Source organism: Hyla sarda, chromosome 2, assembly GCF_029499605.1.
Source record: "Hyla sarda isolate aHylSar1 chromosome 2, aHylSar1.hap1, whole genome shotgun sequence".
Lineage (NCBI taxonomy): Eukaryota > Metazoa > Chordata > Amphibia > Anura > Hylidae > Hyla > Hyla sarda.
In genome coordinates, this window is record NC_079190.1 from 294,358,952 (window position 1) to 294,431,040 (window position 72,089).

General features: G+C 43.3%; 2 protein-coding genes across 4 annotated transcripts; one reads left to right on the forward strand and one right to left on the reverse strand.

Annotated features, from left to right (window-relative positions):
- Positions 1 to 2,409: 2,409 nt before the first annotated feature.
- TIMM17A (translocase of inner mitochondrial membrane 17A) lies at positions 2,410 to 32,695 on the reverse strand. 3 transcript variants are annotated; one of them, XM_056557515.1, is made up of 6 exons: positions 32,629 to 32,695; positions 8,305 to 8,404; positions 6,778 to 6,841; positions 4,925 to 5,053; positions 3,472 to 3,582; positions 2,410 to 3,295 (listed from the first exon to the last, which is right to left on the reverse strand). In XM_056557515.1, exons 2-6 carry the CDS (start codon positions 8,362 to 8,364, stop codon positions 3,222 to 3,224), a joined length of 438 nt encoding a protein of 145 aa, XP_056413490.1. In that variant the 5' UTR covers positions 8,365 to 8,404; positions 32,629 to 32,695; the 3' UTR covers positions 2,410 to 3,221. The 3 variants fall into 3 exon arrangements, with proteins under 3 accessions (XP_056413490.1, XP_056413488.1, XP_056413489.1); XM_056557513.1 differs by lacking the exon at positions 32,629 to 32,695 and adding an exon at positions 13,814 to 13,975; XM_056557514.1 differs by lacking the exon at positions 32,629 to 32,695 and adding an exon at positions 13,549 to 13,685.
- A 16,833-nt stretch (positions 32,696 to 49,528) lies between these two features.
- Positions 49,529 to 65,242, forward strand: LMOD1 (leiomodin 1). The gene is made up of 3 exons (XM_056557516.1): positions 49,529 to 50,073; positions 60,902 to 62,287; positions 64,629 to 65,242. The coding sequence occupies exons 1-3, from the start codon at positions 49,582 to 49,584 to the stop codon at positions 64,653 to 64,655; spliced, it is 1,905 nt and encodes a 634-aa protein (XP_056413491.1). The 5' UTR covers positions 49,529 to 49,581; the 3' UTR covers positions 64,656 to 65,242.
- Positions 65,243 to 72,089: the final 6,847 nt, after the last annotated feature.

A 72,089-nucleotide genomic window follows, 5' to 3' on the forward strand; every position in this document is an offset into this window, starting at 1 on the left:
GAAAAATAAACCAGACTAGGCCTTAATCACCCCATAAGTATAGGAATAGGTACACTCACTAAGGTGCTGCTGGTACCGTGGACGGAGTTTTTGTTGCAACTTCAGCTGAATCCTGCCTGGGGTCCTCCTTGGATGAACTCATGATGGTATCACTGGCCGACTTGTAAGCTGGCTATGCTGCCACAAGGAGGCCTTCTGGAAGTATGGAGGATGCCTAAATACTAAATACCCACAGTTCCTCCGCTAACAGTTCTGGCCCTGATGCGCTGCTGCACCAGCAACTAGAGCTCCCACTTGGTGAAGTTCCCCGGAGCAACCTGTGGAGCCAGACTTCAACCTCCCCAACTAGGGAGGTATGCAGGGTAAGGGAAACCCCGAAACGATGGGGATTTAGGCTGCCTTCCCTCAGCTTCTTCTTAGTCCATCTGAGACAGGGACTCCTGCTCAGCTAGGCTTCCTTAGGGGACAGGAAACACACAGAGGCTGGAGAAGAGGGTTCTTTTTATCCTCAGCTTTCTTGTTCCTAGGGGCAGAGTCCCTCTCAGGTGGTGCTGTCATGGTGCTGGGGAAAGGGACGTTATGAAGCTGGAAAGGGTACAGAGGCGCACAACTAAACTAATAAGAGGCATGGAACATCTTAGCTAAAAGGAAAGATTAAAAGAATTACATTTATTTAGTTTTGAGAAGAGACATTTAAGGGGGGGATATTATCAACTTACATAAATAAGCACTGTCAGATTCAAAAACTTTTTATATGTTGTACATCTTGACAAAACATCAAGTTTTCTAATATACTTCATAAGAAAATTGTATTTCCTTTTTATAGAAATCATTGCATATAAAATCATGGCTTTGTCCAAGCTGAAGCAGGATGGGCTAGCATTCCTCTCTCCTCTCTTCTGCCTGATAGGACAGGCAGAGCACAGGAGTCCTATCAAAGAGGAGAGCGCACAAAGGAGTGCTAGCCCACCCTCACTTACTGGACTTTATCCATGTCTGTGATTCAGATTAAGCCATGATTTCGTAAGCTATGATTTCTATAAAAAGGAAATAAAGTTTTCTTATGAAGTATATTAGAAAGGGTATATTTGAAAGGTTACTATTTTCCCAAGATGTACAACATAAAACATTTTTTTGTATCTGACAGTGCCCATTTAAGTATATAAATGGTCCGTGCAAAAAAAAAAAAAAACTATGGGGAAAAACAGTTCCAGGTAAAACCCCCTCAAAAGACAAGGGGGCACTCCCTCCATCTGGAGGAAAAAAAGGTTTAGTCTCAAGGGCAACAAGCCTTCTTTACCATAAGAACTGTGAATTTATGGGACAGTGTCTCAGAAACTGGTCACAGCAGGAACAGTTGATGGCTTCAAAACACGGTTAGATATATTCCTAGAGCAAAATAACATTAATGCTTATGCAGAAATAGAGCATCCTCTCCCCTTCACCTCCTTGGTTGAACTTGATGGACATATGTCTTTTTTAACTATACTATGTAACCAAAAAAGGCATTAGATCTAAGAAAGTAAGTTACTGCTGTCCCTATAATAATAATAAAAAGCTGTGTCTTAGGGTACACCCACATGGAATGGAAAACATAATTTTCTTGTCTTGAAAAGTTCCACACCACATGGGTGTAGATTCTCAATGCACAAATCAGCAGCATTTTTCAGTTGGGATGTATCCGGAGAGACATAGAGGCTCATGACAAGAACATAGTTTTGTCTCTGTATAAATCATTAGTCAGACAACATAAGGAGTATTGTGTCCAATTTTGGTCACCTGTATATAAGGACATGGCTGAACTGAAGAGGGTGCATAGGAGGCCGACAAAGATAATTGATGGTATGGGAGGATTACAGGACCAAGACAGGTTATCAAGCTTGGGGTTATTTAGTTTGGAGAAAAGACACCTTAGGGACGATCTGATCACAATGTACAGATATATGAATAGACAGTACAGAGATCTTTCCAGTGATCTTTTTATACCTAGGCTGGTATCCATGACATGGGGCATTCTCTATGTCTGGATGAATGAAGGTTTCACCATCATCACAGAGATTCTTTACTGTAAGAGCAGTGAGACTATGGATCTCTCTGTCGCATGATATTGTGATGTCTGACTCACTAAAATAGAGGGGCCTGGATGTTTTTTTACAGAGTAATGACATTACAAGTTATGGATACTAGATTTATGGGATAGAACGTTGATCCAGGGACTCTCTTTGTATCAACACAGTAGGGTCTTAGGTTGCACTCTATGGACTCTGGCCTTTTTTCAATCTTACAAACTATGTTATTTTGGACATGCCCTGTACCAGCAAAGTAAAGTGGTTGCATATAAATAATGATAATAAGATCTAATATAAGTGGGAAACAGTAAAGTTCTGTCAGAGGAGTAAGAGAGGGAACTCAATCTTTGACAGTTTGTTTAATTATTAAACCTCCTCCACAGTCTGATATTCAAATATCTTTTTTTTCTTTTTAATTTGAGTATAAGGCCATTTTTAAATGGTTAAACATACACTGAACGCAATAAAAATATAATACATACATACTATAATTTAAATGCTGAGCATTGTCCTTGGGTAGATGTAGCCATTAATTCATGCTTGCCTTCATATAAAAAGTGTATTAAGGTAGTTTCAAATAATCATACACAGGAATTTTGGAACACCAACATGGTACTTTAGTATTTGAAAACGTAAAGCTGAAAACATGCGGTAAACTGTGTACAACACAATATCCATTGGATACAAAATATATGTGATACCAACCTATAATGTTGCAAGAAATTTTGGCAGTTCTGTACAATAGCTTCTAATTGAACCTACTGAAGAAACTGGTAATCCGTCTGCTTTCTGTTTCAGCTTTCCAAGAAGAATAAATGCTGAACATTAGTAGGCTTAAAAAGCACGTGTTTGTTTGGGTCAACATAAAACCAAATATACATTTAGACCTATAGTTGAAATATTCAAGGGTGTGACTGTTGCTCTTGTAAATAGTCTAGTCAGGTCATTTTGTAGCATTTGCGGAGCCTAACTATATAACTAAAATTGAACCTGATTCATGTGTTCCGAGTCCCTAAATCCATGCATTTACAGCCATAACCACAAGCATATTTCAAAAGGCAAAGGATCCAAATGTGCACGGGCCATGGCGGTACTTGTTTCATTGTTCCAGAGGAGTTTTTTTTTATTTTTTAAGTCTTTCATATAAATCATTCACTGGTATTGCTGGTAACTACCAAAGGGGGATGCTGGACTTAGCTGGGATGAATCTTCTGGTATAGGTGGACCTTAATATAGAAAGAGAAAAAAAAACACGGTAACCCCATCAACCTTCATCAAAGCCTGAGTCAACTTGCACTGTTTTAAATTAACAAACTGAAGAAAAAAAATGAGAACTATATACAAGATTTTTTCCCCATGTTTTAAAAGCAAGTTTAAAACATGTCTGTGTGGCTGCACCTACCATTTACAAACTGTGAAGAGGCGAATCGTGTCAGCAAGATTCCTGCACCTTCTATTAAGGCCAAAAGAATTCCACCCATTGCAGCAGAGCCAACCATGGCAACAGGACCATCTGGGAAAATAAGTCAGTAAACTGAGTATCCTAGTAAAGTACACAGCAACATAATTTATATTTCAACTAGTTATTCCCGTCTAGCTGAATATTCGTGGAGTATTTACTTTCTTTTGGGTCATGTGTTCTCAAGGGGAACCCCTGGAAATTACGTGTTCTTCACAGTGGGTACCATATCAGCTACTAGAACCGCCTGTATGATGAAACTGCATTGAATGTTCTACACGTTCTCCACATAGGGGAATATCGCAGTTACCGATTATCAGAATACAGGTCCTGTCACACAGTTAGGGTGCATTCACACCACGTTTTTGCAATACAGTTCCCGTATATGTTTTCTATGTGAAAACTGTATGAAATCGTATTGAAAACCGTATGAATTGACTCTCCATTGAAAACCGTATGCCAAAAGATGCATCAGGTTGTGTCCGTTTTTGCATCCTGTACGGTTTTGTCTGTTTTTATTCCTGTACCCAAAACCGTAGTCTACCACGGTTTTAGGTCCGGTTGAAAAACTGTATTAAACCGTATACGTTTTTTTTTTTTAACATGGGAGTCAATGGGAACCGTACAGAACCATATGTGCATACAGTTCCATCCGGTTTTCACCATACGGTTTTTGACTTTGCAGTTTTTTTTCTTGGAATTTCAATCAAACAAGTAAAACTTTATTCAAAATGGAGTGAAAAGTTAAAAACGTATACTTTTTTTTCTTAAAAAACGGATGCAACCGGATGTCATTTTTCAAACTGTATACGGTTTTTAACTGTATACGGGTTAAAATTTGTACACACGTTTTGATACAGTTTAGTCAGGTTTTGAGGAATCCGTTTTTCCTCAAAAACCTGATACGGGAACTGTATTGCAAAAACGTGGTGTGAATGCACCCTTATACTGGAGATGATGCCTCAGCCTTCCTGACTGAATACCTAAGGTCTCTTTGCTTATTTAGGAGAATATAAAAGTATTTATTATTACAGCATCCTCCCAACAGGTAATGGCTCTAGCTGCCCATGTGATGTGTGCTGATGTTTCATAAGATTGATAGCAAAGAAGATTGAAAGGGAAAGAAGGATAAAATCTAAAAGGCAAGATGGTTACAAATAATAAGCAAAGAGGAGGGTGGGCTACAACACAAGAAGGTGCAAAATACATAGAAAAAGTTCAGATTGTGATAAACAATTGGGGGGAGGAGGGGGTATGGATTCAGAATGGAAACGTTTTGCTGGCCTTCTTCTCTAAGCTACACTACAAAAGCAGCAAGTTTGATTAAAATAATTAAACATTTTATCATACAAATGTAATAGTGAAAACCACACACTGTGTTAATCCAGATACTTACTTCTGGCAGCCAAAATTGCGCCAGTCATAGCCCCACTTGTGATAGAATTCCACGGATCTTCCTTCCCTCGTAATTTAACCATACTGCAATCTATCATGGAGAACAGACCACCCCACACTGCAAAACTACCTAGAAAAAAAAGATATATATATATTGTGCATACTATTTTGCAGAATGTAGGCAACTTTCTATACATCTCCTGTAAAAAATATATATATATATATATATATATATATATATATATATATATATATATATATATATATATACACACACACACACACACACACACACACACACACACACACACAATTATGTATTTTGATTCCAGAGGGTTGCCTAAACGTTTCACCAGTAAAGTATTCCATCAGCACAGGATTTCAGCTTTTAGATCCTTGGTCTCCAAACTGTGGACTGGCTGTTGCAAAACTACAATTCCCAGCATGCCAGGACAACCAACGACTGTCTGAGCATGCTGGGTACTCCGCCCCTTGACATCTTATCCTCTATCCAAAGGATATGGGATAAGATTTCTTATCGCGGGGGTCCCGCTGCTGGGAACCCCCACAATCTCTCCTTGCACCCCTATCATCTGGTGCACGGAGCGAGTGACCTTCATGCCTGATGACTGGTGAGGCACTCCCTGCCCCCTTAATGCAAGTCTATGGGAGGGGGACATAGCAGCTGTCATGCCCAATCCCATAGACTTGCATTGAGAGGGCAGGGCCATGACATCACAATCCTCTTGCCCCTGCATTGTCAGTCATCAGGCACAGAGCAAAGCAAGCTTAATGCACCAGATGACGGGGGGCTGCAGGAGAGATCGCAAAGTTCCCCAGCGGCGGGACTCCCGCGATCAGACATTTTATCCCCTATCCTTTGGATAAGATGTCTAGGGGCAGAGTATCCCTTTAAGGACAACCGTTTAGAGACTACTGTTCTAAATGGTAATAAGAATAGTTTCAACTACTGAAAACACACTGGATTCAAACTGGTATGTCAGTAATACAGTAAAACTGAAACATCGCAGTATTTCAGTATGACAATTTTACGATATCTCTGTGTTTTGGCACAATCACCTCATGCTTGGAAATCCATATCCGGAAGACACACGAAAGGTAAAAGGTTACTCAGTAAGTGGCTGTGGTGACTACTGCCCCACCCTGCAGGCTTGGATACTGATATCGGCCCTCATTTACTTAGAAAATCGGGTTGTAAGTCTATGTTGCTTTCTAACCCGACTGCTTTTTTCCCCTGATATTTATTATTATGTCGCATCCTGTTTGTCGCACGTGCGTTTTGTTGGTTTTGGTTTCCAACTCCTCTGAGCTGTCGGGAAAAAATCCACAACAATTCAACAAATTCGGGTTGGAAACCTTTATAAATACATGGGAAAGCTCAGAAATGTCGGGTTACGCCCCTTTTTCGGGTTTGGGAGAATCCACGTCGGGAAAAAATGTTGCATTGTGTCGCAGACTGGCGCACGATGTCTGCGACATGGCGCAGACAAAGATGCGACAAAAAAACCCGACAAAAGAAGTCGGGTTTAGAATAGTAAATAAGGGCCATTATGTACACATACAACACCGAAAAAGTATGCTTTTTTTGTGTGTGTGTTATATTCACTTTTGGCTATTATTCCAGTTACCTTCACTGGTGGAGACATTTTCTATCCCAAGGTCATTATGCAGAACAGTCAAAGCTTATGTCTACATGTAGCTTTCAAAGCAGTACTCCAACATTACATATCAAACTACATAGTATATTGCATAGTACTACTTAAAACTAGTTGTCAGGAATTTAGAGACTTCCAATCAACATACGCAATTGGAAAATTCCGGATTAAATCTTACCTCCTAATTGTGGGGCCCGGGTTCGGATTGCTACAAAGCTGCCCTTCATCCGGTGCTTAACACCCTAAAGATGAAATGGAATAAGATTACCATTTTTCCCAGATCTATGAATTCAGAAATGTTGCAGAGTAAAATGTACACTAAATACATACATAAGATGTGGTTTCAATTGCAGTGATGGCAAGGACAGATGGTAGGTTCCAGATCCCAAACACTAAGGCATAATCTAAAATTACCTATGTAAATTGTTTCTCCAGCACTGTAAAAATACAGTTTAATGCAGCAACATTGATCAACCATAACATTAGTGATTTCAGCAGTGGACAGGGGGTAAACACTGGCACTGTGACCGATCAGAGCTAGGAAATCCTACACATAAGCTGGGATGCACCTTTCTATCATAGTCAGCATTAAACAGATCAGACAGGAGAGAGCACAGAGGAGTGCTATCAGACAGGAGAGAGAGCACAGAGGAGTGCTATCAGACAGGAGAGAGCACAGAGGAGTGCTATCAGACAGGAGAGAGCACAGAGGAGTGCTATCAGACAGGAGAGAGCACAGAGGAGTGCTATCAGACAGGAGAGAGCACAGAGGAGTGCTATCAGACAGGAGAGAGCACAGAGGAGTACTATCAGATAGGAGAGAGCACAGAGGAGTGCTAGCCCACCCTCACTTACTGGACTTTGTCCATGCCTGAGCTCCAGCTTGGACAAAGCCATGATTTTATAAGCCATGATTTCTATAAAAAGGAAATAACATTTTCTTATGACGTGCATTAGAAAGGTAAATGTTTTGCCAAGATGTACAACATATAAAAAGTGTACACATATATATTTTTAAATTTGACCGTGCCCATTTAAGCAGATAACCCTGTCCACCAGATGTAATATCTTGAACCACTTTTGGTGGGAAACACCCCACAAAGACCTGCCCCTTGTGAAAGACAACTATTTTTCCTGCTTCTGACACAAACTTTAAAAATTGTCTTCTTAATTTCTGCCTAATACATCTCACCCCTTGAAAGGTGCCATTGTCACGAGATAGTAAATGTTACATGATTTTTACCCAATGTTATGGCTGATTGGTGTTGCTGTCATTCTGAAGAGCTGTTACTCTTTTTCTTCTGGCCAATGTATAGTATTTGTTTTCTGGGTTAAAGGGGTTATCCAGGAATAGAAAACAGAGCTAATTTCTTTCAAAAACAGCTCCACCTCTGTCCCTAGGTTGTGTGTGTTATTACAACTTGTCTCCATTCACTTCATGGAACTGAGCTGCAGAACTATAGACAAGGAGCGGTTTCTGAAAGAAATTAGCTCTGTTTTTCTATTTCTGGATAACCCCTTTAAGTTACCTACATTGCTTAAAAAAATACTACACTCCCAACAGAAGCACAGCTCTTTACTGTATGCTACTGGGATCAGAATTTTTCAGTCTAAGAGATCATAATCTCTAAACACCAGCACATCACATTTGTTGGCGTTCTGATGACTTACATTGTGTACATTTTTCCCAAAACACTATTCTTACCTGAGGAGAATTCCTGAATCCTTTGATGGACTGAAAAATGCCTCCTCCGATGATGCCCATGGTAAAGGCCCCGCCACAGTCATCTACAATCCTCCAAGGACTAGAGAAAGACAAGAACACAATTGGTATATATAATATAATTACAACTGGCAGTACCACAACCCTCTGCCTTTTCACGGCAGAAGTTTTTTAGTGGCATCTGGGTTCTAAGACCCCCATAGATTGCTAAAAGAACTGAGAGAAGCAACCAGCTAAACCCATCCCCAGGAGCAAGAAGAGAACAGGGAGAAACAGTGTTCAGCAGAGGGCTTCTACCGCTTGTCCTAGTGATCAGTGGTGGTCTCAGAACACCAAAATCTTTGGTATATCTCTAGATCATATCTAGACCGTGACACTTTAAAGGAGTACTCCGGCGTGCACTTTTTTCCTTTTATCCCGTCCGGGCTGCAAAATAAAAGAAAACACACTTTCTCTTACCTGCCAACGAGCCCCCGGGCTGTATCCTTCTTACTTCCTGTTAGTCCGGCACTTCACACGGAGCTTCAGCCTCGCAGCGATGTCCCGCCTCGGCCAGTGATAGGCTGAAGCTCCGTGTGATGTGCCAGGCTAACAGGAAGTAAGAAGAATACAGCCCGGGAACGAACACCTGTACCGGAGTGTACCGGAGCTCCGGGGGCTCGTTATCAGTTAAGAGAAAGTGTGTTTTCTTTTATTTTGCAGCCCGGACGGGATAAAAGGAAAAAAGTGCGCGCCGGAGTACTCCTTTAAAGGTACATTTATATGTACAGAATAAGCTGCAGATATCAATGTAATTAAATAATTAAACATAGCATCAAACCTGCAGCAGATCCCGTATGTGTGAATGTACTCTAAGGGTGCGTTACCACACGGCGTATACGCAGCGCAAAATTTAGAGGCGGGGCAGTGTGCTGGCGTGACTGACGCACGGCTCCGCCTCCAAAACTCACTGCACACATAGGGCTGCCGCCAGAAAGCCCTGTGTGTATAGTGAGCAAGGAATACGCAGCGTATTTCCTGCTGCTGCCGTAAATTTTGCGCAGCATGAAATACGCTGCATATACGCCGTGTGGGAACGCACCCTTAGGATGCATGCACACATGATTGAACATAGCTTTAAATCTTACACTGAAATCTCTTCACCAAATTATAAGGCTCCAGTCATATATGAATCCACAAATACTTTATTTTGCCCCATGAAACATACATAGATAATGGAAGAATAGGCAATGTAGTACATGCTGCTAAGGTGCATACAATTATTGCATAAGGATTTATAAAGTGCCACCCCGTAGGTGGTCCAGAACTCCTGATGGCATTTTCCCTGTTGATTTTTTCCATTTTGTGCTTACTATTCTATTCTCAATATATTGTCTCTTATTTCATGTATCACTGTCTGGCTCTTACAGGACATTGTCCGGCTGTTGCCAAGGCTTAGAACATGATTTGCACTTCATGGATCACTACGCAATAATTGTATGCACCTTAGCAGCATGTACTACCCTTATGTGCACCTGTATGTCTTCATTGCCTATTCTTCCATTATCTATGTATGTTTTTAATTTGGAGCTTTATAATTTGGCAAAGGTATTAAAAATTGGGCCCAGTGATTTTCATTCCTGGCAGTGTTTTCTTTTTGGAGTAATTACACTGAAATTTGCAGCAATAAATATGCAGCAGATCCAGTACATGTGAATACATTAGTTGTGTCAGTTCCCGTGTCCATATTATTGCTGCAGATTTGCTGCCTATTAACTTCAATGGGTAGCAAAATCTGCAGCAAATGCACACATGTAAGCATACCCTTAGGGTCAGTTCACACCACCTTGTTTTTTGCTGAGATTTGCTGCAGCAAATATAAGTGTCCTCTGCATATTTAAAATTGTGTTCAGTCATTTAGTTTACATTGAAATCTGTAGCATAAAGTGTACCTATCATTAGAAAAAAAAATTGTATATTTTTGAGTGATAAAATTATAAAAATGCTGTCTCTGCATCTATTACCTATGTTTCTCTGTAAGGAGACCAAACACAGGAAGTGAGGGAAGGACACGCAGGGCTCTGTGCAGGCTCCTGGTTTGTCAATCATTCTGATGTGTGAGCAGGGAGCGCGTTACAGGGCCCCGCTTGCCCTCAGCGCGTCACAGGGCCCCGCTTGCCCTCAGCGCGTTACAGGGCCCCGCTTGCCATCAGTGCTTGCCCTCACTGCACAGGGCCCCGCTTGCCCTCAGTGCTTGCCCTCACTGCACAGAGCCCCGCTTGCCCTCAGTGCTTGCCCTCACTGCACAGAGCCCCGCTTGCCCTCAGTGCTTGCCCTCACTGCACAGAGCCCCGCTTGCCCTCAGTGCTTGCCCTCACTGCACAGAGCCCCGCTTGCCCTCAGTGCTTGCCCTCACTGCACAGAGCCCCGCTTGCCCTCACTGCACAGAGCCCCGCTTGTTCACCCACACTTCCTGTATTTTGCCTTGTCCCTGCAGGGACAAGACCGCATTTCATTTTTTCAGTCAAAAATATACACATTTTTTTTACATTAACATTTTATATTAGAGATGAGCGAACTTACAGTAAATTCGATTCGTCACGAACTTCTCGGCTCGGCAATTGATGACTTTTCCAACATAAATTAGTTCAGCTTTCCGGTGGGCTGGAAAAGGTGGATACAGTCCTAGGAGACTCTTTCCTAGGAATGTATCCACCTTTTCCAGCCCACCAGAGCACCTGAAAGCTCAACTAATTTATGCAGGCTAAAATCATCAACTGCATCAACTGCCGAGCCGAGAAGTTCCTGACGAATCGAATCACTGTAACTTCGCTCATCTCTAGAGATGAGGAATGATGTACGGTATCACTACTCACCTCCCCAGGCCGTATAATATACAGGGGGGCATAGTGTACACGTGTATACTATACAGGAGCCGGGAGTCCTGTCACCAGACTGACAGGACTCCCTGCTCCTATAGCCCCTTTGTGTGGTATACAGAATATACAACTATCTATAGATCGCTGTATATAGGGAGAGATTTATCAAAACCTGTGCAAAAGGAAAAGTTGCCCATAGCAACCAATCAGATTGCTTCTTTCATTTTTCAGAGGCCTTGTTAAAAATGAAAGAAGCAAGCTGGTTGGTTGCTATGGGCAACTTTTCCTCTGGAGAGGTTTTGATAAATCTTCCCCAGTGTATACAGAAGAGCAGATCCCCTTCCCTTCCTCGCTCCCTGCCGGGTCCGTTAATCTCCGCCCTCTTGTGATGGCATCATTAGGGGCGGAGTTACAGACCAGAGCCAGGCTGGTAAGTATGAGGCTCTGTTCACATTGTACGTTTTGTATAATGTGAACAGACCCTTCTGTCAATGTCTTCCCAGACAGGGAGACTCCAGCTATTGCTAAACTACAACTCCCAGCATGCCCAGACAGCCAAAGGCTGTGCATGCTGGGAGTTGTAGTTTTGCAACAATTGGAGGCTCTCTGTTTGGGAAGACATTGCATCTCCCCAGCGGAGAGCACCAAAAATGTCCTAACCCATTTTGTTTTTTTTTCTTCTTCTCGTTTCAGATCCCTGTATGCAGAGGATTGCGTCGGATTTGGGTGGATTACGGCGATGAACAAGATTTTTTTTCTTTTAATAAAATGATTAACGAGGGCTGTGGGGGAGTCTTTTTTTTTTAATCGAATTTTCAGGTTTAGTAGTGGAAGCTGTCTACTAAGCCGGGCTTAGCGTTAGCCCCATAAACAGCTAGCGCTAACCCCCCCAATTATTACCCCAGTACCCACCGCCACAGGGGTGCAAGGAAGAGCCGGTACCAACAGGCCCGGAGCGTCAAAAATGGCGCTCCTGGGCCTAGGCGGTAACAGGCTGGCGTTATTTAGGCTGGGGAGGGCCAGTAACAATGGTCGCCCACCCTGGTAACGTCAGGCTGTTGCTGCTTGGTTGGTATCTGGCTGAGAATAAAAATACAGGGTGCATTTTTATTTATTTATGAAAAAAAAATGCATAGGGTTCCCCCTTATCTGTTGAACAGAACCTCATACTTACCACTCTAACTCCCGTCTGTAGCTTCCACTAGGGGGCGGAGCTACACGGACCAGGCAGGGACAGAGGCAGGTAAGGGGATCTCCTCTTCTGTATACACTATATACAGCTATCTATACATAGCAGTATATTCTGTATACCGCCCAAAGGGTTAACCTACACTGTCCAGCAGAGGGGGGGGGGGGGGGGAGTAGCGGGGTAGGTGACAAGCTTGGACTACAACTTCCAGCATGCCCTTACAGTAAGGATATGCTGGGAGTTGTAGTGGTGTGGCGCGGGCAGGTGACAAGGAAGCCAGGGAAGCGGGCAGCTTGTGCTCCGCTCGCTAACTTCCCAGCAGAGAAAATGAAGTTACGGCACTGTAACTACATATTTCCCCCTGGCAGCTGTGATTGGGCAGGAGGTCTGAACCAATGACAGGGCTGCCCGGGAAATATGAGATTACAGTGCTGTAATTTCCTTTTCCTGACATCTGGCTCCTCTCCCCGTCCACATCTATCACCTGCCCACTAGGTATCGCAGAACTACAACTCCCAGCTGTAATAATGCAATAACTATTAAGTGGGTGATAGATGCAGGCGGGTGGCCAGGGAGCGGAGCTGCGACTTTTTAAAAATTGCTGTCAAAGGCAAGTTTGTAAGCCAGGTCTGACCTGCCTTAACCTTACGACTTTTATTTGCTTACGTGAGACTTTCGCAATGATAAATTCCTGACCACTGCAAACCTAAAATAGCTTAGGTAGGGCTGATTGGGATTTTTTGCTTACCCACAAAAGTCACACAAAAAAATTGCTTAGGCGCACGTGCGACTTTTTGTGCGATTTCTGTAAAAAAAAAAAAAAATGTAAACGCTTAAATCCCTTGATAAATGTCCCTCAAAATCTCCAGTAAAACAGCATAAAATAAACCAACATAACATAACTGCTGTTTCTTATACTATATGGCAGTGCTTGCCAACCAGGGTGCCTCCAGGTGTTGAAAAACTACAACTCCCAGCATGCCTGGACAGCCAAAGGCATGCTGGGAGTCCAGCTGTCCAGGCATGCTGGGAGTTGTAGTTTGCTGTCCAGGCATGCTGGGAGTTGTAGTTTTTCAACACCTGGGGGCACCCTGGTTGGGAAGCACTGCTATATGGACACACAGTATCTGGACCATGTCAGGAGAGTCATGTGAACAGAGCCAACCAATAAGCCTTTACCCTTGTACAGTAGAGGTCATGGGTCATCACGCCGGCAGGTGACAGGTATTACTATGCCTACTAGAAGTGGGTGATAGGTTCGCCTGACCGTAGGTTATGCTCTATAGATCGGGAACGTGACGTAACAAGTTGTAATCCGTCATTGGGGGCGCCGCTCATATAACCTCCAGACAGGAGGCCCGGCATTATGGTCACACATGAACCGCAGCCCCGCTGTCCCCTACTGTCGCGGTGTAAGGTCCCACAAAGCCGGCGTGTCCCTTACCAGGGCTCCCGAGTGTACTCCTCCATGATGTCTGCGAAGGTCGAAAAGAGGAGAGACAGGAAGCACGCAGAACACGTGACCGAGCCGACACGTTATCCATTGGTTGTTTAGATCTGTGACGTTCACGTCTTTGCTACCATAGAGACAGAAGGCTTTCCGTATCAAGCGAATTATATGGCCTTAATTGAAGAAACTGAAGTTGGTTTCTTATTCGTCCAGTTTCTTATACATTACTGACAAATAAACCTTTTCTCCTCATATTCCTCTGCAGTAAACCAGTTTTTTTTTTATACATTACTGTTAAATATTATTTGGCAACAATCATAATAATAATAATAATAATAAAAATAAAAAAAATTATATATATATATATATATATATATATATATATATATATATATAGATTGTTTGTGCTTTTACTGAAAAAAAAAACACCAAAAAAAGAAAAACAATATTAACCCCTTAAGGACTGAGCGTTTTTCCATTTTTGCACTTTCGGTTTTTCCTCCTTACGTTTAAAAAATCATAACCCTTTCAAATTTGCACCTAAAAATCCATATGATGGCTTATTTTTTGCGCCACCAATTCTACTTTGTAATAACATCAGTCATTGTACCCAAAAATGTACGGCGAAACGGAAAAAAAAATCGTATATACATTTTACTTTAGACACGGCGTTCAACTTTGAACGCCGCTTCTAAAGGGTTAATAGCACGCGGCACCGCGATCAGTGCCGCGCTCTATTAGCCACGGGTCCACGCTGTGGCCCCGCGTTATAGAACGGGAGTGGACTCAGGACGTACAGGTACGCCCTGAGTCCTTAGGGGGTTAAACAATGGATGAAAAAATATGCATTTTGAATAAGTAACTGAGGAATTTAAAAGGTTAAACTCTGTTGGGCCACTGACTTAAAGGAGTAGTCCAGTGGTGAACAACTTATCCCCTATCCTAAGGATAAGGGATAAGTTTGAGATCGTGGGGGTCCGACCGCTGGGGCCCCCCACGATCTCCTGTACGGAGCCCCGACAGCCCGCGGGAAGGGGGCGTGTCGACCTCCGCACGAAGCTGCGGCCGACACGCCCCCTCAATACAACTCTATGGCAGACCCGAAGTGCTGCCTTCGGCAATCTCCGGCTCTGCCATAGAGATGTATTGAGGGGACGTGTCGGCCGCCGCTTCGTGCGGAGAAACTTAAGGGGTTAAACGCTGTTGCGCCAGTGACCTAAGGGTGGATATAGAAAGAGTAAGGGACCCTCCATAATACCCAACTGTATCCAGCCTGGCCCAAACTGTGGATTGGCATGAAAACAAGTGCCAACCTTGCCAGCAATATACATTTTTTAACATTTTGAATGAGTAACTGGTGATTTTAAGGGGTTAAACGCCATTAGGCTAGTAATCTAAGGATGGAAATATAAAGAGTAAGGGCCCCTCCACAATACCCAACTGTATCCAGCCTGGCCAAAACTGTGGATTGGCATGAAAACAGTTGCCAACTTTGCTAACTATATATATTTTCAGTATTTGAATAAGTAACTGATGAATTTATGGGGTTAAACGCTGTTGGGCCACTGACCTAAGGGGGGGGGGGAAATATAAAGAATAAGGACCCCTCCATAATACCCAACTGTATCCAGCCTGGCCCAAACTGTGAATTGTCAAGAAAACAGGTGCCAACCTTGGCAACTATATACATTTTTAGCATTTTCAATGAGTAGCTAGTTATTTTAAGGGGTTAAACACCATTAGGCCACTGACCTAAGGGTGGAAATAAATAGAGTAAGGACCCCTCCATAATACCCAACTGTATCCAGCCCGGCCAAAACTGTGGATTGGCAGGAAAACAGGTGCCAACCTTGCCAGCCATATACATTTTCTGCATTTTGAATAAGTAACTGATAATTTTAAGGGGTTAAACGTCGTTGGTCCACTGACCTAAGAGTGGAAATAGAAAGAGTAAGGGCCCCTCCTTAATATTCAACTGTATCCAGCCTGGCCCAAAGTGTGGATTGGCAAGAAAATAGGTGCCAACCTTGCCAACTATATACATTTTTAGCATTTTGAATAAATAACTGGTGATTTTAAGGGGTTAAACGCCATTGGGACACTAACCTTATGGTGGGAATTTAAAGAGTAAGGGCCCCTCTATAATACCCAACTGTATCCAGCCTGGCCCAAACTGTGGATTGGCAGGAAAACAGGTGCCAACCTCGCCAACTATATACATTTTCTACATTTTGAATAAGTAACTGAGAAATTTAAGGGGTTAAACGCTGTTGGGCCACTGACCTAAGGGTGGAAATAAAAAGAGTAAGGACCCCTCCATAATACCCAACTGTATCCAGCCCGGCCAAAACTGTGGATTGGCAGGAAAACAGGTGCCAACCTTGCCAGCCATATACATTTTCTGCATTTTGAATAAGTAACTGATAATTTTAAGGGGTTAAACGTCGTTGGTCCACTGACCTAAGAGTGGAAATAGAAAGAGTAAGGGCCCCTCCTTAATATTCAACTGTATCCAGCCTGGACAAAACTGTGGATTGGCAAGAAAACAGGTGCTAACCTTGCAAACTATATACATTTTCTACATTTTGAATAAGTAACTGGAGGAATTTAAGGGGTTAAACGCTGTTGAGACACTGACCTAAGGGTGGAAATAGAAAGAGTAAGGGCCCCTCCATAATCCCCAACTGTATCCAGCCTGGCCCAAAGTGTGGATTGGCAAGAAAATAGGTGCCAACCTTGTCAACTATATACATTTTTAGCATTTTGAATAAATAACTGGTGATTTTAAGGGGTCAAACGCCATTGGGCCACTAATCTAAGGGTAAGAATATAAAGAAATGTAAAATATTTTACGTGTACGCCATTGACCGTGCGGTTAAATTAAAGGGGTATTACAGGCAAAAACTTTTTTTTATATATCAACTGGCTCCAGAAAGTTTAACAGATTTGTAAATTACGTCTATTAAAAAATCTTAATCCTTCCAATAGTTATTAGCTTCTGAAGTTTTCTGTCTAACTGCTCAATGATGATGTCACGTCCCGGGAGCTGTGCATGATGGGAAAATATCCCCATAGGAGCTGCACAGCTCCTGGGACGTGAGTCATCAGAGAGCAGTTAGACAGAAAACAGCAACTCAACTTCAGAAGCTAATAACTATTGGAAGGATTAAGATTTTTTAATAGAAGTAATTTACAAATCTGTTTAACTTTCCGGAGCCAGTTGAGATATATATATATATATATATATATATATATATATATATATAAAACGTTTTGGCCTGGAATACCCCTTTAATGATATATTTTTATAGTTCGGACATTTACGCACGCGGCGATACCACATGTTTATTTTTATTTACACTTTTATTTACTTTTTTTTTTTTTTTATGTGAGAAGGGGTAACAAACTTTTGTTAGGGAAGGGGTTAAATGATCTTTATTAACACTTTTTTTAAACTTTTTTTTGCAGTGTTATAGCTCCCATAGGGACCTATAACACTGCGCACACTGATCTTTTACATAGATCACTGGCGTGTATTAACACGCCTGTGATCAGTGTTATCGGCGCTTGACTGCTCCTGCCTGGATCTCAGGCACGGAGCAGTCATTCGCCGATAGGACACCGAGGAGGCAGGTAAGGGCCCTCCCAGTGTCCTGTAAGCTGTTCGGGATGCCGCGATTTCACAGTGGCGGTCCCGAACAGCCCGACTGAGCAGCTGAGCAGCTTTGATCACCGCGTCTGAAGGGTTAATACAGGGCATCACCGCGATCGGTGATGTCCTGTATTAGCCGCGGGTCCTGGCCGTTGATGGCCGCCGGGACCGACTCGATATGACGCGAGGACACCGCGTGACCCCGCGGCATATCACGGGAGCCGGCGGAGGACGTAAATATACGTCCTTCGATGTTAAGGGGTTAAAGAAGTGGCTTGGACAGGTTCTTTTTACGAAAGCCGCTAAGGGAGGGGGGTTGTAGTGTGGTATAAGAAAGATTATCAATCTGAAGCCGAGAACCAATTAGGGAATCTAATGGTGTATGAGAAATTAGCTTTAAATCCCACTATTAAAATCAAATAAAAACTATGTTCACTTTTGCGCAAATATACAGACAAGAGAACTATCTCCGAAAAAATAGCATCAAAATTTATTCCTGATAGCACCAAATATATACTGATATACACCCTAGGTGTATAAATCGCTGAGCCATCCCCATGGTTGCCCTATTGTGGAAAGAGTTGGCTCAGTGACAGAGGCACTATCCAGCTATCTTGAGTGGTTGTTGTCCCCCCTATTGAAAGAAATGCCCACTTATCTGAGGGACACTGGGGATCTTATCCATGTCCTTGAAGGGTTTTCATGGCAAGAAAATTTCCACCTTGCATCAATTGACGTGAAGAGCCTGTATATCTCCATCCCACATGAGGCGGGTATACAGGCTGTGCAGGAAGTGTTACAAAGCTCAGATAAATCCTCGGATTTCATTGACTTTGTTGGTGAAGCATTATTATTAATTCTATAAAATAACACTTTCACATATGACGGAGATTGGTATACACAGAAGTATGGCACGGTGATGGGTACGCCCATCTCGTGCACATACGCCAATCTATTTCTTTCTATATTTGAGAGAAATTATATTTTTCATCCTCGAACCGCTATGTCAAGCACATAAAATTATTTATGAGGTTCGTGGATGATATCTTCGTCATATGGGACGGAACGCAACAAGAATTTTTTTATTTTGTTTCTGAACTTAATCGCACCAACAAAGTCAATATGACCTTCACATCTCAGTTTGGAGATCAATCCCTCGAATTTCTAGGTGTGAGGGTCTACATAGAAGAAAGGAATTTGCTAACATATGGATATAGGAAGCCCATCTCCAAGAATGCTCTGCTACATTTTGAAAGCTCACACCCCCTAATACATGAAAAGTAGTATCCCATATAGCCAGTTCATTCAGCTTAAACAAATTAATAAGGATAATAATTATTTCTTGACTCAAGCAGAGGAGCTTAAGACTAGACTGATTGATAGGGGGTACCCAGAGAATTTGATAGATCAAGCTCTTGAAAAGGTGAAGAAAATAGAGAGACAGACACTTCTTTCAAATAAGAAATATAGGAATGCAAGGGATGGCCAACCTAAAAAGGATCCGAAAATTTTATTTACATTTGCTAATTCCCCTATGAACCATATTATCAATGAGATACTCCGTAAAAAATTGGTACATAATCCAACACGATCAAGAATTGTCTAGAGTGGATGTTTCTCGCCCTCTCGTTACATTTAGGTGGAGTAGAACCATTGGTAGTACTCTAAAAGTAATTGAATGAAAAGAAGAAAAAAGATGAAAGTAAAAATTCTAATTGGCTGAAGCAAGTGGTTCCCATAGGTAATATGCAATGTAAGGATTGTTCAGTATGCAGTAAAAACTTAGCTCAAAAGACCTTCTCAATTGGTGCTTGTAAAATTAATGTATGACAGCTAAATTACCTGTAAAACCACTTTTGTGGTGTATTGTATAATTTGCCCTTGCAGGTTCTATTATATAGGGAAAACAAAAAGGAAGCTTCACTTACGAATAAAAGAACATCTAAGATCGATTAAAACAGGAATAGGAGCTCTAAGATTCGTCACACATATGCAAGAGATCCATGCATGTAATGTAAGGAGCCTAAAGTTCACCGGCATTGAAAGAGTGAAATGTCCAGAGAGAGGTGAAAATAGGCCTTCTCGCACGCGCAGAGGCGTGGTGGATTATACGAGCCGATGAATATGCATACGAATATGAATAAGGTTCATTTTTGTAGCTCACCATATTTGTTGTTGGTTTTACAATTTTTTTGAGTATTGTCATTATATGTTTTATACATATTTTGTATATTTATATGTCTCACATGGAGTGGGTGTGTACTACTTAAATAGGAAAACGAGCAACAGGAAGCTGTCACCAGAGCCTGATGAAACACCAAATGGCGTGAAACAGTGGCTGTCGTCCGAGTGCACGCTCCTGCCATCCAGCTCTGCTCGTGTCTTGGGGAGATGTCCTATCCACGTTTTGATTGAACTTTGAAATAATTCATTGCAGCAGGATTTTCAGGTGTGTGCTCCGTTTCCTTCTTTTTGTTCCTGTTACAATTCCCTATTTAGATGAGTGGATAATTCTAGCCAGGTCTCCAGAAGAACTTCAGTTCCACACCTCTCTTCTAGCTCTTCTGCAGAGGTTGGGATGGCTAATAAATTGGGAACATGAGGCTTTATATCTCCACAGCCAGAAGGACAGTGTGATGGACTGACCAGGGACCTCTCAGTATCCCCCTCCACCAAGAGCGACTTCTCATTCCAGATGACAAGCCCCAGCATAACACAGGCAATATCCCTAGGCAGAACTAGAGATTATGGCATCCTCGTACCCAAAGAACCAAGCACTAAGTGGACCGTGTGCAGAATGTGGAATTTACTAAGCTCTTCTTCACTTTGCCCTCTTGTTGAATGGAGAAGCTGTGAAGATAAGAACCGACAACATGGCGTCGGTATTTTATATAAACAAACCGGGAGGAACAAGATCACTTACACTTCTTCAGGAAGTGGGAAAGATCTTTCGGTGGGCAGAAACCAGGATTCTCAGATTATCCGCTGTTCATATCAAAGGAGTCCAGAATGTCATGGCAGATCGCTTGAGCCGCAGTCTTACAGCCCAGGGGAATGGTCTCTAGACCAAGAGTCAAGCAAACTTTTAGAAATGGTGTTCTATGAAGAAGATTGGTGCCTCTAATCCTTCTATTTCTGCTATTCTAGACTTTCTGCAAGACGGATTCAACAAGGGACTTTCCCTAGCTCCATCAAAGTTCAGCTAGCAGCTTGATCAGCTTCCTTACATATTAGATTTTTGCAGGATTCAGTGGTTAGATCCTTCATAGAAGCTATCACAAGACTACGGCCAAGAACAGTTAGACTTGTTTCTCCTTGGGACCTGGCATTAGTCTTACAACAGTTGTGTGTTCAACCTTTTGAACCTCTGGACGAAGTGGATCTTAAGTTCCTCTCTCTTAGTTCTCCTTCTTGCAGTTACAACTGCCAAAAGAGTGGGTGAACTTCAAGCTTTGGCCTCTTCTGAACCCTATACAGTTCTTCCTGAGAAGGTTCTGCTGAAATTTCTTGCATCCTTTCTACCCAAAATTGCATCATTTGCAAATATCAACCAGGTAATCTCCCTTCCTCAGTATTTTCCAGAATCTAGATCTTCAGAAGATAAAGATTTATGTAACCTTGACCTGGTCTGAAGCTTAAAGTCTATCTGGAAAGGACTAGGTCCTTTTGGAAGATGGAGAATCTCCTAATTTTATATCAGGGATCTAAGAAGGGATGCAAAGCCACCAACAGTCTCTAGGTGGATCTGTAAATGTATTGAACTCTGTTATTAATCTAGAGGTCTTGTTCCACTAGAATTCATGTAGGCTCATTCCTCAAGATCGGTTTCCACTTCCTGAACAGAACGTAGTTCTGTTCCCCTTGAACAGATTTGTCAGTTTGCTACTTGGAGTACCCCTTTGACTTTCATTAAATATTACAGGGTTAATACTTTCTTATCCAGCAAAACTTCTTTCGCTAGGTCTGTTTGGAATTCTGCCAGGCAGGTAGACCCTCCCTAATGGGGTTATACTTGCTATTTCCCCGTATTGTGTTGCTGGGGGACAACTGGGAAGACTAAATTTAATTTGATAATTTGTTTTACCTTAGTCTCCTCATCAGCACAACCTTCCCTTCCCTATATTTAGTTTTTTTTCTTATTGTTTATGTGAAAATTACTTACTGTCCTTGTGTGGGAGGGACCATATATAGGCACTCGGGGAAATTCTTATTAGTTTTTTTCATAAAAAAATTCCCTCATCCTATTAGCTCACAGGGGCGGAAACACCCCATATTGTGCTGCTTGAGGAGACTAAGGGAAAACTAAATAACAAATAAAATGTAGTCATGTGATTGACAAACGGCCACTAGGTGGCTCTGTTCTGTTCCCTGCGCAAGTCAAACAGTTAGTTTGTTCTCCTCCTGCCTTGCAGCAGACCAAACTCAGGAAGTTCGTGTGAGGCATGGCGAGGCACAGCTCTCGCAGGCTTTAGTGACATCCCGCCTGCTGGGGAACACCCACTTTCTCCTGGGGGGAGCTCACACAATGTGAGCAAGAGGAAAGGTATGCAAAACAGCTTTTTAAAGCTTAGAAAAAACATTTGTAAGGGCAGGAGGGGTGTTAGGAGTAGTTAGGAAATATGATCCCTAAAAATAGTTCGTTTAGAAAACATGGTTTGATGACAGGTACTCTTTAAAATATAACATTATTGAAATTTAAAAAAAAATAATAAAGAAAAACGCCATAATTGCTGATTTTTGGTCACTTAATATATTAAAAACATAAATAAAAAGTGATAAAAAAAATCACACCTAAACAAAAATTATACTGATAAAAATTACAGATCAATACACAAATAATGAGCCATGTATATGGAAAAATAAAATTTGTGGGGGAAGAATAGGGCAATTTAAAGTATACTTATTTTCATTTAAAAAAATAACAAAATAAAGATAACATGTAATTTTTACTGTAAAGTGCACTGTGTGGAAATAAAGCTGGAGGCTTGAACATAAACATGGCAAATAAAGTTTAATATTGATAAATGCACTTGGGCCATAAAAACAAAATATACAGTTATGAGCTAAATAATAAAATATTAGGTAAAACTTTCTAGTGATCTTTTTTGTAATTATAAATAATTATAACAAGGGGGCATCCTCAACATCTAGAAGAAAGAAGGTTTTATCATCATTACACATGGGGATTCTTTACCATTCTCTGCCACATGATCTTGTGATGTCTGACTTAGTAAGCAAGTTCAAGGGATGCCTGGATGTTTTCTTTAAAAAAAAAATGTAATATTACAAGTTATAAATATTAGATTTTAACGGTCCTGGATGTGGATCCTCTAACCTGTGTGGCAGATGACATGGGCCGTATCGGGGGCGGAGTCTAAGGTGCAGCTGGTCTTCACCAGAGCCCGCCACAAAACAGGACGGGCTTGCTGCGGCAGGTGACACCCAGGTCGCTACCCCCGATATGATTCAACCACACAGGTAGCTGGGCAAAAACGAGGTACAGAAGGGTAAAGCAGAGGCATGGTCGGACTTAAAAGAAAGTCAAGGCAGGCGGCAAAAAACGTAGCAGAAGGGTCAATAAACATGGGTAAGGCAACAGACAATAGGGAATGCTTAATCTAAGGTTAGATGAAGATCCAGCAGGAAGGAAAGGGAGGAGCTGCTTTATATAACATAGCAGTAGTGCACTGGCCCTTTAAATTTTAGGCACCCTAGGATGTGGGGGCTCGCGCCCGGGAACCAGAGGTGAGAAGCGGGTCGCGATTCGTGGCCCGGACAGGAGAGCGGGGAGGTGAGCACTCACCTTAACAGTGCCCCCCCTTTTTGGTCTCCCCCTCTTTTTGGAGGACAAGAATTTCTGAATGAGGTCTCAGTCTAAGATATTGTCCTGCGGCTCCCAAGACCGCTCCTCCGGCCCAGATCCTTCACAATCCACAAGGAAAAAACGTTTTCCTCTGATAAACTTAGAATCCAAAATCTCTTTAACAACCTAAACATCAGAAGTACCTGAGATGGGAGTAGGAGAAATGTCTTTTTTAGAAAAGTAGGAAAGAATGATAGGTTTCAAGAGGGAGACATGGAAGGAATTGGGGAACCCCAGAGAAGACGGCAGATGTAGAGAATGCGGCATGGGATTTAAGCGTTTCTTAACTTTATTAGGACCCAGATATCGAGGACCTAGTTTATAACTGGGTACCTTAAAGCGGATATACATGGAAGACAACCAGACTTTCACCAGGAGACAACTAGGGAGGAGAACGACTTTTCATGTCCACTTGAGATTTCATAAGAGACGTGGCATGTAATAGAGAGTGACGAATCTTCTGCCAGATGGTGGAAAAGTTTTGAACTTGCTCATCGACCATAGGAACTCCAGAAGAAGAAGACAAGGGAAGAGGAGGACGAAGATGAAGTCCATAAACCACAAAGAAAGGTGATGTCCAAGTGGATTCTGTATCTCTATGGTTGTATGAAAACTCTGCCGAGGGAAGTAACTCAACCCAGTCGTCTTGACGAGCAGAAACAAAATGGTGAAGATAGTCTCCTAAAACCTGGTTCACCCTTTCGACCTGTCCATTGGATTGTGGGTGATAAGCTGAGGAAAAATCCAACTTAACCTGGAGAAGCGAGCAGAGGGCCCGTCAGAACTTGAGGCCGAACTGGACTCCACGGTCAGAGACAATATGAGAAGGCATTCCATGTAAGCGGAAAATGTGGCAAAGGCAAAGCTTAGCAAGCTGCGGTGCAAATGGAATTCCAGGAAGTGGCACAAAATGAGCCATCTTAGAGAATCGGCCCACTACTACCCAGATGACTGTATTGCCGCCAGAAGAAGGTAGGGCAGTAATAAAGTCCATAGCAATATCTGTCCAGGGAAGCTCTGGAACTGATAGAGGCTGTAGCAGACCTGCAGGTTTAGTACGAGGGGTCTTGTCCCGGGCACAGACCGAACAAGAACAGACAAAATCTACGATATCCTGTTTTAAACTGGGCCACCAATACTGTCTGGAGATGAGCTGCAAGGACTTACGAATGACCGGCCAGAAGAGAGGAATGACCCCATTTCAAGACTTGGAGTCTTAGACAGGGAGATACATAAATCTTTCCAGGAGGCAGGTTCTGAAGACTTGCTGGTGCTGCAGAGATGAGACGTTCAGGAGGCATAATATGTGGAGGTAAAGATTCCTGGTCAAGAGCATCAGAAGATCTAGAAAGTGTCAGCTCGTAAATTCTTCTCTGCTGGACGAAAGTGAATGTAGAAGTCAAATCTGGAGAAGATTAGAGACTAACGGGCCTGTCGAGGGTTGAGACGATGGGCAGTCTGCAGATAAAGCAAGTTCTTGTGGTCAGAATATATTGTAACCGGATCTACAGAGCCCTCCAAGAGATGACGCCATTCTTCCAAAGCCAGCTTTATAGCCAAAACCTTGCGATTTCCAATGGTATGATTCTTTTCCGCAATAGAGAAGGTCTTAAAGAAGAAACCGCAAGTTACAATTCTTCCTTTAGAAGACTTCTGCATCAAAACAGCACCGTTTCCGACTGAAGAAGCATCCACCTCCAAAAGAAAAGGCTTGCTAGGATCGGGTCGTGATAAAACCGGGGCTGAAGCGAAGGTGGACTTTAGCTGTTTTAAAGCTTCTTCAGCCTCTTAAGTCCAAACCTTAGGTATAGAAGTCTTCTTGGTGAGAGAGACAATAGGCGCTACCAAGGTGGAGTAATGAAGAATAAATTGCCGATAGTAATTGGCAAAACCGAGGAAGCACTGAATAGCTTTTAAGCCGGAAGGTCGTGGCCAGTTCAGAACAGCAGACAACTTTTTATGGACCATTTGTAGACCTTAACTAGTAAGGATGTAACCCAGAAAAGGAAGACTGTTTTTATTTTCAAAAGTAAACTTCTTAAGTTTTGCATAGAGATGATTGTCTCTGAGACATTGTAGGACTTGGCAGAGGTCTTCCATTCATCTCCTTCACGAATACGGATCAAATTATAGGCCCCACGAAGGTCAAGTTTGGAGAAGATCCTCGCTCCACGCAGACGATCAAACATTTCCGAGATCAGTGGAAGTGGATAGCAGTTCTTGACTGTAATTTTATTCAAGCCTCGATAATCAATGCAAGGTCACAAACATCTATCTTTTTTCCACAAAGAAAAATGTGGCTCCTACAGGGGAAGAAGACTTCCAAATAAATAATTTCTGTAGATTTTCACAGATGTAATTAGCCATTGCCTTGGTCTCTGGAACAGATAAAGGGTACATTCTGCCCTGAGGAGGTGTGGTCCCGGGCAAAACGTCTATAGGACAATCGTAGGGACGATGAGGTGGTAAAACTTCAGCTTGCTTCTCATTGAAGACGTCAGCAAAGTCCAGAATAAATGATGGCAAATCGGGCAGAGGAATAGATGGAGACACCAACTTAGATGGTAGTGTACGGAAACAGTTATTATTGCAGTAAGATCCCCAACAGAGTACTTCTCCAGTTTTCCAATCTAGCTGTGGGGCATGTAGTTGCAACCAAGCAAGGCCAAGTAGGAGAGTGGAGGTACAATGAGGAAGTACATAGAAAGACAAATTTTCTTTATGCAGGACCCCAACCTGCATAGATACGGGTTCCGTGCGGAATAGCCCAATACAGTCCAGTTTTTCTCCATTGACCGAAAAGAGATGTACAAAGGCTTCAATAGGCGGGACACGGGCAGACGATACCTATGTACCAAGGAGGCATCAATAACATTTCCTGCAGAACCAGAGTCCAGGAAGGCAAGAATGGAAATAGTCTCTTTGGGGGGTAGAAAGCTGGGCCATCAAATTCAAGCATGGAGAGGAAGTATTCACACCTATTGAGGCCTCGCCCACAAACCCTAGGTGCAAGCGTTTCCCTGTGACTGAGGACACAGAGGACAATCTCTGAGGAAGTGATCTGCACTGGCACAGTAGAGACAAAGATTCTCAGCTCGTCGGCGAGTTAGTTTCTGCTGAGTCAGGCGAGACCGATCCACCTGCATTAACTCCACTGCGGGAGGCAAAGAAGAAGGTTGCAGTGTTTGCTGACAGACTGGAGCCAGGCAAGGAAAGCGCCAAGGTTGTGCAGACTCCCTTTATTGACGTAGCTCTTCACATCGTTCAGAGAAACGGATATCAATCCAAGAGGCCAACTTTATGAGTTAATTCATGGTAGAAGGCAATTCCCAAGCAGCAAGGACATCCTTAATTTGGCTAGAAAGTCCTCTTTTGAAAGTGGTGCAAAGAGCTTTGTTATTCCAAGATAACTCCGAATCCAGGGTACAAAAACGGATGGCATATTCGCCCACAGAGGAGTTGCCCTGAAAAAGACTCAGCAAGGCCATCTCAGCAGAGGAAGCTTGTGCAGGTTCTTCAAAGACACCCTGGAATGGAGACAAGAAAGCCCGGAGTTTAGCTGTGAGTGGATCACTGCGATCCCATAACGGGTTTGCCCAGGCCAGGGCCATTCCAGTTAAAAGACTGACGATAAAAGCCACCTTTGCACGTTCTGTAGGGAACTGTTCCGCCATGAGTTCAATGTGCATGGAGTCATGAAGACACGGCAAGACTTGGGATTCCCTTCATACTTCTCAGGAAGAGACAAACGGAGCTTGGATCCCATGATGACTGCAGGAGCGAGAGGCAACATGCATCATGGCAGACAACTGGTTCAACTGTTGCGCCTGCTGGGCCAACTGCTGCGACTGGAGAGCCACGATAGAGGCGAGATCCAGGTTATTGGGCAAAAGGAACCCCAGTGGGATCCATGGCCAGATCTTGCTGTAACGGTCCAGGATGCAGATCCTCTAACCTATGTGGCAGATGACACGGGCCGTATCGGGGAGCGGAGTCTAAGGTGCCACTGGTCTACACCAGAGCCCGCCTCAAGGCAGGATGGGCTTGCTGCGGCAGACGACACCCAGGTTGTAACCCCCGATATGAATCAACCACCCAGGTCGCTGGGCAAACACGAGGTACAGAAGGGTAAGGCAGAGGCATAGTCTGACTTAGCAGAAGGTCAAGCCAGACGGCAAAGGTGCGTAGTCAAAAAACGTAGCGGGAGGGTCAACAAACACGAGCAAGCCAACAGATACTGTTCCGTGCAAAGAAAGAACATGTTCATTCTTTATGCAGAATTCCGCGAGTACTGCAGAGCCGTCAATGGTGATGGCACAGTGCTGCCTGACGGAATCTCCGCAGTGTGAATGTACCCTAAATCTCACATTGGTTTTTACCTAAATCTCACACTGGTTTTTACCTTAAAGGGGGTACTCAGGTGGTAAACAATTTTTTTCAAATCAACTGGTGCCAGAAAGTTAAACAAATTTGTACATTACTTCTATAAAAAAAATCTTAATCCTTCCAGTACTTATAAGCTGATGTATGCTCCAGAGGAAGTTGTATAGTTATTTTCTACCTGACCACAGTGCTCTCTGCTGACACCTCTGTCCATGTCAGGAACTGTCTGGAGCAGGAGAGGTTTGCTATGGGGATTTGCTCCTACTTTGGACAGTTCCTTATACAGACAGAGGTGTCAGCAGAGAGCAAGCACTGTGTTCAGATTGAAAAGAACAACTCAACTTCCTCTGGAACATACAGCAGCCGATATGTACTGGAAGGATAAAGATTTTTTTTTAAGTAATTTACAAATCTGTTTAACTTTCAAACCAGTTGGCTTGAAAAAAAATTATCTTCCACCGGAGTACCCCGTGAATGACTGGGCCCAATTTTTGACATCTGGCATGTGTCTCTTGAAATGGTAATAACTTTGACATGCTTTAACTGAGCAATGTGATTCTGATTATTTTTTTTTACATATTGTACCTTATTTTAGTAGTAACTCTTTGTTGATACATGCAGCATTTTTTGTAAAAAAAAACAAACAAACAAACTCTGTCCAAAAAAATATTGTCCAAAATATTGTGAAAAACTGGAAAATGTCAGGCTTATTTTTATTGCGTTCACAGTAAGGTAACATTTTTGGCATCTTTATTCTGTGGGAAGGTACAATGGCAATACCCAACTTTTATAGCTTTTTGTTGTGGGGGGTTTCCACAACAAAATCCTTTTTTTTCCTTTTTGTGTTATCATCTTTTGATACCGTTATACCTTTTTATTTTTTGTCCAACACTTTTGATCTTTTTTAGCCCACATTTTGGACCTAAATTTGTGATTCTTGCACTTTTTTTTTCCAGCGTTCACCGCAGGGGATAAATAACATTATAGGTTTTGGCATTTTTTTGGGGGGTGACAATACAGGACATTAATGAGAAAGGGGCATTTATTTAATTTGTTTACACTTTATTTACTTATTGAAAAACCTTTTATTTTTATACATCTGTTCTGCAGCACAGCATAACTGTGAGGATTACCTGACACTCAGCCTGTGCAATCTAGCTGATGGCTGGACCTCACAGGCTGCCATACTATTCAGGATAGATCACAATAGGATTTAAGGGAAGTAATCCAGCGCTGCCAAACCTCCAGAAAGGTGAGAGTTCTTGTATATAATATATTCATATATTAAACACACACAACGCGTTTCAAAGCCGATATTGCTTTTTCATTAGGATGCCTGATGAAAAAGCCATCTCGGCTTTGAAACGCGTTGTGTGTTTAATAAATGAATATATTATATACAAGAACTCTCACTTTTCTGGAGGTTTGGCAGCGCGGGATTACTGCCCTTAAATCCTATTGTGATCTATCCTGAATCGTTACACGCCATTGCGGCGTGGGGAGCCTGCAGCAGCCCTGAAGTAATCCATGCGATCTCCATTATCTGTTCTTTGAGCGTTGTGCCTCGTTATTGCACAACTGTGAAAGGTGAGCTTAATATTCACCTTCTTTATTCATTCATTTGCTGGTGGTCCCGCACATGGAAGCGCTCCTGTCGTCTTTTATTTTTTCAGGCTTCCATACTAGGCAGACAGGAGGCCAGCTGATGGCCCCCTTCCCCTGTCAATCTCATAGATGTCATCTCAGAGAGGCCTCTATGGGGTTAATGCTACCAAAACAGGTGCAATCCCGGTCTCAGCAACGGCAGTGGGACCTTGGCTGTGCGCTGATCTTCTGCAGCGCATCATGCGGTGCAGGAGATCACTAGGGCGTATGTGTACATCGAGTAGCGTGAACATGTCAGCAACTGGGATGCATGCATATGTCATGGGATGGGAAGGGTTTAAAAAAAATCCTCAAGTAAGTGCAGTAATGTGACATAAGATCTGTATGCATAATAATATGCATGTTTTTACATGTAAAATACATATCGATCTATATTTTACCTTGCTCAATGTTCTGGTAGTTCTCTTGGAAGCTGGGGGAATTTCTTGAACTTGATCCTTCCCTCCTTCTCCCCCCTCCCTCTCCTCTGTCATGAAGTCTGCACAAACATGTTTATATTTGCAAAGCTTTGTGCCTAAAGTGCATGCTCTACATAACTCTAATGCAGCCAAATGAAACCTATATGGTGCACATACACAAGAAAAACCTGCATTTTATGCCAAAAGTTTATATTTTACATTTGCAAAGCTTTTTGCCCAAAATGCATGCATTGTATGAACATAAAGCAGTTATGTGGAACCTATGTAATGCAAATACACAAGAAATGAGTACATAAAATGACCCAAGATAAATAATTTTGCATATAAATGATAATTTAGCACCTTGTATTGCTGGTCAGTGTGCATGGGAATGCTCCTCTTTTGAAAAGGCTGCAAGCTGTCTGGATTTTATAGGGGCTTAGTTTACACTGGTAAAAGCTGGATTATAAACTGTACTAGAGGAAGCAGAGCAGCTCCGCCCCTCAATGTAAGCCTACGGGAGGTGGCCTGATAGCTGTCACACCACCCCTCCTGTAGGCTTGCATTGAGGGGCGGAGCGTGACGTCACACGGGGGCGGAGGCGTGACGTCACACGCCGCCGGCCCTGCGGTCGCCCTTAATCAGACCCGGAGCGAACACGCTCCGGGGACTGATTACAAACGGGGTGCCGCGTGCATGATCATGGGCGTCCCCAGCTGCAGAACTCCCGCATCAGGCATCTTATCCCCTATCCTTTGGATAGGGGATAAGATGTGTAAGCACCGGAGTACCCCTTTAAGGGCATGTAGCCTCCTGCACTGTCTCTATAGAACCTGTAGCCAGCGCAAAACCCAATTTTATTTGCTGTACTGGCTGCGGGTGCTATGGAGATGGAGAGAAGCTCCGTTTCCTATTTTTACAGTTAGGAGAGGAGGGGAGCAGGAACAGAAGGGGGCCCAAGTCCAAAATTTGCCCTGGTACCTATAAGACTGTATTTATGCCTTAGTCCAATGGAGATTAAGAGGCACAATGTAAAAAGGTCCTAACTTATAACAGCGTTAGGAGGAAAGCCATGGGGACGAGTCAGGTTTTAACCTCATAACTCTTTCCTTGTGTACACCCTTGTATGCAATTTGCAACATGCTTGTAGTTTCAGATTTGCCTCATATGGGCATGTCACCCACAGTAATACATGCTGGAATTTAGTTTTATGAATCTGCTTTGGCTCTTATGTATCAGCAAAGCTTCATTCCTGTACTGCAGGGGTACTAAACTAGTTTACTAAATGTCTGCACCCAAGTAAGTGGACCTTTAGTAAACTAGTTTAGTACCCCTGCAGTACAGGAATGAAGCTTTGCTGATACATAAGCTAAGGCAGCAGCATCCTGAATTCAGGTGGATGTCCAGGTCCTCTTCCTGTCCCAGTATGGCTTTAGATCCTTTGGATAGGGGATAAGATGTCTTAGTGCCGGAGTACCCCTTTAACTCGCTTGAACTTCAGTAAATACCACAAGCGCAAAGGGACACAAAATAAGTTGTACATAAAGGAAACCAGATCCAGTGGTTCAAAAAACTGCAACAAAACATCCTATCAAAGAAGGAAGCCAAACAAGGGAATCATATAATAAGAGATAATACTTTATTATGTCTGTGTTGCATTTTAATGATCTTTTGATTTTATTTGTATTAAATTATCCATAATAAAGTATTATCTCTTATTATAGGATCCCCTTGTGTGGCTTCTGTCTTTGATAGGATATTTTATTTTGCTTGAACTTTTCTAAGATTGTCTCTTAATATTATCAAATACGGATAGAACCATACTTGGAAAACTGTAGAAAAAGTCTATACCGTAAATACTACACTATGAGGGAGACTTATCACAACCTGTATAGAGGAAGAGCGGTGCAGTTGTCTACGCAACCAATCAGATCGCTTCTTTCAATTTTAAAAAGACCTCTATAAAATGAAAGAAGCAGTCTAATTGGTTGTTGTGGGCAACAGCACCACTCTTCCATTACACAGGTCTTGATAAATCTTCCCCTCCATCTTTACTAGCCAAGCTTTTTAACACTTCAGATCAATGTTGGAGATGTAATAACTCAAATAACATGTCAACCCTTCAGAAAAAATGGTAATATTCTTTCTTGGGTATGGAGATACCCTGTTATTATCTCTCCTCAACTAGCCTTATTATGTATTAATATTGACACCATTTCCTTAGATCATAGTATCAGAATCTCTGCCAGGACCATATTGTTACATAGTCACATAGTAAAGCTGAGAAAAGACTCATGTCTATCAAGTTCAACCAAGGATTGGAGGGAAGGGTACAGGTGAATGAAGGGGAGGGGATGTGATTCTATAGTTATGCATATGCATTATTGTTATTTTGTTCTAAGAATGTACCTAAGCCTGTTTTGAAGCCCTCACCTGTCCCTGCTGTGACCAGTTCCTCAGGTTGACTGATCCATGGTAAGTTTTTATGGTAAAGAAAGCTTTATATACATAAATAAGTTGATCATGTCCTGTGCCCCTCACATATAATGCCCCTCTGTCATGTGCCCCTCATATATAATACCATGTCCTGTGCCCCTCACATATAATGCCCCCTGTCCTGCTCCCTCAGGGGGCATTATATGTGAGGGGCACAGGACACGGGGCATTATATGTGAGGGGCAAAGGACAGGGGTCATCATAAGTAAGGGACATATGTCGGGGGGGGGGAGGGGGCTGTCCTGTGCCTCAACATATAATGCCCAATGCCAGTTTCACATATAAGTTTGACGAAATGTACTTGTGAAAGTAAGTGTCCCTGAATGGCAGTTAGTAAATGTGGTCACCCTACTTCCTACTGGGGTGACATGCAACTCCACTCCAGCGCAGCTCAGCACCGCCTCCTCCACAGCCTCACACAGGTCCTTCAGTCATCATTTCTTCTATCCTAATCAGCTCCGCCCCAACATGTGACTGGTCACATGATGTTGACATCATCACAGGTCCTATACCACCAGCAGTTAGAAATCTGGCTGGGGAGAAGGAGGTAGTAATGTGACGGTCCTGCGCTCCTGACAGATAGAGGAGTGCGGTGCCATACACCGCTCTGTGAGTGAGGGGCACACATAGCGCTCAGCGCTCCAGCCTGGCAGCATTTGCAGCTGCGTACGGGGGGGGGGGGGGGGAGCATAAAAGTGCGCTGTGATGTCCTAGTACGGGATATAGTCCCAGACAGTACTTAGGCCCTGTCAGGTTGAGTCCCACTGTCTCCTAGGGGCTCTCCTGCAGTGTCTCCACCGTAGCAATATGTATTATGTATAGTGTTATGTGTGTTAGGTATAAAGGACCTTTAGGCTAGGTTCAGACTACGGAATCTCCGGGCAGAAAATTTCCGCCTGGAGATTCCGAGAGCAACGCCTTTCTTAAGGCGGAAATTTCCAAGTGGATTTTCCATTCACGAATTCCGAAGTGTGGATTTGTGAACGGAAAACCATTCACTAAACTATACATTTTAGCAAGCGGAATTTCCGCCTGCAATTTCAAAGCGGAATTGCAGGTGGAAATTCCGTAGTCTGAACCTAGCCTTAAGGAGTTTGAGTTAGTCACTTGATAATGTGTTCACATGATGTGTTTGTTACCCAGAGAACACCAGCTACAAATCCCAGCAAGCTGCGAGGTCCTTCTGTGTTACTGGCCACCTCTCTGGGATCCTGGACTAGCTGTAAAGACTATTTCCATCTGTCTACCTCAGTAAAGCTACCGTTAACCCTAACCTGGTCTTGGACTATTATTACTCTGCCTAACCCAGGGATAGCGGAGCTACCTTCGGGTGGTTACTCCCTAGCGTCACAAACATTTAGGGGTTTATACCATCTGCCCCTGGGCTACAACATCTGCCCCATACACCTCATTACACCCCCATGGCTCACCACAGCGCTATAGGCGGCCGCCTATTTAGCCTATAGGAAAAACCGGCCCTGGATCCTTGCCTGTTATTTGTTTAGTTGTGCACCTGCGCACCCTTTCCAGCTCCAGGAGGCTCCTTTTATAAACTGGTGCTCATAACCGAACAGCATATTTCAGGTGAGGCCGTACCAATGACATACCATAGACTGTACCATGGCTTGGTGTCATCTGAAAACATAGAAACAGAGCTGTTTATCCCATCCTCTATATCAATACTAAATAAATTAAACAAAAGTGGGGCCAGTACTGCACTTTGGAGTACACAAGAAATACCTGAGGACCTATAAGACTAGGAATCATTGACTACCTCTCTCTGGGTATGATCCTTAAAGGGGTACTCCACCCCTAGACATGTTATTCCCTATCCAAGTTGCATACTAAACTTTCTAATGGTGCCAGCGTCTTTGTCCAAATAAGCTCCCTCCATCCATATTAGCTAGGTACTGTCACGATTCGGCTGGCTGGAGGTGGATCCTCTGTGCCAGAGAGGGATTGGCGTGGACCGTGTCGGTGGACCGGTTCTAAGTTGCTACTGGTATTCACCAGAGCCCGCCGCAAAGTGGGATGGTCTTGCAGCGGCGGTAGCAACCAGGTCGTATCCACTGGCAACGGCTCAACCTCTCTGACTGCTGAGATAAGCGCGGTACAAGGGAGTAGACAAGAGCAAGGTCGGACGTAGCAGAAGTTCAGGGCAGGCAGCAAGGATCGTAGTCAGGGGCAACGGCAGGAGGCCTGGAACACAGGCTAGGAACACACAAGGAAACGCTTTCACTGGCACAATGGCAACAAGATCCGGCGAGGGAGTGCAGGGGAAGTGAGGTATAAGTAGGGAAGTGCACAGGTGAAAGTACTGATTAAAACCACATGCGCCAATCAGTGGCGCACCGGCCCTTTAAATCGCAAGGACCCGGCGCGCGCACGCCCTAAGGAGCAGGGCCGCGCGCGGGGACAGCACAGACGGGGAACAGGGCTGGTAAGTGAGTCGGGATGCGCATCGCGAGCGGGCGCATCCCGCATCGCGAATCGCATCCCGGCTGGGAGCATTATTGCAGCGCACCCGGTCGGCAGGTCTGACCGGGGCGCTGCGAATAAGAGAACGCTGTGAGCGCTCCAGGGAGGAGCAGAGACCCGTAGCGCTCAGCGTAACAGTACCCCCCCCCCCTTGGGTCTCCCCCTCTTTTTGGAACCTGAGAATTTGAGGATAAGATTTTTGTCCAGGATGTTGTCCTCAGGTTCCCATGATCTCTCCTCTGGGCCGCAATTCTCCCAATCCACCCAAAATTTTTTTTTACCTCTGACTGTCTTGGATGCCAGGATTTCTTTCACCGAAAAAACGTCAGAGGACCCGGAAACTGGAGTGGGAGAAACAACTTTGGGAGAGAAGCGGTTAAGGATGAGTGGTTTAAGGAGAGAGACATGGAAAGCATTGGGAATACGGAGAGAAGGAGGAAGAAGGAGTTTGTAAGAGACAGGGTTGATCTGGCACTTGATTTTGAAAGGACCAAGATAACGTGGTCCCAGTTTATAACTGGGAACACGAAAGCAGACATACTTGGTGGAGAGCCATACTTTGTCTCCGGGAGAAAAAATGGGGGGAATTCTTCTTTTCCTATCGGCATGTTTTTTCATCTGGGATGAAGCCTGGAAGAGAGAATTTTGAGTCTCTTTCCATATGGTGGAGAGGTCCCGAGTCACCTCATCAACAGCGGGCAGACCAGAGGGCATGGGAGTGGGAAGGGGGGGAAGAGGGTGACGGCCGTACACCACGAAGAATGGGGATTTAGCGGAAAATTCGGAGACTCTGAAATTGTACGAGAATTCGGCCCATGGTAGAAGATCTGCCCAATCATCCTGGTGGGAGGAAACAAAATGTCGCAAATAATCACCCAGAACCTGATTAATTCTTTCTACTTGCCCATTGGATTGGGGATGATAAGAAGATGAGAAGTTTAATTTGATTTTGAGCTGATTACAGAGGGCCCTCCAGAATTTAGACACAAATTGAACGCCTCTATCCGAGACGATATGCGTGGGCAGCCCGTGAAGGCGAAAAATGTGTATAAAAAATTGTTTCGCCAACTGAGGCACAGAAGGAAGACCTGGAAGAAGGATAAAATGTAGAGCTTGGAGAATCGATGAACGACCACCCAAATAACTGTGTTGCCATGGGATAACGGTAAGTCAGTAATAAAGTCCATACCAATCTGAGACCAGGGTCGTTCAGGAACAGGCAGAGGATGGAGGAGACCAGCAGGTTTCTGGTGAGGGGTCTTGTCCCGCGCACAGACTTTTTGATGCCAGCATGGCCTGCGAGGTGTGAGGAGTGTCCCCACTTGAGAATCCTGAGGCGCTGGCGTGGAGAGACGAAGGTCTTCCCTGGAGGAGTTTGTCTGATGGAAGCTGGAGAAGTGGAGATCAGACAGTCCGGAGGAATAATGTGTTGCGGGGAAGCTTCCACTTCAGAGGCATCCGATGAACGAGAGAGGGCATCAGCCCTAATGTTCTTGTCAGCAGGGCGGAAATGAATTTCAAAGTTAAAACGGGCAAAGAACAACGACCACCTAGCCTGGCGAGGGTTCAGCCGTTGGGCAGACTGAAGATAAGAGAGATTCTTGTGATCAGTGTATATAATAACTGGATATTTGGATCCCTCCAGCAGGTGCCTCCATTCCTCAAGCGTCAATTTTATGGCCAGTAGTTCTCGATCGCCAATGGAGTAGTTTTTCTCCGCCGGAGAGAAGGTCCTAGAAAAGAAACCACAAGTAACAGCATGCCCGGAAGAATTTTTTTGTAGGAGTACTGCTCCAGCTCCCACCGAGGAGGCGTCTACCTCCAGCGAGAAGGGCTTAGATGGATCAGGTCTGGAGAGTACGGGAGCAGAAGAAAAGGCAGTCTTGAGATGATTGAATGCGTCTTCCGCTTGAGGAGGCCAGGACTTAGGGTTGGCATTTTTCTTGGTTAGGGCCACGATAGGAGCCACAATAGTGGAAAAGTGCGGAATAAATTGTCTGTAATAATTGGCAAACCCCAAAAAACGTTGGATAGCACGGAGTCCAGAGGGGCGTGGCCAATCCAATACTTTCTGGGTCCATTTGTAGTCCCTGGCCAGAGACTAAGTATCCTAGGAAGGGAAGAGATTGACATTCAAAGAGACATTTTTCCATTTTGGCATATAATTGATTGTCCCGAAGTCTCTGAAGAACCATGCAGACATGCTGGCGGTGTTCTTCTAGGTTAGCAGAAAAAATCAGAATATCGTCTAGGTAAACCACAACACAGGTATATAGAAGATCACGAAAAATTTCATTTACAAAGTCTTGGAAGACGGCAGGGGCGTTGCAAAGCCCAATGGGCATAACCAGATATTCAAAGTGTCCATCTCTGTAGAGGGGGCTGGCGAGACTGGTCACCGGGATGTTGAACCTGTTGATGAAAGAGGCCAAAATAAAATTTCCTGCAGATCCGGAATCCAAGAAGGCCATAGCTGAGAAGGAGAAGGTAGAAGAAGAAATCCGCACAGGCACAGTAAGACATGGAGAAGCAGAATTCACATCAAGAGCTGTCTCACCTTTGTGCGGAGTCAGCGTGCGTCTTTCCTGACGTGGAGGTCGGATAGGACAATCCTTCAAGAAATGTTCGGTACTGGCACAGTACAGGCAAAGGTTCTCCATGCGGCGTCGTGTCCTCTCTTGAGATGTCAAGCGAGACTGGTCAACTTGCATAGCCTCCACGGCGGAAGGCACAGGAACGGATTGCAGTGGACCAGAGGAGAGAGGAGCCGGGGAGAGAAACCGCCTCGTGCGAACAAAGTCCATATCCTGGCGGAGCTTCTGACGCCTTTCGGAAAAACGCATGTCAATGCGGGTGGCAAGATGAGTAAGTTCATGCAGGTTAGCAGGGATTTCTCGTGCGGCCAGCACATCTTTGATGTTACTGGATAGGCCTTTTTTAAAGGTCGCGCAGAGGGCCTCGTTATTCCAGGACAATTCGGAGGCGAGAGTACGGAATTGGATGGCGTACTCGCCAACAGAAGAATTACCCTGGACCAGGTTCAGCATGGCAGTCTCGGCAGAAGAGGCTCGGGCAGGTTCCTCGAAGACACTTTGAATCTCCGTGAAGAAAGAGTGTACAGAGGCAGTGACAGGATCATTGCGGTCCCAGAGCGGTGTGGCCCATGACAGGGCTTTCCCAGACAGAAGGCTGACTACGAAAGCCACCTTTGACCTTTCAGTTGGAAACTGGTCCAACATCATCTCCAAATGCAGGGAACATTGTGAAAGAAAACCACGGCAAAATTTAGAGTCCCCATCAAATTTGTCCGGCAAAGACAATCGGAGGCTGGATGCAGCCACTCGCTGCGGAGGAGGTGCAGGAGCTGGCGGAGGAGATGATTGTTGAAGCTGTGGTAGTAGCTGCTGTAGCATCACGGTCAGTTGAGACAGCTGGTGGCCTTGTTGCGCTATCTGTTGCGACTGCTGGGCGACCACCGTGGTGAGGTCAGCGACAACTGGCAGCGGGACCTCAGCGGGATCCATGGCCGGATCTACTGTCACGATTCGGCTGGCTGGAGGTGGATCCTCTGTGCCAGAGAGGGATTGGCGTGGACCGTGTCGGTGGACCGGTTCTAAGTTGCTACTGGTATTCACCAGAGCCCGCCGCAAAGCGGGATGGTCTTGCAGCGGCGGTAGCAACCAGGTCGTATCCACCGGCAACGGCTCAACCTCTCTGACTGCTGAGATAAGCGCGGTACAAGGGAGTAGACAAGAGCAAGGTCGGATGTAGCAGAAGGTCAGGGCAGGCAGCAAGGATCGTAGTCAGGGGCAACGGCAGGAGGTCTGGAACACAGGCTAGGAACAAGGAAACGCTTTCACTGGCACAATGGCAACAAGATCCGGCGAGGGAGTGCAGGGGAAGTGAGGTATAAGTAGGGAAGTGCACAGGTGAAAGTACTGATTAAAACCACATGCGCCAATCAGTGGCGCACCGGCCCTCTAAATCGCAAGGACCCGGCGCACGCGCGCCCTAAGGAGCGGGACCGCGCGCGCCGGGACAGCACAGATGGGGAACGGGTCTGGTAAGTGAGTCGGGATGCGCATCGCGAGCGGGCGCGTCTCGCATCGCGAATCGCATCCCGGCTGGGAGCATTATCGCAGCGCACCCGGTCGGCAGGTCTGACCGGGGCGCTGCGAATAAGAGAACGCTGTGAGCGCTCCGGGGAGGAGCAGGGACCCGGAGCGCTCAGCGTAACAGGTACATCCCCCCACACCCCCAATATTAGGTCAGTAGTCTTCACCCACCCTCTCCATTTATATTAACTAGGTATATCTGTTCCCCAATTTATATTAGGCAAGTAGGTAGGCTTCTCTCCATGCCCTTCCTCCCTCTATATTAACTAGGTGATAGATTTCTCTCCCCTTCCACCCTTATAATAGCTAGGTAGGTAGACAGGCTGCTCCCCTCCCTCTCCCTCCATATTAACTAGGTAGATCGCTCCCCCCGCCCTCTTTACAATTTGCTTTTGGCCATGTCTACATTAAAGGAAAAACTTCCGGAGCTCCGCTCGCAGCATCCGGAAGCAGGGCAGTGGAGAACCCCTTTAAAAGAAAATGTTTTCCAGTGGGGTATTCCTTTAAAAAAAAAGTGTGAGATGTGTTTTGTTTTGTTTTCTTTGGCCACATGCCTTTCTTTGTTATATTTTTACAGATTACACAATTGGAATTCTTCTATAATTCTATCTTTCCATGTTCCAGAAACTATAAAAAAAAAAAATATTAATAACAATTTGCGATTACAAATTAGCATTACAGTTAGTAGAGGGAGATGTACAAACAAGGGACCCAATTTTGAAAAACTAGTGAGCACTTAGGGTGCACTAAAGGTGTTTCATAGAAATGTTATTGCTGAGCTATGAACGTGAGTCATTCACGTGTTTTTGAAATGTTATTCAAGGCAACCAAAGGAGTTACTCTCTTCACTATCTTTAAAGCAGCCAAGTGGTTCTAAAATGTCCTTAGACCATCCCCAACTTTCAGGTTATACTTTTGGGGTAGACTTCTCAATAATAATACCTTCCCTGGCTATTAGTGGTGTACCCCAAGGTTAAGTACAGGATGGAATTAACAGCTCTGTTTTTATCTTTGCAGATGACACCAAGCTTTGTAGCATCGTACAGTCTATGGAAGATGTGCATAAGTTACAAGATTACATGGATAGACTGAGTGTCTGGGTATCAACTTGGACACACTGGGCCTCATTTACTAAGCTGAAGCCGACCGGTTTTTGTCTGGTTATTTTGGCGCAGAGTGTCTGAGACATGCCTGCGCCAGTTTGCGACAGTGGCCCTCATTTACTAAGAGTGGAGTGTAGGTTTCTTTGTGGGTTTTAATTCCCCACAATTTATTTCCCACGGTATTTACTAAAGTTTCCCTACATTTTCCACTTTCCCTACACTTTGCTTTTTTTTTTACACATGCTCTGATCTGTAGGGTTTTCCTCAGCTCAAATCCACCACATTATATGTGGAAACCTTAGTAAATATGTTGGGTTTTTGGGAAAATGTCAGAAACACGCTCTTTTTTGGAGACAGCGCCCCGTTTCCACGGTGACCACTTCCCCTTTTCGGGTTTCCTAAGCAAAATGGAGAGTTAGTCGGGGTTTTTTAAATTCTGGCGCAAATTCTGGTGCAAAATCTGCCGCAGACAGAATTTCTGGCACAATGCGACAGAATCTAGCGCACAACCCGACAAAACATGTTGGGTTTGCAATAGTAAATGAGGGCCAGTGTGCGCCTGAAAAATCCAACAAACCCGACATTGCACTGTGAAAAGCCAAAAGGGGCGTGGTCTGTCACAAAGAAGGTGTGGCCGGCCCAAAAAGGGGCGTGGTTTCACAACCCAACGGATTTACTATTGAATTCACAGAAAACCCCTTTTGGTAAATTGCTGGAAATATTGGCCTAGAAAAAGCTGGTCAGAAAATGTTCCCGACTTTTCCCAATAGTAAATAGAGAGGAATCCTGCAAGTCTGAAACAACTTTTCCCACTAGTAAAAACCCGAAACTCTTAGTAAATGAGGGCCACTGAGTGTCTGGGTATCAACTTGGCAAATGAGGTTCAATGGGGATAAATGTAAAGTTATACATTGGGGACTAATAATCTACATGCATCATATGTGCTAGGGGGAAATAAAACTGGGAGAGTTACTGGTAGAAAAGGCCATGAGAATGTTGTCATGCACTAAAAGAGGCAAGGACATAATATTACTTCCTACTTCTACCTCTCCTGGAATATGCTGTTCAGTTTTGGGCACCAGTTTATGAAAGGAATGTTTTGGAGCTGAAAAGGGTACAGAGACGCACAACTAAAATAATTAGGGGCATGGAACATCTTAGTCATGACAGAAACATTGTTTATTTCAGTATATAAATAGCCCATACAAAAATATTGGATAAACTGCTCCTTCTCGTAACACAAGGGGGCACTCCTTCTGCCCAGTGGAAAAAAATAAAAATGTTCAGTCGCCTCGGGTGAGAAGCGTTCCTTTAGAACAGTGTACCCGAGGAACTGGTCACAGCAGGAATGGTTGAGAGCTTCAAAACACGCTTAGGATGCGTTTACACGGCCGTTTAGACCCGTCCCGTTTTTCTCTCGTCAAAAATAAAAACTTAAAAAAAAAACTGACAATAACGTATGCAAATGGATGTATACAAGAAAACTATAGTAGACAAGAAAAATAGAGAAAAAGAAGATAAAAAGAGTGATAGAGTAAAGAAGAAGGGAATATTAGTTTGTGACAGTCGAAAAGATACAAACGGTGGTAAAATAATCCCATTGATGTCAATGGGATTTTTTTTCAATCCTTTCATATCCGGTTGAACCTGTCTGTGCTCATTCCGTTTTGTTTTCTTTTTATGGGAGAAAACGGTGCATGGAGTATTTTTTTCTCCCGTCAAAAAAAAAAAACTGAAGAAAAAACGGATATAGTAAATTTAACATTGAAGTCTATGGAAAATGGATGAAATTTTTTTTTCTGAGCATGCTCAGAAGTAAGAACGGATCAAAAAATGGATTGAAAAAATGGATGCAAACGGATGACACTAAAGGCTCATCCATTTTCCATAGACTTCAATGTTAAATTTACTATATCTATTTTTTCTTCAGTTTTTTTTTTGACGGGAGAAAATATACTGTCTTTTCTCCCATAAAAAGAAAATAAAACGGAATGAGCACAGACAGGTTCAAACGGATATGAAAGGATTGAAAAAAAAAAATCCCATTGACATCAATGGGATTATTTTACCACCGTTTGTATTTTTTCGACTGTCACAAACTAATATTCCCTTCTTCTTTACTCTATCCCTTTTTTTCTTCCTTTTCTCTATTTTTCTTGTATATTATAGTTCCCTATGTTGTCCATGTTTTGTCCAGTGATAGTATTTACCAGGTGAGACAGACTCTGTGGAAATCCTATCCAGAGTTTACCTATCACCTAGATCATCTAACTTCTGGACATGTTATAAAACACTGTAATTGAACATGTTATAAAACACTGCAATTCCCGGACATTCTCACTCACTGCTATCGAAAAAGGGGACGTGGCTCCCCGAAACGCGTCTAGCCCGAGAAGTCACCTACCATCACCCCCACTGTGGACACACAGAAGGACTTATACCCTAGGAGCCTCTGATTAGAGAAACACTCTCCATCAGGAACTCTTTCTGCTCCGCTGGCCAGCTGCAGCTAGGACGACTGCATCCAGCCCATGATCGGCATAGCCAGTAAGAGGCACACAGTGCCAAACTCACATTCCGCTCGGAGCCTCGCATACTTGTCCCTGCGCCGCCGGGTGATAGCGAGGTCCCAAAGCGGAGGATTACAATAACTGTGGACAACCAGCTACAACCCCCACTGAGTTTGAAGCCACTCATACTGTAGCCCTGGGCAGTCAGGGTAGAGTGGGCTCCAAACTGGGGGCATCTAGCGCTGCCAAACGCTACGACAAAATATTATCTACTGCTAACTAAATTATTTTGGCATGGTGCCATACCTGCCAAGCTATTGACTATACACAATCCATCTCCAGTTGCAGAGGAAATATTTATATTTGCAGCACTTGTAGCACCTAATATAGCGCAAAGACTTTCCTATTTCCGTGTCCAGTTCTAATTATATTTAATGGGGGTATTTTTATCCAGTGTTGTTTTTATCTATACCTTCAGTACAGTTTTCATAGTATATCTATATTTTATATCTCGTGAATAGTCCGAAGCAGGGGCCCTGCTAAGGACCTCACTCCACTAAGTTTATTTAAATAAATGCTATTTTAATTTGGAAACTCTCTCTCTCATTCTCTTTTCTTTTTTATTTATTTTATTACTCTATGCATTTTTTCTTCTGTTCTTTCTCTTATCTCTCACCCCTATCCTAGTAGGACTGTTACCTATTTTTTGGCACATTGGGTTTTTTGTGCAACACAGTATCCTCGGCTTGGGCAATCACGTTTTATATTGAGCTCCCATTTATTTTTAACTATTAAATAAGTATTGGTTGAAGACCCTGGGACTCTGGATTATTAGGGAGACTCCTATAAAAAGTTGAAGGAAGCTCTGGTATGATTACCAAAACTCCCTCTATAAGTCATGAGACCATGCACCTAGAAGACACTTTGTTCCAAACGGAAGGAGGTGGTCAGCAGCACCCAATAGATGTTGCTAGATGCTGTTGCCCACCCCGACTCCGCCCATAAGGATAGGGGATAAGTTTTTCAGCACTGGACTACCCCTTTAAGGGGTTATGCAATAATATCTATATAGAGGGGTTTAAGGGTATGAGTTTCATATAGTTGGGGTAGGCCTCTTTGTTAGTAGTTTTACTCCCATATAGTTGTAAGCCACTCTGAGAGGGGCCCGGGCCTACAACAACTATATGGGAGCAACTATTAACCCCTTCCCGACCTATGACATACCTGTACGTCATGGGTGGCAAGGTGTTCCCGACCCATGACATACAGGTACGTCATGAACATTACTGCCGCTACTCGCGGCACCCCGCAGCGCCCGGAAAGATGGTGGCTATCACTGATAGCCAGCCATCTTACCGTGCGACCACGGGGGGTTTCATCCCCCACCCCCCCCCAGCGATCGCTGCTATCAGCTGGTCAAATCTGACTAGCTGATAGCAGCGTTTCGCTATGAAAATACTTAGCAGCGCGGTGTGTGAGTCCCGATCACGGGGATCGGGACACACACCGCTCTGCTAAGTGTCCCTGACCCGTCCCCCGGCGTCACTTACCCGTCCGAGCCGTGTCCCGAGTGGTCCCGGCGTCCTCCATGCGGTCCTGGCTGCGCTGCGTCCCGGAGGTGAGTTTCCGGCAGCAGTGCGGCATCTTCATTGGCAGCAGTGAGATCACTGTAAAGCGATCTCACTGCTGCCTCTGAGAGTTTCAAAACTGCAACTCCCAGCATGCCCAGACAGCCTTTGGCTTTCTGGGCATGCTGGGAGTTGTAGTTTTGCAACATCTGGAGGTCCACAGTTTGGAGACCACTGTATAATGGTCTCCAATCTGTGCTCTTCCAGATGTTGCAAAACTACAAATCTCAGCATGCTCAGTCTGTCCAGGCATGCTGGGAGTTGTAGTTCTCTAACATCTGGAAGAGCACAGATTGGAGACCATTATACAGTGGTCTCCAAACTGTGGACCTCCAGATGTTGCAAAACTACAACTCCCAGCATGCCCAGACTGCCCAAGCATGCTGGAAGTTGTAGTTCGGCAACATCTGATCCTTCAGATATTGCCGAACTACAACTTCCAGCATGCCTGGGCAGTCTGGGCATGCTGGGAGTTGTAGTTTTGCAACAACTGGAGGCACACTAGTTGGGAAACATTGTCCGTTTCCTACCTCAGTGCCTCCAGCTGTTGCAATTGCTGCAAAACTATAACTCCCAGCATGCACTGGCAGACTATGCATGCTGGGAGTTGTAGTTTTGCAACAGCTGGAGGCACACTGGTTTGGAAACACTAAGTTTGGTTGCAAAACACTTGAAAGTTTATTACTTAACTTAGTGTTTCCAAACCAGCGTTCCTCCAGCTGTTGCAAAACTACAACTCCCAGCATGCACGGACAGCCAAAGGGCATGCTCGGAGTTTGCAACAGCTGGATGTTTGCCCCCCCCCCCCCCAATGTGAATGTACAGGGTACACTCACATGGGCGGAGGTTTACAGTGAGTGCTGCAAGTTTGAGATGGCGCAAATTTTGCGCTGCAGCTCAAACTTCCACCGGCAAACTTGCTGTGAACCTCTGCCCATGTGACTGTACCCTAAAAACACTACACTACACTAACCTAAAATAAAAAGTAAAAAACACTACATATACACATATCCCTACACAGCCCCCCTCCCCCCAAAAAATGAAAAACGTCTGGTACGCTACTGTTTCCAAAACGGAGCCTCCAGCTGTTGCAAAATAATAACTCCCAGTATTGCCGGACAGCCATTGACTGTCCAGGCATGCTGGGAGTTTTGCAACAGCTGGAGGCACCCTGTTTGGGAATCATTGGCATAGAATACCCCTATGCAAATCCCTAATTCAGGCCTCAAATGCGCATGGCGCTCTCTCACTTTGGAGCCCTGTCGTATTTCAGGGCAACAGTTTTGGGACACATATGGGGTATCGCCGTACTCGGGAGAAATTGCCTTACAAATTTTGGGGGGCTTTTTCTTCTTTAACCCCTTATGAAAAGGTGAAATTGGGGTCTACACCAGCATGTTAGTGTAAAAAAATATATTTTTTACACTGACATGCTGGTGTTGCCCTATACTTTTCATTTTCACAAGAGGTAAAAGGGAAAAAAGACCCCCAAAATTTGTAACGCAATTTCTCCCGACTACGGAGATATCCCATATGTGGGCGCAAAGTGCTCTGGGGGCGCACAACAAGGCCCAGAAGGGAGAGTGCGCCATGTACATTTGAGGCAATTTGCACAGGGGTGGCAGATTGTTACAGCAGTTCTGACAAACGCAAAACAATAAATATCCATATGTGACCCCATTTTGGAAACTACACCCCTCACGGAATTTAATAAGAGGTGCAGTGAGCATTTACACCCCACTGGTGTATGACAGATTTTTGGAACAGTGGTCTGTGAAAATGAAAAATAAAATTTTTGATTTGCACAGTCCACTGTTTCAAATATCTGTCAAACGCCAGTGGGGTGTAAATGCTCACTGCACCCCTTATTAAATTCCATGAGGGGTATAGTTTCCAAAATGGGGTCACATGTGGGGGGGGTCCACTGTTCTGGCACCATAGGGGCTTCCTAAATGGGACATGCCCCCCAAAAACCCTTTCAGAAAAACTCACTCTCCAAAATCCCATTGTCGCTCCTTCCCTTCTGAGCCCTCTACTGCGCCCGCCGAACACTTTACATACGCATATGAGGTATTTCCTTACTCGAGAGAAATTGGGTTACAAATTTTAGGGTGATTTCTCTCCTTTTACCCCTTGTAAAAATTCAAAAATTGGGTCTACAAGAAAATGCGAGTGTAAAAAATGAAGATTTAGAATTTTCTCCTTCACTTTGCTGCTATTCCTGTGAAACACCTAAAGGGTTAAAACACTTACTGAATGTCATTTTGAATACTTTGGGGGGTGCAGTTTTTATAATGGGGTCATTTATGGGGTATTTCTAATATGAAGACCCTTAAAATCCACTTCCAACCTGAACTGGGCCCTGAAAAATTACGATTTTGAAAATCTTGAGAAAAATTGGAAAATTGCTGCGGAACTTTGAAGCCCTCTGGTGTCTTCCAAAAGTAAAAACTTGTCAATTTTTTTATGCAAACACAAAGTAGACATATTGTATATGTGAATAAATATGTAATTTATTTGGAATATCCATTTTCCTTTCAAGCAGAGACTTTCAAAGTTAGAAAAATGCTAAATTTTCAAAATTTTCATGAAATTTTTAGATTTTTTACCAAGAAAGGATACAAATATCAATGAAATTTTACCAATAACACAAAGTAGAATATGTCACGAAAAAACAATCTCGGAATCAGAATGATAAGTAAAAGCATTCCAAAGTTATTAATGTTTAAAGTGACAGTGGTCAGATTTTCAAAAAATGCCCAGGTCATGAAGGTGAAAATGGGCTGGGTCATGAAGGGGTTAAAGGAGTAGTCTGGTGAAAAATAACACCCCTCCCCCCCTGCTATCTCCTGAAGTGGGTCCCCGAAGTTGGCTGGAAGGGGGGCGTGCCATACCCTGCACGAAGCACCGTCCAATACACTCCTCCATGTACCCCATAGAGATATATGGAGGGGGTGTGCCGGCAGCGGCTTCATGCGGGGTACAGACGTCAGCTTCCGGCAAACTGCCGGGGCCCAGTGCAGGAGATCGTGAGGGGGGGGGGGGAGGGCCCAGCGCTTGGACCCCAATGCGATCTATAACTTATCCCCTATCCTTGAATAGGGGATGTTATTTTTCACAAGACTACTCCTTCAACAGAGGGGCCTACCCAAACTATATGGAAGCAGCAACTATGAACAGAGAGGCCTACCCAAACTATATAGGGGGCTCCACATAATTTGGGTAGGCCCCTCTGTTAATAGTTTCCCTCATCGTTGTGGTAGGCCCCTCTCAGAGAGGCTTACAACTATATGGGGGGAAAACTATTAGCAAAGAGGGGCCTACAACAACTATGTGGCCGGGACACAACTTCCACTATATAGTTGTACGCCCCTTTTTGCATCTAATTGTTGCCCCCATATAGTTTATGCCTGAATGCCTCCTCGTAATATCTTTTGCCCAGGCAGCAGGCCCCTTATCAGCTGCCTGCCACCAGCGCTATATAGTTCTGCAACTGCTCGCCTCCGGGACCCCCCCCCAGCCCCAAATGATCATTATATACATATATTAATGTACATTTATGGCGCCGCTCTAGTGCTTATTTCCCACCGCTTCCAGGAGGCATTCAGGCATAAACTATATGGGGGCAACAATTAGCAGCAAAAAGGGGCATATAACAACTATATAGTGGAAGGTGTGCCCCGGCCCATGTAGTTGTTGTAGGCCCCTCTATGCTAATAGTTTTCTCCCCATATAGTTGTAGCCAGTAACTATGCCTATCCCATGACAGCAGTGATGCCTATCCCATGACAGCAGTGATGCCTATCCCATGACAGCAGCGATGCCTATCCCATGACAGCCAGCAGGGATGCCTATCCCATGACAGCCAGCAGCGATGTCTATCCCATGACAGCAGTGATGCCTATCCCATGACAGCAGCGATGCCTATCCCATGACAGCCAGCAGCGATGCCTATCCCATGACAGCCAGCAGCGATGCCTATCCCATGACAGCCAGCAGCGAGGCCTATCCCATGCCAGCAGTGATGCCTATCCCATGAGAGCCAGAAGCGATGCCTTTCCCATGAGAGCCAGCAGCGATGCCTATCCCATGACAGCCAGCAGCGTTGCCTATCCCATGACAGCAGCGATGCCTATCCCATGACAGCCAGCAGCGATGCCTATCCCATGGCAGCCAGCAGCGATGCCTATCCCATGCCAGCCATCAGCGATGCCTATCCCATGCCAGCAGCGATGCCTATCCCATGAGAGCCAGAAGCGATGCCTTTCCCATGAGAGCCAGCAGCGATGCCTATCCCATGACAGCCAGCAGCGTTGCCTATCCCATGACAGCAGCGATGCCTATCCCATGACAGCCAGCAGTGATGCCTATCCCATGACAGCCAGCAGCGATGCCTATCCCATGACAGCCAGCAGCGATGCCTATCCCATGACAGCCAGCAGCGATGCCTATCCCATGAGAGCCAGCAGCGATGCCTATCCCATGAGAGCCAGCAGGGATGCCTATCCCATGACAGCCAGCAGGGATCCCTATCCCATGACAGCCAGCAGCGATGCCTATCCCATGACAGCCAGCAGCAATGCCTATCCCATGACAGCCAGCAGCGATGCCTATCCCATGACAGCCAGCAGCGATGCCTATCCCATGACAGCCAGCAGCAATGCCTATCCCATGACAGCAGCGATGCCTATCCCATGACAGCCAGCAGCGATGCCTATCCCATGACAGCAGCAATGCCTATCCCATGACAGCCAGCAGGGATGCCTATCCCATGCCAGCAGCGATGCCTATCCCATGACAGCAGCGATGCCTATCCCATGACAGCAGCGATGCCTATCCCATGACAGCAGTGATGCCAATCCCATGACAGTAGCGATGCCTATCCCATGACAGCAGTGATGCCTATCCCATGACAGCAGTGATGCCTATCCCATGCCAGCAGTGATGCCTATCCCATGCCAGCACCGATGCCTATCCCATGCCAGCAGTGCAGGTAGTGTGGTGAATGTGGACTATTCTAGAGTCTGTGGTCCTAGATTCACATTCCTATGATGTGTAGTAATAACATGTGCAGCTAGTTCCACAGCAGGCAGACTGTAAACACTGAAATATTTTCTTTACCAAATAAGGATTTGTTAATTAATCTGAATCTCCCATACAAGAGCTTTACCCCCGGAGCCCAGGGGCACCTCAATGCCACACTTCTCTAGGACAGGGGGTATTTTATACTGGGTACATGTGTTGTCTGTACATAGCTGACATGTCTGCAGTATTATTACGTGTTGCACATATATGTAAATATACATGTTCATTGTAGCTGATGGCAGGTTATTATTAGGAAGTCAGTAATGCTCTGTATGGACTATAAGGTCAGGGGCTAGCGCTAGCCCATCATCTGTATTCTAGCCATGTCCCAGTCACATGTCTCAGTTTTATGGACTCCCAGCCCTTGGTGATTTTGATAAAAAGCCATGTATCCTCTCTCTAAATTTGGGCATGAGTGGAACATTCACAAGAATGTCTTGAATCCGAGCCCCTGGGATGGAGCGGGGGAGGGGGAGTTCCAGTGCTGGGCTGTTGGATGGGGACTGGAGCAGCTCAGTATCCAGCCGCGGAGGACGAGGCACACACCTGAGGGTTCCTATTCTACAACACCAGGGCTTCTTCTCTCCCTCCTTTATCCTCACAGCCGTGACTACTCTTTCTGCTTAGGTCTCCATCTTCTCTTTACAACCATGTCCAGGGTGGCCAGGCTCCGGCGGCATGTGAGCGAAGACCCCGACATAGACAACTTGTTGTCCACCTTGTCCCCTGAGGAGATGGAGCAGCTGGAGAAGGAACTGGACGCCGGGGACCCCGATGCCGGGCAGTCTGCGGGACTGAGCCGGGACCAGACAGAGCGGGCATCCAGTCAGCGGGAGGCGGAGAGGGAGAGCCAGAGGCTGGCACAGGCGGCACCTCAGGTAACGGCTCCAGGTACACCAGGCTTCTCCAACCTCCAGCTGGTGGAAAAATACAACTCCCATCATGTCAGGACAACTGGAGGTGGTCAGGGGATGACAAGAGTTGTAGTTATGTAACAGCCACAAAGCCACAAATTGGGGAACACTGTCATAGACACATAATGGAGAATTCCAGGGACCCTGTAGAGATGACACCTCTGAGCTTCCAAGATGGTTCTATTCACATAGAGAAGGATGCTGAAGCTGAACACAATACTTGTCCAGGCTGCTCCAACAGCTGCCATTTTATGTCTCTAGCTACAGGTTGTGGTATTAAGGTGCTCTGTGTCCTAGTACAGTTGCTGCACCATACTTCGCAATTTTGGCTGCAGTGCCTTATCTTCTATCCTTAGTGGCAGGAGGAGAAGTGTGTGTGTATGTATATATATATATATATATATATATATATATATATATATTTATATATATATTTGACATTTTTAGACCCTTCTCCATTAAGACAATTGGTAGTGAATCACATATCGTATAGTTTGGCCCTGTGCATGAGTGTGCGCCTTGTTTGGGTATATGGCGCTTTGTTCCCTGGTGAACAGGCCGACCTAACTGGCATGATAGTCATACTTTCCATGTAGTTGGGATATATATATATATATATATATATATATATATATATACATATGTCACTGTCACAGAATGGGTACACAAGTTGCAGCCATGTAATGATAGCGTGTTGCTCAGGAAAACTGTAAACAGTTCACTACAAAGTACAGGTGAAGAACATAAATAGCTGTGTTTTACCTGTACTTGACACAAAACCACACCAATTTGAGGAGAAGTGCATTTGGCTTTGCCCACAGTTCTCCTGACATACTATCATGTGACATACTATCACCCTGCGGCCATTTTGCATATGTATTCAAGTTTTACATACAACTTTGGCTGAAACTGGGGCTGGATCCCAAAAACCCCAGCTAGTTATACTTCTCCCAGCGTTTCTTGTATTAATTTGTAAAACACGACAAGAGCTGTCAGTAACTATATGTGTGGGGGGGAATTTGGATTTGACTTAACACTGTTACCCCTTAAGGATACTGTGATTTTTCCCGTTTTTTTCCTCCCCGCATTCTAATAGCTGTAATGCTTTCAATTTTCCACCTACAGTGCATAAGATTACAACAATATCCGATTTATATTGGTTTTGTTTTATTTTACTACTTATAAAAAATTATATTTATTTATTTGTATGAAAATTTGTATACTTAAAATGATCCTCTTCTGACCCCTATAACACTTTTATTTTTCTGTAGACGGGGCTGTATGAGGGCTCATTTTTCGCACTGTGATATGTATTTTTTATTGGTACTATTTCGGTTTTGACAACTTTTTGATCACTTATCAATTTTTTTGATATATGAGGTGATCAAAAATCATTGACCGTGCAGTTTATTTAAGGTTATATTTTAATAGATCGGACATTTGCGCACGCGGGGATACCACATATGTTCATGTTTAGGTTTTTTACTTACATTATTTTAATGGAAAAATGGGGAAAGGGTGGTGATTTCAACTTTTATTAGGGAAGGGGATTATTCATATTTACTAACATTTTTGCATGTAATTTTTCAATTCCATGTGACAGTTGCATTGATCAGTGTTATTGGCGCTCCATGACTACAGGCTGCTACGGCTGCTTGCAGTGTTGGAGCGCCGATTGGATGAGAAGGATGCATGTAGGGATCGTCTGCCCATCCTCTAAACTGATAAACTTTGATCCCAGTGTCTAATGGGTTAATTCCGGACATTGGCTTGATAGCAGCCAGGACTAACCCTATATGAAGCATGCTCAGCATCTGGAGGTTCTAAGGGGGTTTCCCAGTCAAACATGAAGGAAATGCACTGCAGTCAGCTCTGGGGATCTAGAAATGACCACAAGGCTGTCTTTTTGGTCCCTGTCACGAGGGCACAGTAAGTTTAGCCCTAGCAGTAGCCTGTGACATAGTGAAAACAGTATAAATATGATATAAAGTTATAAAATTGTTATTCCTTATTGGAATAAAGACAAATATTATGCAATACAAATTTATAGGGGAAAAAAAGTATGAAAAAAAATGAATTAATCAATTAATAAAAATAAGTGTTTAAGTATAAAAAAAATCAGTTGTATAATGCATACATTGCACAAAAATGAAAAGACTGAATAACCTAAAGAAATAGTTTAACAGATAATTTGAAGTGAAACATGAACCATATAAAAAAAAAAAACACTTTCCTCCGTATTTAAGGAAAAAATTAATGTACAAAGTTACATATTTTTGATATGTACTGCCAAACTATACAAAAATGTTAAAAATTCTTTGGTATTAAAAAGAGCCATACAGCCGTATTAATAAAATAGTACAAAAAAGCAAAAACTGAAAAATTCAGCTAGTCATTTAGGCCTTTTCATGGTACTTTGGTGAAAAACAACTCTTTTTTTTTCTTCTTTTTTTTAATCAACTGGTGCTAGGAAGTTAAACAGATGTGTAAATTACTTCTATTTTAAAATCTTAAAGGGGTACTTCGCTGGAAAACATTTTTTTTCTTTAAATCAACTGGTGCCAGAAAGATTTGTAAATTACTTCTATTTAAAAATCTTAATCCTTCCAGTTCTTATCAGCTGCTGTATACTCCAGAGGAAGTTCCTTTCTTTTTGAATTTCCTTTCTGTCTGACCACAGTGCTCTCTGCTGGCACCTCTGTCGATTTCAGGAACTGTCCAGAGCAGGAGAGGTTTTGCTATGGGGATTTGCTCCTACTCTGGACAGTTCCTAAAATGGACAGAGCTGTCAGCAGAGAGCACTGTGGTCAGACAGAAAGGAAATTTAAAACTAAAAGAACTTCCTGTGAAGCATACAGCAGCTGATAAGTACTGGAAGGATTAAGATTGTTAAATAGAAGTAATTTACTAATTTGTGTAACTTTCTGGCACCAGGTTGATTAAAAAAATATGTTTTTCAGCAGAGTACCCCTTAAAGCCTTTCAGTACATCAGCTGTTGTATGCTCCAGAAAAAGTTATGTAGTTCTTTCCAGTCTGCCCACAGTGCTCTCTGCTGCCACCTCTGTCCATGCTAAGAACTGTCCAGAGAAGGAGATGTTTGCTTTGGGTATTTGCTTTTACTCTGGACAGTTCCTGACAGGAACCATGCTATGAGGGAAGATGCATTATCCTGAAAAATAACTTGATCATCGACAAACTTTTTTTTTATCATTGATGAAATGAAGAAGTGAGGAAGTTGTCAAAAAGATCAAAAGAAGTACACCTTTTGAGGCAATGACTGTTCTCATATAATAAATGAGTGAGGAAATGTTTTTGTTTTTTTTAGGCACTTATATATGTTCCATTAGAATGGCACCAAAGGTTGTTGCATTATCTCCTTGGTCAATGCAGATTGGTGATTTCTTACTGAATATCACTTTTATCTTACTGTAACTTTGTTTTCTTCTGTTTGAAGTATAAGCTCTAGTCCTTGTTTGGCTTTTCTTTACATAAATCACATTTCATATAGCTAATTTCTTTAGGGCTGGGCGGTATACCGGCTCATACCGAATACCGAAATTTTTGTGCTGCACGATATGAATTTTAACCCATACCGCAATACCGGTTTGGCCCCTCCCCCTCGGGAATTAATTATCAGCCCAGCGCTGCGCGGTCCCCATCGGGGAAACTAATCATATGTGACCCGCGAGCGCTGTTCTGCCCCCCCCCCCCCCCCCCAATTAATTATCAGCCCAGCTCTACTACTCACATGTGTCACCCGCAAGCGCTGCCCTCCTCGTCCTCCTGTTTGTTGCGGCCGCCGGCGCTGACACTCTATACCGGTGGTCTTCAACCTCCAGATGTTGCAAAACTACAACTCCCAGTCATGCTGGGAGTTGTAGTTTTGCAACATCTGGAGGTCCGCAGATTGCAAACCACTGCTCTATGCTGTATCCCTATGCCCGAGCTGCAAAAGGTAAACAAAATAAACTTTAACTCACCTTCCCCGTCGGTCCGGACTTGCTTCCCAGAGAATGGAACATCGGACAGCCGTCAGCCTATCACCGGCTTCTTACATGACAGTGGGCTCAGCCTATCACCTTCCGAGGCGGAACATCGCTGCGGCCAGTGATAGGCTGACGGCTGTCGACGTTCACGTCCCCAGTGTAAGGCCGATGTCGGAACATGCGTTAGTTTATTTTGTTTACCTTTTGCAGCATAGGGATACTGCACAGTATAGAGAGTCAGCGCCGGCGGCCGCAACAAACAGGAGGACGAGGAGTGCAGCGCTTGCGGGTGACGTGAGTAGTCCCCCGATGGGGACAGCGCAGCGCTGGGCTAATTTTGGGGGAGGGGAGGGCAAATACCGTTATATACCGTGGAACCGCCATAAGTTACAAAAATACCACGATACACATATTTGGCCATACCGCCCAGCCCTAAATTTCTTACAGATTTGTCACAAGCACTAGCTCCTGTTTTCACCAGTTTATTTTCATTAGTTTTATGGTGCATTTTTAATCTTGACCGTCATGGTCTACCTGTATGTTTTCCTTACATACATTTTACTTTTTGATCATAATTGCTTTAAATTTTACACTCATCGTGAAATTATGTCCTTATAGTAATACCTCCACAGCAGCAAATATGACCACTCACTGCATAGTGACTGAATACCGCCACTATACTGTTACTGCAGAAATATTATAATATTCAACTGTAGTAATACTGTAGGCTTACCTAGAAAGATATGTTTTAGAAGAAAAAACTCTTATAGAAATAACAGTCCTGCCACTTTTTTGCAACAGAAATGCAGAGGATTAGCCTCTTTGAATTATAGTGTGGCTTATCCTTGTTTCAATCTGGTGCAGATCTGCTGCACACCTGGATTTCTGAAATGGAAATACATATTGGATTTTAAAGGAAATCTGTTACCAGTGTCACCTGCACTAACCGGTACCGACAGTGCAGGTGACATTGATGACAATGGTACTTACCTTGTCCCGTTCCGTGCAGTCGTTATTCAGTAATCTTCTCCGGTAGTTTCAGCTCTGGGCCCGGCTTGGAGGATGGGCTTAATGACATCACTACTGCTGCTCTCTGCTGGGCCCCGCTGCTAGAAAGCAGCAGCGGTGACGTCACTGAGATCCGTCCGTGCTCCAAGCCAGGCCTGGATCTGAAGATACCGGAGAAGATTACCGAAGAACGACTGCATGGGACAGGACAAGGTAAGTACCGTTGTCATCAGTGTCCCCTGCATTACTGTCGGTACTGACAGGTTAGTGCAGGTGACACTGGTGACAGATTTCCTTTAAGTCAGACGTCTGAACAAATCCTAAGCGTCTAGAAGAAAAGGGTAGATTCTGCAGATGTTTTTGAGCTAGAACAGGCAAAGCACCAACTAAGGGTGGGTTCACACTACGTTTTCTCCCATACGGGAGCGCATACGGCAGGGGGGAGCTAAAACCTCGCGCTCTCGTATGCCTACGTATGCGGTCCCGTGTGTCATTCATTTTAATGAGCCGGCCGGAGTGAAACGTTCGGTCCAGTCGGCTCATTTTTGCGCCGTATGCGCTTTTACAACCGGACCTCAAACCGTGGTTGACCACAGTTTTAGGTCCGGTTGTAAAAGCGCATACGGGGCAAAAATGAGCCGACCGGACCGAACGTTTCACTCCGGCCGGCTCATTGAAATGATTGACATACGGGAGCGCATACGAAGGCATACGGGAGCGCAAGGTTTTAGCTCCCCCCTGCCGTATGCGCTCCCGTATGGGAGAAAACGTAGTGTGAACCCAGCCTAACAAAAGCTGTGTCATGTCCTGCAGAAAATGCTCACATGTGAAAGTCTGATTTGAGCACTTTCAGACCAATACTGGTAATATATTAAGCCTATTGGTCTCTATTGTGGCTTTATATTTTGAGTCATAATAATCTCACAATTCACAGTTCTTTTGCAGATTTCAGCAGGTTTCTCCCAGGATTTCCATATCTCTGCAGCAGGCTGAGATTATGGTGGGCATGTATCATTGTAGGTGTAAGTGAAGCATTTTTCTACACCTTTTTTGTGTGCTGGTAACGTGTAGGAGCACCAAATTTATTAAATGTAGTCAGAGCATTTGATAAATTCTGTGCAGGTCACATTTTCTGAGATTTCACTCTTCACATACACCAAAAAGTTAAGCTAAGTCTGGACTGGTGTAGGTTTTTGGCAGTTTTACGCCTTTTTGGCGGTTTTGCACCTTTTTGGTGGTCTTGCATCTTTTTTGTGCCTTCACAAAAAGGCGCAGTTCATAAAACCCATCAGTATCATGCGTATTGGCAAAATCAGTGGATTGCAACTCAAAATCAGCAGAAAGTTGAAAACCAAAAGGCGCAAAAAAGCACCAAATATAGACGGGAAAAAAAAGGGTGAACACAATGATAAATGACGGCCTGTGTGTTCAGTAGCATGCACTTCTGATTTAGACTAGTAGGATAAATGCAAGGCTGTCAAGAGCAACCCCGCTCAGAATAGGATGAAAATAATGTCACATGCAAGTTTAAATCTAGCATATTGTGTTGGCACCATGTTAAACGTTTTCCCATAGCAGAGTTTTTGTATAACAACCATATTTGACATTCACAGATGCTACATAAGTATTCTACTAGACGTATTGCAGATTACCTGTCACAGATATTTATTTATTTTATTTATTTATTTATATAGCGCCTACAGATTCCGCAGCGCTTACAATTATGGGGTACAAACAAAGACAAGTATCAGACATAATATTACACAATAAATATTCAAACAAGAGGTGTGGGGATATATTGAGGATATGTTGGGGATATGTTGGGGATATGTTGGGGATATGTTGAGGATATGTTGAGGATATGTTGAGGCCAATTAGAGACTGTTGTAGGCCTGTCTGAAGAGAGGTGTTTTTAGGCCACGTTTGAAACTATGGATGTTGTTGTTGAGTCTGAGGGATTGAGGTATAGCATTCCAGAGAACCGGTGCAGCACGAGTGAAGTCTTGGAGACGGGAGTGAGAAGTTCGGATTATAGAAGATGTTAGTGTGAGATCATTAGCAGATCGGAGAGAACGTGTAGGATGGTAGACGGAGATGAGAGAGGAGATGAAGGGAGGTGCAGCATTGTGGAGAGCTATGTGTGTGAGACTGAGGATTTTGTACTGTATTCTGGACTGAATTGGTAACCAGTGTAGTGACTGGCACAGGGAGGAGGCGTCGTTGTAACGGCTGGAGAGGAAGATGAGTCTGGCTGCGGCATTAAGGATGGACTGGAGAGGAGAGAGTTTGGAGAAAGGAAGGCCTATTAGTAAAGAGTTACAGTAGTCGAGGCGGGAGTGAATCAAAGCAATAATGAGAGTTTTAGCAGTTTCAGTAGTGAGAAACGGGCGGATTCTTGAAATGTTTTTGAGATGCAGGTGACAAGAATGTGAAAGGGACTGAATATGGGGAGTGAAAGACAGATCAGAGTCAAGTATAACTCCAAGACAGCGAGCCTGCTGCCCGGGAGTTATGGTAGTACCACATACCGAGATGGAAATGTCATTGTTAGGTACAGTATCAGTTGATGGAGAAAAGACAAGAAGTTCTGTTTTAGAAAGATTTAGTTTCAGATATAAAGAGGACATGATGTCTGAGATGGCAGAGAGACAGTCACTGGTATTCTGTAGGAGTGCAGGGGTGATGTTGGCGGAGGAGGTATAGAGTTGGGTGTCATCAGCATAGAGGTGTACTGGAAACCAAATCTACTGATTGTTTTTCCAATGGGGGATGTGTAGAGTGAAAAGAGTAGAGGACCCAGGACCGATCCCTGGGGAACCCCGACAGCAAGGGGAAGAGGAGAATAAGTAGAGCCAGAAAACGAGACGCTGAAGAAGCATCCAGAGAGATAGGAGGAAAACCAGGAGAGAGCAGAGTTCTTGAGACCGATGGAGCGGAGACTACTGAGGAGGAGTTGGTGATCCACAGTGTCAACAGCTGCAGACACGTCCAAGAGAATCAGTAAAGAGAAATTGCCATTTGATTTGGCCGTCAGAAGATCGATAGTGACTTTGGTTAGGGACGTTTCTACTAACGTGCCAGCCACCGATGCCACAAAACTGCAAGACATAGATGCTAAGAGTTTGACTTACAGATGACCCCATACAGCATCTCAGCCTTAGGTGCCCGCCTCCTTCAGATTATCTACCCCTGCCAGAAAAACTCGGCACGACTCTTCTTCACTGGTGGATGTTAGAGACCTTGTACTCCTCCACCTTCCATTTAAAGATACTGTATTCCAAATACTCCTCATTGCTTGTTTGCTGTGGTCATGGGGAACTCAAAGGGGCCTAGATACCTGAAATATAAATTGGCTTCTACAACATGGGGCTTTTTGCCTTCCCGCAGGGTAATAGGTGGAACTGGATGGACACCCAAATAAACTAGAGGGCAAATTTAACAAAAACTGTCTAAAATAAAAGCTGCCTTTGTTACCCATAGCAACCAATGAGAGCTCAGCTGTCATTTTTTCAACTTCTCTGGTAGAATGAAAGCTATGTTCTGCAGTGTGCAACAAAAACAGTTTTTCTTCTAGACAGTTTTGCTCAATGAGGCTCTGTGTTACTTTGTTATTATTTTACTTTGTTTGTTGTTTTGTTGTCTTACTTTACTTATAGTACATATATAAATATTGCATTTTTTCTGTTTTTCACTCATATGCACAGCTACTTTAAAATTGCAAACTGACATATGACATAACAGTTGGTTTCTGTGATTGTCATCTAAGACAAATGAAGAATTCTTAAAGGGGTACACTGGTGGAAAACTTTTTCTTTTCTTTTTTTAATCAACTGGTGCCAGAAAGTTAAACAGATTTGTAAATTACTTCTATTAAAAAAATCTTTACCCTTCCAGTACTTTTTAGCAGCTGTATGCTACAGAGGAAATTCTTTTATTTTTTAATTTATTTTTTGTCTTGTCCACAGTGCTCTCTGCTGACACCTGCTGCCCATATCAGGAACTGCCCATAGCAGAAGAAAATCCCCATTGCAAACCTAAGCTGCTCTGGACAGTTCCTGACATGGGCAGCAAGTGTCAGCAGAGAGCACTGTGGACAACACAAAAAAGAAATTCAAAAAGTATAGAATTTTCTCTGTAGCATACAGCTGCTAAAAAGTACTGGAAGGGTAAAGATTTTTAACAGTAGTCATTTACAAATCTGTTTAACTTTCTGGCACCAGTTGATTTAAATAAAAATGTTTTCCACCGGAGTACCCCTTCAATAATATACTGTGTGTTACCAATAAGACCCCTGATCGATACTGCTGGAGATGTTTGAAGGAAAGGGGCACATTTGAAGCGGCTCTTTTGTCCAGCATTAGTGGATTGAGATCTTCCAGCATTGTAATTCTATTTGCCTCCATCCCATGCACACCTGACATTGCCCTATTGTCTGTTTGCACATCCCCCTCATGGTGTGAGTTCCTTTGATATTTCATCACCTCTTATTGGCAGCCAACATTTGCTCTCTAAACATTGGCTGTCCTTGAAGCTTCCGGAGGTACAATATTGGATAGCTAAAGTAGATCAATTATACAGTTTTGAGAAAATCTCTCATTGGGAGTCCCGCACTACAGCGTGCTTCCTTAAAACCTGGCATCCGTGGTGGAAGTATCAGAATTTCGGTTGATAACTAAACTTGTTTAAAACAGCAGTATGATACTTAATTTAAAGATAATGGCAGCTAAACCTATCCTTACTCATTCTTTAATGATACCTTTACTCCTCCCTCAGGTCTACCATTATTTTTTGTGGTCAATGTTCTGTTTTATACTTTGTTTTTAAGACTTCCTGATACACAGCGGTTGGAGAATACGATTTTCTCCATAACTGTATTTCTTTGTTTCTTTGTTTTGAATTTTATTTTAAATAAAAATATATATATTATATATATATATATATATATATATATATTTATTTATTATGTGTGTTACAATAAGTAAATCAATATATATAATATTAAACAAAGTTTTACAATAGGAAATTTTACATTCAAGTATGGTTCAACTGCAGAAGCCAATGCAGAATTCTGCACCAAAACCATAATTGTCATAAATGGGAATCCATGCTGTAGTTTACATGCTGCATAGTTTTCAGACATTAATGTGAAAATGAGCATGCAAAAAGTAACCTGTTACTTATTTACACATTTCCATTCAGATTCTGTGTGGGTTGTCAGGACACAGATTAAATTATGATGTATGAGGATAATCAGCATCCAAACCAAGCCAAACTCCACAGCATCAGAGTGAAAATCTGTTTCAGAAATCTGACGGTATGTCCTTGGATTTCTGATGCAGATAACCTAAAATAATGCATTTGTTTGCGAATTACTGTGCTTGTTATTTTATTTTTGTTAGTGATAGTGAAAATACATAAGACATCATAACAGCCTAGTTTTTAATTTATTATACTTCATAAATCTTGACAATACTTGTAAAGTACATATATAATTATAAAAAATATAATCTATATGGATATTTGTTGTCTACTGGTACTTAAAAGGTACCCCTTATATCAGAAAGTTGTGTGGTTCCAACTGCCAAGTACTTTAGTTTCCGCTCTGCTAAGCTAAAGTCCCATAGACTTGCTTTCTGGCAATTGCGTATACTTCTCGCATTAGCTGAGTGCAGCAGAAATGAAAGGACTCGGCGCATGAAGCCAGGCAAAATTTTGAAATAATAAGTACCTTTAAAAATTATATGTGAAACCCATGTAAGCAATAAAAACATTAACTGACCTCAGACAACTTTTTCAGAGTGGCAAATCTTCAGAAAAAGAAGACAAGGTAAAAGAGACTCGTAAAAAAGACCCTGCTCCAACTAAAAAACTGGAAGATGCAAATGACACCAAAACAAGGGCAATAAAAGATACAGTAAAACCAAAGGATGATCGTGTCAGCAAAATGAGGGAACGGTTTAGACAAGAGAAAAGCAGTAGTGTAGCAGATAAAGAAAAAGTAGAAAAAACTGCATCCAAAAAGCTTGATGAAGAGAAAGGTCCAAAAGAAGTAAAAAAGGATAAAGCCGAGAACCTAGCTACTGAAGAGAAAGTGGAGAAGAAGATTGCAGAAAAAATTGAGAAGAAAGAAGTTGCAGAGGTACAAGCTGAAAACAAACTGGACAAGAAAAAAAATACAGACAAGCTTCCCGAGAAAAAAGAGAAATCAGAGAGTGTCCAAGCAAGTAAAAGCATTACTCAGGACAGTAAAGCAGCTGATCAGGAAAAGAAAAATATGCGGACCACAGAGCCACAACGAGCTGAAAATGGATCTAAGAACACAACAGAAGAGAACAAAGATGATGAATCATCAAGTATTTTTGATGAACTGCTAGAAAAAGTGAAAAATAATGAAGCTGAGCTAACAGAGCTCAACCTAAACAATTCAGATTGTATTACAATTGAGACACTTATGAGCTTTACGGAGGCCTTAGAATTTAACACTGTGGTCAAAATCTTTTCTTTGGCCAACACACGAGCTGATGACCATATTGCAATGGCCATTGCTGCCATGTTAAAGTCCAACAAGACAATAACTAGCATCAATCTGGACTCCAACCACATCACAGGTAAAGGCATATTAGCCATATTCAGAGCTCTGCAGCACAATGACACACTTACTGAACTTCGTTTCCACAATCAGCGACACATATGTGGTGGGAAAACTGAGATGGAAATAGCAAAGATATTAAAAGAAAACACTGCCATCTTAAAACTTGGATACCACTTTGAACTGGCAGGGCCACGCATGACTGTTACTAACTTGCTAAGCCGCAACATGGACAAACAAAGGCAACGAAGAATGGCAGAGCAGAAAGCATTAAAAGAAGCAGAGAACAAGAAGAATTGTTTAGAAGTTCCCAAAGTAATCCCTCCTCCAAAAGAGCCTCCCAAATTATCAGGAAAGCTAGCGGTCAACAATCCCCAAAAGAGTGCTTCAAAAAAAGGAGGAGCGCCTGTGCCTCCTCCACCTCCTCCACCAATGGCTCCTCTGGCACCACCACTTATTAATGAGAACATTAGAAACTCATTGTCTCCTGCTTCACAGAGGAGAATAGTAGAAAAGCCTGGGCATGCAGAGAAGAACACAAGAGATAAGCTTCTTGAATCAATTAGGTCCAGCAATATTAAACAGCTTAAAAAGGTATGTTCCAAGACATAGGTCTATGCTTTGGAAATATGTGAATTTTAAGAAAGCCTGCTATCATTATTATTATTTTTTTTTAAATGAAAGATTTCAACTCTCAAATTCTCAAAAATAGTACAGTGTCCAGTTAGGTCTCTTAGGTCTCTCATTGCATGGTGTCTTAATATTGCTACTTACAGAACAAGGGGGAGTTCACTGTCTCGTTCATTTGAAGAAATCCATGTGATTGCCACCAAAACAACCCCATTCAGCTATATAAAACAGACAATTGCAAAAATTTCTGCAACAACTCTCTATTTTCCATGACAAAAGAACCAAAGTTCCCTCTGTAGGAATTTGTAAACGTGGGGAGGTACAGTATAGATCAATTGCTTTCTATGGGTGTAGTGCCAAGTTCCTTATAACTCAGTACTTGGATGCAGCTTTTATACAGCTGTATATATGAGACATGTATTGGGGCATCCTCAGGATAGGCTAAAATGTTAGTTCACAGCACCCATGGCTTATTGAAGAAACTGTGAGAAAGTTGCAATAACTTGTCCTACTACTAAAAATAGTAGAATGTTTGAAAGTAAATGTAGATGTTGAAGAGGCAGTGGTGCTTACCCAAGTGCTGCAATTAGCTGATCGGCAGAGTCCCTGGGAGTAGGATCCTGGCCAATCTCATATTGAAGAACTATTCTGAGGACAGGCCATAAATATTTTAACTACAGATAACCCTTTTAGGGTAGGGTCACACGTGTCGTATTTTGTTGCGTATTTTCTGCTGACCATTTCCCTACCCATTGAAGTTAATGGGCAGCAAAATCAGCTGCAGACAATACACATCTACATAGGGCATGGGTGACCAATATGTCTTTAGCATGTTTAAATCAATTTTTAAGATAATCCTGAAATCCTGAATCATACTGGCCACTAAGCACAATAATAGCTGACACCTTCTGTTCTGTAGGAAAAAACTTTCAGTATACTCCTCTGTATCATCACAGACAGGTTTACAGTATAGATATTTATATTATATAGATAAGACATGATCAGGCCACTTATAATAGCTGATGGCCACAACTCTCCTCCTCCCTGCCTGCACTATGATCTCTGCACAGGTCACAGAGCATGTCTAGATAACTATCCAATAGCAGTCAGTATGACCCCCTCCAGTCTATTGTGCTGTGGGGCTTACTGTAAAGCACATCACTAAGTGCTGTGCAGAATGCATAATCAAGATGGCTTGCCCTTGGGATAGTTTTTGAATTAATTAATAATACAAATTTAATACATTGTGGAAGATGTACAATTGCAAATAAGCCACATTTCTATTGCAATCTGTAAAACAACAAAAATCAATATTTATTATAATATTATCACAATATTATGTTTTAGATAATATTTTGGTTTGGTAAAAAGGGCAGGCTTAGATGGAAAGGGGTGAGGCACAATTGCACAAAAATCTTGGTGTACAGTAAGCCAACTAATAGGTGAACTTAGCTTGGACTAGAAAGTCTTAAAGGGGTACTCCGCCCCTGGCATCTTTTCCCCTATCCAAAGGATAGGGGATAAGATGTTAGATCGCCGCGGTCCCGCTGCTGGGGACCCCGGGGATCGCCGCTGTGGCTATCATTACTGCACAGAGCGAGTTCGCTCTGTGCGTAATGACGGGCGATACAGGGGCCGGAGCAGCGTGACGTCATGGCTCCGCCCCTCATGACATCACGGCCCGTCCCCTTAATGCAAGTCTTTGGCAGGGGGCGTGGCGACCGCCGTGCCCCCTCCCATAGACTCGTATTGACGGGGGCAGGCCATGACATCGCGAGGGGCGGAGCCGTGACGTAACGATGCTCCGGCCCCTGTATTGCCCTTCATTACGTGCAGAGCGATCTCGTTCTGCGCAGTAATGATAGCGGGATCCCCGGGGTCCCCAGCAGCGGGCAATCTAACATCTTATCCCCTATCTTTTGGATAGGGGATAAGATGGCTAGGGGTGGGGTACCCCTTTAAGATCTGCCCCTGTGATAAATCTGGTGCATTTTTAGACTTTGTAGATTATGTTTACAGTATTAGAGTGGCCATATTTTGCTGCATGTTTTCTGCAACTGATTACACATATTGAAGTCAATGGGTAGGAGAATACGGAGCTGCAAATATGCAGCAAATTACGGCATGTGTGACCCTACCTTTAGACAGAACTAGTATATTTGCCCCACTGTTGCTCTGCTACATTCTTGCATCTATTTATTGAAACTAAAATTAAAAATTGATCAATTCCCTTTGTATTTGAAGGCTAAATTTTATTCTCCAAAGTTTACAATATGACATTGACAGCATGTCTTCTCTTTTTTAGGTGGAAGTGCCCAAGTGGCTGAAGTAAATAAAATAAAGGATTATCAAAGTGATTTTTTTTTGTGCTGAACAACATATTTGCCTTGTGCTTCTGAATCCACATCTGTTATTGCAGCAATAATCCAAATTGCCTTAGGGCCCGACTGTGGTCTTTCCTTGCCTACATTCCTAATGAAAGCATTTTTGTATTATATCAACATGACTGGCTGTTTACATATCCATTTTGTCAACATGTAGACTCAACTTTACCTACTGGGAATTGGATAATATAGTTTACATCACTCTTACTGGGATCAATGAGGGATCAGTGAGGAATGGGAATCTCTCAAGCACTTTTCTACAGCGGGATACTATGTACACTATATACATAATAAGTTGCATACTGCTGAAGCCCATTTTGAAGGTCTCTTTTTGCTATTGTTCAACCGATTCCCCAATATCACAATCTTTGTAGTTTGTCAGCAAAATATACAAACTTTTCCATTATACTATACTACCCACAATAAATGGTAAAACACAACAATAAATTGTTAAAGAAAACAGTTTTTCCCTATCACCTAGTACAGTGGTCTTCAACCTGCGGCCCTCCAGATGTTGCAAAACTACAACTCCCAGCATGCCCGGACAGCCAACGGCTGTCCGGGCATGCTGGGAGTTGTAGTTTTGCAACATCTGGAGGGCCGTAGGTTGGAGACCACTGACCTAGTGCATGAAGCACTATCCTCTGTTACCCTATCCACTGTGAACTGATAAACAGATACATGGCAACAAAGCTGTGTGAAGACATATAGATGGGTACTGAGTATCACTGTTATTTAAAATGTTCTATTCGCACAGATATATTTTTGGACTGTAAATCTATTGTGAAAAAAGATTGTTTAAAGAGCTTAATAAACTTTGGAAATACATGGGTATGTACTTTGTCCAGCAAATTTCTCTAGGATGTGTTTGTCTGGCTCTGCAAATCTCTCTGACAGGCGAATGATACTCTATGCTTCAATCTTCCATATATGGAAATCATAGAAACTTGTTACTTGTTCTCAGGGTAAGGGAGGGTGCGTGTGTTTGGATGAAGTAACAGAAGAGACAGGGGGCAGAGAAATAGAAGATAGCTTAGATCATCTGGAGAAAAAGAACATCGAATGTGCTTTAACTGAGCAATTGCCAACTAAAATAATACTCTTTGGGCGTATTGAGGGTTAATATTATTGAATATTATACAATATTGCTTCCCATGATTTTAGGTTTTCTTTTTTAAATGGCCTTGAAAGATGAGAAACAGAGTAAGCAGTGAATTATTAATATTAACCGTGATCTCTACCTTAAAAAAGATCATGTTACCTGTGAGTAATTCAATACTTGATTGTTATATATGGTTTGTGGGTCTCATGTACCTATTCAGCATAGTCAGAATTTTAAATGTATGTATAGGCTTACTAACCATGAAATAACAAGACATTCATTATTTATCCTGACGAAATAGAAAACATTGCATAGGCTGTCTAAAATGTGAGGGATGAAGTACATGTAAGTGTTGATTTAACCGTTCACTCAGGCTGTTTCTCATTTCATGCTAGGAATACATAATGCATTTTTAATACACATTTTTTATCCTATTTTTCTGTGAGCAATTTACAAATGACAGTATTTAGCGGTGTCATTCACTCTATAATGCCTATGCACGTGGCTTGCTTTATTGCATCTCATTTTTATAATTATTTATTGTACCATTTTAATCCACCTAGCAGCATTTTTCCAGGCAAAAATATGCTGGGCCAGACATTAGCTGGAAGTCAATAAGGAAATATAAAAACACTTCATCTGCAATGTTTGTTGTTGTTGTTGTGTTTTTTTTTTTTTTTTGAGGGGGGAGGGGCATTTAGGCAGGTTTAGTGTGCTTTGGGGGTCAGTGGCAGTTTTTCAAAACAGCAGCATGCTCTAAGTGTGGTTTAGTTTCACCCAGTTAGTGGTGGTTTTCTCCCATTGTTTTTTTTTTTTACTGACAAACACCAGTAAATTTGTGTTATGGCATTTTTCATAATTATCAAGAGAAATTCTTGAAATCACATCACTCCAATGGATCACATGCTTTTAAATAAAAACAAAACAATAAAAAACACATTTATTATACCATATTTTTTTGAAAAACATTGCAAAAACTAAACAAAAAATCACAGCCTCTTGCCTTTTTATTAACCCCTTAAAGGGGTAGTCCAGTGATGAAAAACGTATCCCCTATCCTAAGGATAGGAGATAAGTTTGAGATCGCGGGGGGTGCGACCGCTGGTGCCCCCTGCGATCTCTCTGTACAGGGGCCAGGCTCTCTGGCCAGATAGCGGGTGTCGACCCCCGCACGAAGCGGCAGCCAACACGCCCCCTCAATACATCTCTATGGCAGAGCCGGAGATTGCCAAAGGCAGCGCTTCGGCTCTGCCATAGAGTTGTATTGAGGGTGCGTGTCGGCCGCCGCTTCGTGTCGAGGTCGACACGCCCCCTTCCCGCGGGCTGTCGGGGCTCCGTACAGGAGATCGCAGGGGGCCCCAGCGGTCGGACCCCCGCGATCTCAAACTTATCCCCTATCCTTAGGATAGGTGATAAGTTGTTCACCACTGGGTCACCACTGGACTACTCCTTTAAGACAACAGGCTTTTTTTGTTTTTGCACTTTCGTATTTTCCTCCTCACCTTCTAAAAAACAGAACGCTTAAAATTTTGCACCTACAGACTCATATGAGGGCTTGTTTGTTGCTTGCGCCACCAATTGTACTTTGTAATGACAACAATCATTTCACCCAAAAATGCATGGCAAAATTATTTGTGGGTCAAAATTGGAAACAAAACACTATTTTGTAATTTTTGGGGGATTCCGATTCTACGCAGTGCACTTTTTGGTAAAAATGACACCATATATTTATTCTGTATGTACATACGGTTACAATGAGGCCAATTTAAATATATATTTATATATACAAAAAATTTAACTACTTTTTTTTAAACTATTTTTCTTCATACGGGGCGGTATGAGGGCTCATTTTTTGCGCCGTGATCTGAACTTTTTATCGGTACCACAATTGTTTTAATTTTTTTTAGGGTATAAAAAGTGACCAAACATACACAGTTTTGGACTTTGGAATTTTTTTTTACGTGTACGCCATTGACCATGCGGCTTAACATTATATTTTTATAGTTTGGACATTTATTTTTCTTTAACCTCTTGGGGACGCAGGGCTTATGCATACGCCCTGCATCCCCGATCCTTAAGGACTCAGGATGTACCTGTATGCCCTGGTGCAGTTTAACGGGTTTAAACCGTTCTCACCGGCTGAGAACGAGTTAAAGCCAGTGGGTCCCGGTTGCTACGGGCAGCCAGGACCCACAGCTAATGCTGGGCACGGCTGATTGGGCCGATGACCGGCATTAACCCTTTAGACGCTGCAATCAAAGTTGATTGCGGCGTCTAAAGTGAAAGTAAAAGAATCCCAGCAGCTCAGCAGATGCCCCAATCAGCTTGCCGGACGACTGGAGGGTCCTCACCAGCCTCTCCGTTGTCCGATCTGTGATCTACTGCTCTATGCCTGCGCAGCAGGCTAGAGCAGCAGATCGCCGGTTACACTGATCAGTGCTTTGCAATGGCATAACACTTTATGTAATAAAAGTTAATTAACCCCTTCCCTATTAAAAGTTTAAATCATCCCCCTTTTCCCATTTTTTTAATAAAATAATGTAATAAAGCATAAAAATAATCATATGTGGTACCGCTGCGTGCGTAAATGTCCAAACTATTAAAATATTAGGTTAGCTAAACCACACGGTCGATGGCGTACACGTGAAAAAATACCAAAATCAAAAATTGTGCATTTTTGTTCACTTCATATACCATAAAAATATTAAATAAAAAGTGATCAAAAAGTCTCATCAAATGACAGTGCAAAAAATAAGCCCTCATACCGCCCCGTAAATGGAAAAAGCAAAAAGTTATAAGGGTCAGAAGATGCCAATTTTAAACATACTAATTTTGGTGCATGTAGTTTATAATTTTTTTAAATATTAAAATAAAATAAAACCTATATAAATTTGGTATGCTTGTAACCATATGGACCTACAGAATAAAGATAAGGTGTCAATTTTACCAAAAACTGCACTGTGTAGAAAGGGGATCCCCCAAGAATTACAAAATGGCATATCTTTTTTTATTTCACCCCACAAATAATAATTATTTGGTTTCGCCGCAGGTTATATTATAAAATAAGTGATGTCAATACAAAGTACAATTGGTGACACAAAAAACAAGCCCTTACATGGGTCTGTAGGTGCAAAATTGAAAGCATTATGATTTTAAGAAGGGAAGGAGAAAAAAAACGAAACACGAGTCCTTAACCCCTTAAGGACCGAGCCCTTTTTCACCTTAAGGACCGGAGCGTTTTTTGCAATTCTGACCACTGTCACTTTAAACATTTATAACTCTGGAATGCTTTTAGTTATCATTCTGATTCCGAGATAGTTTTTTCGTGACATATTCTACTTTAACTTAGTGGTAACATTTTATGGTAACTTGCATCCTTTCTTGGTGAAAAATCCCCAAATTTGATGAAAAAAATGAAAATTTAGCATTTTTCTAACTTTGAAGCTCTCTGCTTGTAAGGAAAATGGATATTCAAAATAATTTTTTTTTTGAGTTCACATATACAATATGTCTACTTTATGTTTGCATCATAAAATTTATGAGTTTTTACTCAAAGTTCAGCAGCAATTTTGAAATTTTTCACAAAATTTTCAAACTCGCTATTTTTCATGGACCAGTTCAGGTTTGAAGTGGATTTGAAGGGTCTTCATATTAGAAATACCCCATAAAAGACCCCATTATAAAAACTACACCCCCCAAAGTATTCAAAATGACATTCAGTAAGTGTATTAACCCTTTAGGTGTTTCACAGGAATAGCAGCAAAGTGAAGGAGAAAATTCAAAAACTTCATTTTTTACACTCGCATGTTCTTGTAGACCCAATTTTTGAATTTTTGCAAGGGGTAAAAAGGAGAAAATTTTTACTTGTATTTGAAACCCAATTTCTCTCGAGTAAGGACATACCTCATATGTCTATGTTAATTGTTCAGCGGGCGCAGTAGAGGGCTCAGAAGGGAAGGAGCGACAAATGGTTTTTGGGGGGCATGTCACCTTTAGGAAGCCCTTATGGTGCCAGGACAGCAAAAAAAAACACATGGCATACTATTTTGGAAACTAGACCCCTCAGGGAACGTAACAAGGGGTAAAGTGAACCTTAATACCCCACAGGTGTTTCACGACTTTTGCATATGTAAAAAAAAAAAAAAATTTTACCTAAAATGCTTGGTTTCCCAAAAAGTTTACATTTTTAAAAAGTGTAATAGCAGAAAATACCCCCCAAAATTTGAAACCCAATTTCTCCCGATTCAGAAAACACCCCATATGGGGGTGAAAATTGCTCTGCTGGCGCACTACAGGTCTCAGAAGAGAAGGAGTCACATTTGGCTTTTTGAAAGCAAATTTTGCTCTGGGGGCATGCCGCATTTAGGAAGCCCCTATGGTGCCAGAACAGCAAAAAAAAAAAAAAAACACATGGCATACCATTTTGGAAACTAGACCCCTCGGGGAACTTAACAAGGGGTAATGTGAACCTTAATACCCTACAGGTGTTTCACGACTTTTGCATATGTGAAAAATTTTTTTGTTTTTTACCTAAAATGCTTGGTTTCCCAAAATGTTTACATTTTTAAAAAGGGTAATAGCAGAAAACACCCCCCAAAATTTGAAGCCCAATTTCTCCCGATTCAGAAAACACCCCATATGGGGGTGAAAAGTGCTCTGCTGGCGCACTACAGGTCTCAGAAGAGAAGGAGTCACATTTGGCTTTTTGAAAGCAAATTTTGCTCTGGGGGCATGCCGCATTTAGGAAGCCCCTATGGTGCCAGGACAGCAAAAAAAAAAAAAACACATGGCATACCATTTTGGAAACTAGACCCCTCGGGGAACGTATCAAGGGGTTAAGTGAACCTTTATACTCCACAGGTGTTTCATGACTTTTGTATATGTAAAAAAAAAATTATTTTTTTTTTACCTAAAATGCTTGTTTTCCCAAAAATTTTACATTTTTAAAAAGGGTAATAGCAGAAAATACCCCCCAAAATTTGAAGCCCAACGGGATTGCATAGAGGTGGACATAGGGGAATTCTACGCCAGTGATTCCCAAACAGGGGGCCTCCAGCTGTTGTAAAACTCCCAGCATGCCTAGACAGTCAGTGGCTATCTGGCAATACTGGGAGTAGTTGTTTTGCAACAGCTGGAGGCTCCGTTCTGGAAACAGTGCCGTTCCAGACGTTTTTCATTTTTATTGGGGAGGGGAGGGGGGCTGTGTAGGGGTATGTGTATATGTAGTGTTTTTTACTTTTTATTTTATTTTGTATTAGTGTAGTGTAGTGTTTTTAGAGTACAGTCGCACGGGCGGGGGTTCACAGTAGTTTCTCGCTGGCAGCTTGAGCTGCAGCAGAAAATTTGCCGCAGCTCAAACTTGCAGCCGGATACTTACTGTAATCCTCCGCCCATGTGAGTGTACCCTGTACGTTCACATTGGGGGGGGGGGGGGACATCCAGCTGTTGCAAAACTACAACTCCCAGTATGTACGGTCTATCAGTGCATACTGGGAGTTGTAGTTTTGCAACAGCTGGAGACACACAGGTTGTGAAACACCGAGTTTGGTAACAAACTCAGTGTTTTGCAACTAGTGTGCCTTCAGCTGTTGCAAAACCTACAACCCCCAGCATGTACGGACAGCGGAAGGGCATGCTGGGTCTTGTAGTTATGCAACAGCTGGAGGCATACTACATTGGCTGGGGATGCTGGGGATTGTAGTTATGCAACAGCTGGAGACACACTGGTTTACTACTTAACTCAGTGTGCCTTCAGCTGTTGCAAAACTACAACTCTCAGCAGTCACCGACAGCCAACGGGCATGCTGGGAGTTGTAGTGGTGCATCTGGTGGTTGCATAACTACAACTCCCAGCATGCACTTTAGCTGATTGTGCAAGCTGGGAGTTGCAGTTATACAACAGCTGAAGGTACACTTTTCCATAGAAAGAATGTGCCTCCAGCTGTTGCAAAACTACAGCTCCCAGCATGCCCTTGTTGCATGCTGGGAGCTGTTGCTAAGCAACAGCAGGAGGCTGTCACTCACCTCCAACGATCCACACTGCAGGTCAGTCCCTCGCCACCGCCGTCGCTCCTGGGGCCCCGATCCCAACAGGGACGCCGGGGATCGGGGTCCCCAGCACCCGGGGTGCACGTCCCGCCCCCGCTCACGTCCTCTGGAAGAGGGGCGGAGCGGGTTGCGGGAGTGACACCCGCAGCAGGCGCCCTGATTGGTCGGCCGGTAATCCGGCCGACAAATCAGGGCGATCGTGAGGTGGCACCAGTGCCACTGCACTCCTGCA

Bases quoted from the DNA above. Each gene is read 5' to 3' on its own strand.
- TIMM17A (XM_056557513.1), bottom strand. From the start codon at position 13,839: ATGGAGGAGTACACTCGGGAGCCCTG. The intron at 8,405-13,813 runs GTAAGGGACACG...GTCTTTCTCTAG, and splicing joins GAGTACACTCGGGAGCCCTG to TCCTTGGAGGATTGTAGATG. The intron at 3,583-4,924 runs GTAAGTATCTGG...TTATTTTCCCAG, and splicing joins CGCAATTTTGGCTGCCAGAA to ATGGTCCTGTTGCCATGGTT.
- LMOD1 (XM_056557516.1), top strand. From the start codon at position 49,582: ATGTATCCTCTCTCTAAATTTGGGCATGAGTGGAACATTCACAAGAAT. The intron at 50,074-60,901 runs GTAACGGCTCCA...CAACTTTTTCAG, and splicing joins TGGCACAGGCGGCACCTCAG to AGTGGCAAATCTTCAGAAAA. The intron at 62,288-64,628 runs GTATGTTCCAAG...TCTCTTTTTTAG, and splicing joins ATATTAAACAGCTTAAAAAG to GTGGAAGTGCCCAAGTGGCT.